The 72,089-nt window shown below is 38.8% G+C and overlaps 1 protein-coding gene, 1 long non-coding RNA gene and 1 other non-coding gene across 3 annotated transcripts in view; all 3 read right to left on the reverse strand.

The window, feature by feature from the left end:
* Nucleotides 1-24,983: 24,983 nt before the first annotated feature.
* LOC110676037 lies at nt 24,984-25,530 on the reverse strand. Its single transcript, XR_002500020.1, has 2 exons — nt 25,376-25,530; nt 24,984-25,313 (listed from the first exon to the last, which is right to left on the reverse strand). It is a non-coding gene; the product is annotated as an uncharacterized LOC110676037 (long non-coding RNA).
* Nucleotides 25,531-61,048: 35,518 nt separating this feature from the next.
* Nucleotides 61,049-61,121, reverse strand: Trnaf-aaa. The gene has a single exon. It is a non-coding gene; the product is annotated as a tRNA-Phe (tRNA).
* Nucleotides 61,122-61,898: 777 nt separating this feature from the next.
* The window catches only part of LOC5564813 (segmentation polarity homeobox protein engrailed), a 17,707-nt gene continuing 7,516 nt past the window's right edge, over nt 61,899-72,089 (reverse strand). Inside the window, exons 2-3 of the mRNA XM_001649112.2 lie at nt 64,386-64,486; nt 61,899-64,260 (exon numbers count right to left, since the gene is read on the reverse strand). Of these exons, the coding sequence (XP_001649162.2) occupies nt 64,012-64,260; nt 64,386-64,486 (350 nt within the window). The 3' untranslated portion in view covers nt 61,899-64,011. The remainder of the gene's footprint in view (nt 64,261-64,385; nt 64,487-72,089) is intronic.

Raw genomic sequence — 72,089 nt, forward strand, 5'->3', positions numbered from 1 at the left:
TCTAGTAACGTTTGATAATATGCATATCGACATTCGGAGAGAAAATTTTGAACGAAAAACTCAACAGAAACTGTATTTTTCAAGAATTAATAAAAAAAAGTGCTGAAATAATTTTGTTTGCTTTTACAAAATTTCAAGAAGTTATCGAGCTCTAAACATATAAGGTCCATCGCAGAATATCATTTCTGAGATTTGACCCAAAATGTTAAAAGGTTGGGCACTTCCACTGGCCTGGTAAGGATATAATTTTTTTTTCTTTATCAGTATCATTCCAAACATTACATTCATTTCTTATATCTAGGTGTTCTATGTTATTAGGCAACACTATCATCCTAATTTGGTAAAACAAATTTAACGTTTTATCAACATTTTGTTAACAACATATTACATTTCATTTGCCGTAGCAGTTCAGATTTTTACAGGTGAGTTGATTTCACCTGCTTATAAGAGAAATAAGGATATGCATGATGTATTACAATGGTCGTTAACCCAAAATTCGGTCATAATAAATGGTCGTAAAACGAAACGTCATAGCAAACACAGTCGTCAATAGATTAAGAAGCGTACTATCAAAATAAATATGAAACCCAACTGTTTGAGAACCTCTGCCTGACCACATGCTTTCGCAGCTCTTGCTTGCGTTTTGCAATCTACTTACCAGCTCAGCCGGCTTTGCCATCATACTGTTTTTGTGTGATCATACTTTCTCAGATTGAAATAATTTGTTTCAATTAAAATTGTATTCGGCCATTGCGCTAATTAGCAACAAATCTATAAAACGTTTTTGAGCAAACCGCGCCAACATCAAAACCGATCTTCGGTCTGGGCAACGTCATCGTCTTCACGCCGCATGTCGTTGCGCAAATGAAAGATCCCTCCCATCTTTGACGCCATCATCAAAACGAGATCCTCAATATGGGCAGAAAGTGATTTGATTCGATTTCAGAGTACGTGTCGGTGATTGTCGTAAAAGCCGCGTAAAAGTGTGAAACGCCGCATCTCATCGAGTTTTTCCGTTGGTGTCGATTTCGCAAACGTTCAAAACGTCCGACAGCGATGATGAGCCAATTTTATGGGTGCCCAATTAACACCTTGGTTTAAATAGGTTTATTAACACTTTTAGAGATGACAAATAAGAAAGAGAAGATCATTTTGTTATTCTTAAAACAAAAAGACAACAACAAGTTGCTGAATAGAAAAGCATCGTTCACAAATTATGTAACACCAAAATCAAGACTTTCGACCTTTTCCCTCTATGTAACAACGTTCCACCTCTCCTATAATGCTCATCCGTGTGGTTTAATGCCATGTGGAACCGGTTCGCAAGCAGTGCTTCGATTATCGTAGTTTTGGAGCCTGCTGTAGTAATAACGAAATGTGATGGTAAATTCAATTGGCATCATTAGTTACAATGAACTTCCTAATTGGATGTCATTAGAGTAAGATGGGGCAAAAGTTCGACCTTTATTACCTTTATCATAATTTCCAGAAAAACAATAGAGGTTGAGATTAACAAAACCACACAGTGAGCCTCCAACATATTGACTTTAATTTTGCTGAACATATTTATGTCAAAATATTACCCCTTTTTAAGTAATAACAGTTTCAAAATAACCTTTGCTTCCTTACTTGAAACGGAGAATCAGCGCTAGCGGCTGCATCAATTTGCTTCTCGGAAAATTTGTCGGATTACTCATTTCGATGCTTCTTTAAAAAAAAAAAAAAAATACTAGGCTCTTGAGGATTATGTACATGAACTAATATAATAATAACTAGAAAAATATTCAATCATGTTCGTAAATAATATCCTGCGAGATGGCAAAGAAATTTTTTGAAACATATCGATCTGAAACCCTGTTAAATTTTTGTGCAACCTTAAATGATCTTCAGAAGAATCCATGGAATATTTAATTGTGAAAATATTCAAGAAATGTTTGAAGGAACAGCAGGAGAAGTCCCTGGAAGAAATGCAGCAGAATGTTTTGGAGAAATTTCAAGAATAATCTGTATCAATTTCTGAGACAATCAGCAGATGTTTTCTTGAAAGAATCCATTTGAAAATGTCTCAAAGTATTACTAAAAAATCGCCATGGGCGAATTCTTCTTGCGTTTATTAGAGAAAGCCCTGAATATGTTTCTTAAAAAAAAAACCCTGAAATAAAGCTATGTGGATTTTAATGAAAAGAACTCCTTTAGAAATCTTTGGTAAATCTACAATTGTGGAATAAATCCAAGAATTCCCTGCAGGAAATTATCTATATTCCAAAATCTACTGTAAGAATTACTGAAGCTTTTCCTCGAGGAATCTGATAATTACAAACGAACCTGTGGAATAGTAACGTAAAGGCCCAAACGCAATGATAGCGGAACGGCAACGGAATGCGGAACCGGTTCGCCAGCATGAATCACGCCATTTCGACTGAGCTGACAACAAATGAAATTGAATCAACGCTGAGTCGACAAGCTTGTTGTAGTTCATGCTGGCGAACCGGTTCCGCTTTCCGTTGCCGTTCCGCTATCATTACGTTTGGGCCTTAAGAGTTAAGGGGACGGACCTGGTGTAGTGGTTAGAACACTCGCCTCTGACGCCGAGGACCTGGGATCGAATCCCATCCCCGACATAGTCACTTATGACGTAAAAAGTTATAGTGACGACTTCCTTCGGAAGGGAAGTAAAGCCGTTGGTCCCGAGATGAACTAGCCCAGGGCTAAAAATCTCGTTAATAAAGTTAAACCAACCAACCAACGTAAGAGTTTTGAGGTTTCTTTGAAACATCTAGCATTTTGCATCCGGATTCACCGCAAGCAGAAAAGAGTAGTGTGTGATCCTTTGACCGTGCCGCTTGCTCCTGCGGTGGCGGGTGAAGCGGTCAAGCAGGATTAATCGTGTTTCGCGCGCAGTGCAGGGGGAGGGGGAGAAAAGTGGCGTGATTCGCGGACTTATTTAGTAGTGTGTGATCTTTTGACCGTGACGCTTGCTCCTGCGGGGGCGGGTGAAGCGGTCAAGCAGGATTAATCGTGTTTCGCGCGCAGTGCAGTGTAAAAGTGCGTTGTATTTTGCGGTAAGCACAGTGCTGCGACGGAAGAAACAGCATTACATCCTGGTAAAATCATTCTTTATTATTATTTACCTACCTATTTCCATATGAAACTAAATACGTGCCAGGGTCGAACATTTAATGTTCGATTCGGGAAGTGTAAAAATATTTCAGATATCCATTTGATATCTGGGTGTTTTTATGCGGGGCTTACTGTATATGAAAATGACCTCAGAATGTGTGTGTATTTACTGCCATTCTTGAAATGGGTCGTTGGAATTTCAGTAGAGCTATCACCTTTCATCTCCTGGGCTAAAATTGTCTGCAGATATAAAGATATCGAAGGGTATCAATAAATACATGCATACAATTTTCTTCCATAAAAGCACTGCCGGTCAGTGGGAGGTGGATTGTACACACACACACACACACACACACACACACGGATTCACCGCAAGCAGAAAAGGAAAAAAGGTGACTTTTGGAGTGAGAGAGTGGCATCTGAGACCTCCCATTAAAAATGGAGTCTTTTTAGAAAATATCGTTGAATATTCTAGACACATTGATTTCATTGCATTATACTCAGGTAGGTAAAACCTGCGTTATATGTCTGATTACGAAATGCAACAAGATTGTAACCTTATGCACACTTGTCAAAATGCCTTAACGTTCAACGCTCCGTCATCGTAATCATCGTCATCATCGGAACTTCAGAAGCAGTATTTCTGTTCAAAACTAAAAATTTTTCGTTGAAATTGTGTTCACTGTGTTTCGGTTGGAGAAAAGAATACAGTGAACACATTTTCCCGTAATTTTTCTTGATTTTTAACGAAAAAACTGCTTCTGAAAATTTCGAAATCAATAACGGTTCCTGCCCCCTTAACAAGAATGACTTTTTACCCATACCTGCATTCATTACGGTGGTAGGCCATTTGGCATAAAGCCGTTTGACATAAAGTCGTTTGGCATAATGATCAGTTGGCATAAAGTCGTTTGGCATAATAGTCGTTTAGCATAATGAGTCTGGTACCAAGAATTTCTTAATATGGCATTCGTTTTTACGTTTCTACCGAACCTTTCTGTTGACATCAGGCTTGTTTTGGAGTCTATTGATACAAAATGACACTTTATTCAACAATTATATGCTCCTGGAAGCTATAGTTATTGCCGATAATATTTTATTATTTATCCAGAAATTTCTTGATCTTTTCTTTCAAATATTAATTTTTCTTTTGAATTTTTCTATTGGAATAATGTTTTGCACTAAAGATTTTGATATATTTAGCACAAATTCACAATTAGCACAAATTTGATGTATTTAGCATAAATTTACTCTTTTAAGCATTCTATGCTTTTTTCTCTAAATATGATGTAACCATAATTACAAGTTATTAGCGAAAAGAGAAATCGATTACTGTCACGGTGCTCTCCTGACCGTTATTATCAGAAAAAAATCTCTATCAGATATGTGCTCACCAGTCTTTTACTATAGCTAGGCTGCATTCTGGGCAAAATTTAAAAAAAATGTAGGGCCCGTTTTGAAGTTACGCCCTTTTCATTGTATACATTCACAAAGTTAAAGGAAATCAACTTTGTATCAAATTTCGATGGTTTATTTCTTTTGATAATCACGGCCAATAAAAATCCGTTTAAATATCACAGATATCATTTGTATTTGTGGTTTTATACAATAAAAAAGGTATAACTTCTAAACGGGCCCAACGATTTTTTTTTAATTTTGACCTGGCTGCAGCTTAGCAAAAGAAAACGACTGGTGAGCACCAGTGCTGTAAACATTCGACACTTTGCGCGACGTTCGTTTCGTAGCCATGGTCAGCAGCCACAGCACGAACGTTAGAATAAACGTCGACAAACACAAACAAGTGTCAATTGAATGTCGTCTGATACGATGACATTTGCATTAATCATAAGTTTTGCAAGGAATTCAGATATCGTATCATTAACAACATGAATAGTTTGATCTTGTCTGTTATGTCGAATGTGACACACATACAGTGGAAGCAGAACAGAAACAAAGAAATCCGTAATGCTTCCTAGCGTCAGTGGCATTCAATTGACATTTTTCTTTTCGACATTCGTTCGATCGCTCGCGTTGTGAATGTTGAAGGGAAGCAATGCCGAATATCAGCGAAAACGTGTCGACTACCGTGATTGCTTACAACACTGGTGAGCACAGATTTGATGAAGATTTTTTTTCTGATAATAACAGTCAGGGGAGCACCGTGACTGCAGTCACTTGGATGGGTTGTGCTACTTTTCCCCGAATGTCGGTTTCCCGAATGCCAATTCCCCGAGTATCCCGTTTCTCCAAATAGCCCATTTCCCCGAAAAGTTTTTGGCACTCATAATTGTCGTTAATTTATACATTTCAGGGTGGTGAACGAACTGGCCATCTGATATCCACCCTTCTTTATTTAATGGGCGGTTCTTTCGAGTTTTATCTCAGTCCTCAGGATTTTTGCCAACATGTGTATAGCCGAGAATGACAGAATACCTCCTTCTTTTGATTACTTATCGGTCTTTGTCGTTCACCATCCAGCCACTGGAGACTATCATAGTATCTATTTGAATTGCAGCACTTTTCGGGGAAACGGGTCATTCGGAGAAACGACATTCGGGTAAAAGTAGTACAATCACTTCGATGATTAGGAACGCAATTTTTGATGTCTTTTCGTTTTATCATGCCGCAATAATTTTTGGCATCGGATCTTCTATTTGTTTAATCATAAATTTTACCTTCTCTTAAAAATAGGCTGTTCTTTATATTCATACTGTTTTAAATGTTATCGTTTAGTAAAGCTAAATGTAAGCCATTTTTATATTATGCTGTTTTATCAATTCTTGTAAGACGTGCTGTTAGAATGATAGTTACTTAATTGGCAGGTTCTAAGCCAATTACCAACTTTTTTTTTTGCACACACATGATCTCCTTTCGAGATATGCCGGAAAAGATATTATTTCAATCCCAATTTTTCCTTTCTTTAGATAATAGACAGAGTTTTTGATGTACACTTCATGATATTCAACAGTATTCAACAGTTATGCCACAGATATTCTTTTTCAAAAATGTGTTTTTCATTTGAGTTATGTTGTGAGAAGATTTATTTGCGTTAAAGACATTTAAACATTTAAACATTTTAAACGAAAAATAATGAAAAATGAAAAATAAGTAATTTTTATCAAGTGTTACGTCCAACCTGGTGCAGAGCTTGATGCAGCGAAATATCCTATGAGCGTTCCATTTAATAATACTTGCGAACTCTCTTGCCAACTTACTATTTTCAAATATGTATATCGCAACAAGCTGAAAGATACTCAATGTTCTGAGATGTAGAGAAAATTAATATTCCCATCATGAACTTTATTTAGTAATGCTCTCTAATGTCACTACAATTTTACAATTTTACAATTACAGCTTTGAATGTCTCTGAACGAACACCACGCTTGTTGAGAACCTACCAAAAATGTTTGCTATGGGCTCGTTGGTGATGATCTCGATAAGAGCTTCGAAAATGCTGATTTTCATTCTTAGTCAATCATTATGCCAAACGACCATTATGCCAATCGGGGTACAATCTTCATTACCTTGACTTGTATAACTAAGTCTCATAGGAAATCCGTATTAGGATCTAACATAAATACCTTCAATACACCTTGGGATAAAATAAAAGCTAGACAATATATCGTTTATTTTTTATTGTGTAATGATTTGCAATATAACCCACAATGAACAATCAAAATAATCAGTTCAATATTTGATTTTATTTGAAATGATGAATGGTCGTTCATCATACCGCATTGAATGTAGCTAATTTGAAACGATTCCACTCGCTACCTCCATCACAGATTTCAGTACAGCATCTACTAATGATCCCGATGATGTTGACTACAGCTGCAACTGCGGCGTTGATGAGTTGATGGGAAAATATTTCCCCGTCTGGCCCCAGATCAAAGGAAAATTGTTATTGCTGCTGATGCTGCTGCCGTCGTCGCCATACTGCTTCCAGGAAAATCCCATTTCTCTGCTCGTTGTGCTATAAATTTAACTCCAGTTTGCCGGATCCGCCCGAGATGAGCCGTTGATTGAGAGCTAATTAGCGAGCTTCCTAGCACAAAGCCACTCTGCTTTGCTTGCACATATTTACATACATTGGTGTAGCTGGGATAAACTTATGGTTGTTTTGAGCGACCACAAAATGGTCTAATTGGCCAATTGGATAGCTGGAATCTTCCTGAATCCTTTGTTGGTCACTATCGTTGAACTTTATAAGGATACAGTTTATACGATGTTTTATTGGCCAAGAACGGGGGTGACCCCTTTGCATCCCAGCGGTTACACTCATGTCCAGATATACGCATATCCCACACACTTTGGAAGTGATTTACTGATGGACGCAACCCTGATGGGAGGCAGAGTTGCTTTGGTTTTAGTGGTATGCTGGTATAATAGCCCACCTGAATGGCTCTTGTTTCTAAAGATGGTTAAAAGCCTTCTGTTAAAAACCCTCATCCATTTCATAAGACCCTCGAGAGAGAAACAGCGAGATAGACCACAAATGAAACGGCGCAGAGCTCGAGGAAAGACAAATACAAGTAGCAACGAGACTTTGATTAATTGTTTTGCCCATTTTCGAAATATGCACACTTTGGATTTTATATTCAAATTTTTCTACCTTTTCGGATGTGGCAGCGCTATGGTGGTGGTCAGCGATATCTCTCCAGGGATTGGTTATACGGTGAGGTCGCTGGGGGAGAAGAAGAAGAGCAGCTCTCACAGCAAGCTCAAGTCCATCAGCCAGCGCAGGGTGAGCTACTGGAATTTGGTATTTACGACACAAGCAGTGAAATACACGCAAACACAACAAGCCAGCAGGGCACAGTGGTACCCCTCGTAGGCCAAAAATAAAAAATATATCTTCTATGCAAACGTTACGACTCATATTAAATTTTGAAAATTACCATATAGAAAGCGTTACGCAGTTTTCAATTTAAGCGTTACGAAATAAATGTATGCTCCCTAAGTGACAAAAATCTAGTTTTGAGAAAATCGAATTTCAAGTAGAAATTCGAAGATTAAGTTCATTTGAATGTGGAAAGGAGACCAACACATTTTGTAACATATATTCTGCAAAATAACACTGCTTTGGCTATATACGAAGCTCCAACTGCTATTATGACCACTTCGCAGAACAAATGGATCCACTGTACAGTGCGGTGATGAGAGCCCGCAAGGTAACGAAAAATGAAAACTCCGAAACCTCAGCCCACCAGAGGAATAACAATCACTACAGCGAATTGCACACAGCAGCCAAAAAATAGCCGCTGAACAAATAAAAGAAACATGGTGTTTGAGGATTTTGTTTTTTTGGTTGAACAGCCACAAAAAAACTAAAACAAATGCAAGGCAACCAGGTCTCTTGACACCAACCAACTGCTTTGGAAATGTGGTCCAGGTGAGGTTATCGCGAAACTGCAGGAATTCTTTCTCAATGGGTTGCATTTCCGGCGAATTCTGGTAAGAGCTGGAGCTTGTAATAATTAATTTTGGCTGCAATGAGGCTTAAGAGTATACAACAATAAAAGAACCCATTGGTATGGGAAAATAATTTACCGTTTAAATGTTAAGGTTGAGCTTAAGCTACTGTGAAATTTTGAGTGTATTCCATCAACTCTAAGGGGAGGGGGCATCAATATAGAAGATATTGCAATAAACCAAAAGTGTTATATCATCAGAAAACAAATATATTTTCTAAGGAGACTGAAAATTGGGTATCCTCGAGTCAAACTTCCAGAAAAAATAAGTTTTTAGACCACCCTAACCAAACAAGAAATCATTTATGTCAAAATAATAGAAAAAACTAGTTTTATATATTAAATAGAAATACATTAGCATAAGCATTAGGCAATTCGCACAAATCCGCAGGCCTAGACCATTGTATATCGGTTTCCTTCTTCCCATTTTTTTTATCAAAGCCAGAGATTTGGGACTTATCTCAGATTCTTAAAAAAGATTGACGTATACTCCAATGCTAGGGAAAGGCAAGGAATTACACTGTTCGACAAAAAAAGTCGATCTGAATGCACAGAGACCGGACAACCCGGGCTTGACAGTATAAAAATAAACAAAAATAATGGCGTTTTCAGAATGTTCGTGTCTGCCCCAGGTCATTTTTAAAATATACTTGAACTTTTTGCATTTTTTATTTAAAAATCTAATCTGATCAATAAACCGACACAGTGTTTTATATTCAGGACAGCGGAATTCATGTACCATATAATGTTTTAAACGTTAGGTCCAATATGAAGAGTTGTAATAAGATTTGCAGGAAGCCCTCCCCCCTTTTTTTGCACCCTCCCCATTTTTAAAGTATCGCAAATGATGGAATATTTGATATACAGGGGGTTGTCAAAATAACTGGGACAGGCAAAAATTGGGCCAACTTTGGAATGCTGTAACTTTGACAAAAATTGACCGATTTCAATTCTTTAAGAAGTAATGGACGGGTCAACTAATCTAGTTTTGAGGTGCATCCACGGAGATGAACTATGACCACCGGATACCGGTGATAATCCGGATTTCCGGAAGCATGTCTTATGCAGTAAAATTATGACATGTTTTTAGCAAAGATCTCGGCTAAAAATTCAAAATTTTACTACACATGGAGATAGAAGATCAAATTCTGAAGCGATTGGTGCGCCAAGTATTAAGATCGATCCAGAAACAACCAAGATATGGCCATTTCCCCGGAATCGGTGCCGGTAGTGGATCCGAATTGGGATCAAACAATTTATTCACTCAAAATATGTCGCGCAATATTGTTTTCTCCCTAGCTTATCATAAAATACCCTATTATAAATTGAGAAAGAGTCTTGTACAGATTTGGCCACTCATGGCGCCGCCAAGTGCCCCGGGGGAACCTTGCATAGGGGACATTTCGATTTCGACACCAAAGCATATCATGCGACGGCTCATTCTTCATGTCTTGTCGTAAATAGGGCAACTGTGGACTCAAAACGGATAGTTTACTACAGTGACTACTTCCGGGACCACCGGATGTCCCCGAGGGAACCTGTAATTAGGGACAATTGAAATTGAACTCCAATACATATCGTGCGACGGTTCATTTTTCATGTCTCGTGCTAAATAGGGCTAATGTAGACCTAAAATGGATTATTGACTACAGTGGCCACTTTTGGGACCACCGGAATTTCCCGGAGGAACCTGTCATTGGGGACATTTCTGTTCTTACACCAAAACATATCATGCGACGGCTCTTTCTTCATGCCTTGTCGTAAATAAAGTAACTGTAGACTCAAAATGGGAATTTATTTGAATTGGCCACTTTTGGGACCACCGGGTGTCTCCTAGGGAACCTATGATTGGGGACAATTGGAATTGAGCTCCAATACTCATCGTGCAACGGCTCATTCTTCATGTCTAGTCATGAATAGATCAACTTTAGACCGAAAATGTATATTTAACTAGAATGGCCACTTTGGAGACCTCCTATAGTTCCCTAAGGAACCTATCATTGGGGACATTTCGATTTTTACACCAAAACATATCATGCGACAGTTCGTTCTTCATGTCTTGTCGTAAATAGGGCAACTGTAGACTCAATGTGTATATTTAAATATTGTGGCCACTTTTGAGACCACCGGATGTTCCAGAGGGAACCTTTAATTAGGGAAAATTGAAATTGAACTCCAATACATATCGTGCGACGGTTCATTTTTTATGTCTCGTGCTAAATAGGGCTATTGTAGACCTTAAGTGGATATTTGACTACAGTGGTCACTTTTAAGACCACCATAATTTCCCGGAGGAATCTATCATTGGGGACATCACAGCCTCCCTCAGGGATATCCGGTGGTCACAAAAGTGGTCACTGTAGTCAAATATCCACTTAAGGTCTACAATAGCCCTATTTAGCACAAGACATGAAAAATGAACCATCGCACGATATGTATTGGAGTTCAATTTCAATTGTCCCTAATTACAGGTTCCCTCTGGAACATCCGGTGGTCCCGGAAGTAGTCACTGTATTCAACTATCTGTTTTGAGTCTACAGTTGCCCTATTCACGACAAGACATGAAGAATGAGCCGTCGCATAATATGCTTTGGTGTCAAAATCGAAATGTCCCCTATGCAAGGTTCCCTCGGGGCACTTGGCGGCGCCATGAGTGGCCAAATCTGTACAAGACTCTTTTTTAATTTATAATAGGGTATTTTATGATAAGCTAGGGAGAAAACAATATTGCGCGACATATTTTGAGTGAATAAATTGTTTTCATCCCAATTCGGATCCACTACCGGCACCGATTCCGGGGAAAAGGCCATATCTTGGTTGTTTCTGGATCGATCTTAATACTTGGCGCACCAATCGCTTCAGAATTTGATCTTCTATCTTCATGTGTAGTAAAATTTTGAATTTTTAGCCGAGACCTTTGCTAAAAACATGTCATAATTTTACTGCATAAGACATGCTTCCGGAAATCCGGATTATCACCGGTATCCAGTGGTCATAGTTCATCTCCGTGGATTCACCTCAAAACTAGATTAGTCAAAGTTACAGCATTCCAAAGTTGGCCCAATTTTTGCCTGTCCCAGTTATTTTGACAACCCCCTGTATATCAAATATTCCATCATTTGCGATACTTTAAAAATGGGGAGGGTGCAAAAAGAGGGGGGAGGGCTTCCTGCAAATCTTATTACAACTCTTCATATTGGACTTAACGTTTTAAACATTATATGGCACATGAATTCCGCTGTCCTGAATATAAAACACTGTGTCGGTTTATTGATTAGATTAGATTTTTAAATAAAAAATGCAAAAAGTTCAAGTATATTTTAAAAATGACCTGGGGCAGACACGAACATTCTGAAAACGCCATTATTTTGTTTATTTTTATACTTTCAAGCCCGGGTTGTCTGGTCTCTGTGCATTCAGATCGACTTTTTTTGTCGAACAGTGTTATTGATTAAACGCCTACTTAACCCGTATAGGCCTGAGTGAACGCAAAAATACTTAAACCCTCACCACTCAGCGAATTCTTAACGGATTCAAATGATTTTTTGTCAGTTCACTGGCCCACATATCTATTTTCTAGAAGTGGCCAGAGGAACTCGGAAATATTCCTGTGGCCGGAGTTATTCCGGTGGGTCACTGGGTCAAGTCGGGTAAAAAAGGGCTAGTTTTTGGGACATGCCAAGTTACCTTTATTTATTTGCTATGACAATCATTTTAATTTGCATAAATCATTAAGATCTGATATTCAACATTATAAATTGAGAGTTTAGCAGCGTTTAAAATATACCGGAAGTGGCCATTTGGACGTAATGCCTGGAAGAACCGGCTATAGGTATCTTGGATACTAAACCGTTTAAATTCTCGAAAAGTATAAATCATACATAATTATGCACTAAAATGCGTTCCCATAAGCTTTGCACAGATGTTCAGATACAAATTGGCCACTTTATCGTACGTTTGAGGCATCCCAGGACTCGAAAATGGTCATTTGTAGGGATAATCAAATGAAAACCCCATAGTTATCCAATTCAATCGTGTCTCAAAAGGTTTACACTAATGCAATATACTTGAAATTCCGCCATGTAGTGGCCACATTATAGCCGATTCCGGATATTATCTGTGAAACGCACAGTACCCTTCTCACCCGACCTGACCCAGTGATCCACCGGAATAACTCCGGCCACATGAATATTTCCACGTTCCTCTGTCCACTTCAAGAAACTAGATATGTGTGCCAGTATACTGTCAAAAAATCATTTGAATCCGTTAAGAATTCGCTGAGCGGTGAGGGTTTTAGAATTTTTGCTTTCACTCAGGCCTATACGGGTTAAGATAGATGCAGAAAACTCTACGACCTCTCTCATTGGTGTTACGGGATTTTGTGGAGTGTTAATGGGAAAGGTAAGGCCATAGGATACGTTTGGTAGACGTTCTGGCGAACATGTGGATAATGGTGGCTGAAGACCGGAACAAATTCACCGAATTTCTCCTCGAAACGGTTATGCAATTCATAGTTCGTCAAAGCACACTGCCAGCAAAAAGAGAAAAACCGAAAAAAAAATTCCATTCCGACTACGCCAAACATGAATCCGCTCGCTTGGGTTTACAAAGCGCACTGTATATTGTAAATAGTGATTCAACTCACAAAAATTAAATTAAACTAAAGTGCTTTTGATAAATAACATGTTTTCGTCGAACTCTTCGTCCCGTATTTTAGTTTTCCTTGGTAAGTACATTATTGTTTCCTAATAAAACAATTTCCATTGGTAGAAAAATCCAAGCCATTAACGAATGAATGAATTTTCCCGCCCTCAACAAAACTCGGTGCACATTTACCGCGATCTAGGTAAAAGTTTTACCGAGATTCGACAAACAATAACCTGTTAAATTCTCGGCAAACTGTTTACCGTGAACGATATTCAAATTGAAGTATGTACAGCGTTATGTTAAAAATATTGGTGGAAACTGTTTTTTCACATATTTGTCCAATTGTCTCGATACAAACTTCATGCTTGTTTAGTCTTCCCTTTGGGGTCATTTTTAGTATTTAATATTATTTGTTATTTTAGGACCCCCTCTTTCCCCCACGTAACAGCTTTTGTATGGAAGTTTTTTTGTTTGTATCGTAACATTATGGAAGACTCCCTTCCGCTGCTGCTTAACGTGATGTTTGAAAGATCCCTGAGAGTTGACAGATTTCCATTTGTAACCAAGTATGTAGCTTGCTGCAATTAATGTAAACTTTATTTAACAATGCTAAAATGAAGATCCTCTTATATCTCCTAGTGGTGATGTTTTTTCGGTTACCAATGGTTTTGAGGCGAGATCATAAGTTATGCGAGAAATTAACAAATTTGGGGGAAGTAACTTAAAATTCTGGCGAACAGATTGCCGAAAAGGTAAACGCGTAGCTATCCAACAAAACCAAGCTGAGCGTCGTGGATTCGAATCCCGCAGATCGATGATTCTTTTCAAGAAGAACTAAGGAATTTAATAGTTTGTTCATAGTAGGACATTCTAGTATGCAATTTCGATCTAACCTTATGGAACTCCTTCTTCTTCTCTCAGGCGTTACATCTTAAGGTGAAGAGAAATCGAAGCCAAACCTCAAATTTTCAAGAGCACGAATCTGGAGAACCGAACATCCGTTTAGGCTGAAAACTTAATCGATTGGTCACTAGCTGGGGGGCCAGATAGCCGTAGCGGTAAACGCGCAGCTATTCAGCAAGACCAAGCTGAGGGTCGTGGGTTCGAATCCCACCGGTCGAGGATCTTTTCGGGTTGGAAATTTTCTCGACTTCCCAGGGCATAAAGTATCATCGTACCTGCTACACGATATATACGCATGCAAAAATGGTCATTGGCATAGTAAGCTCTCAGTTAATAACTGTGGAAGTGCTCATAAGAACACTAAAGCTGAGAAGCAGGCTCTGTCCCAGTGGGGACGTAACGCGACAAAGAAGAAGAAGAAGAGTGTATGGTTATCCAGATTTGTGCTCTTTAAAGTTTGAGGTTTGTCTTCAATTTATGTTCACCTTAAATGGAACAAATTCTCATATACAGTCAGTGACAAAAGTTAGTAACCAAATGCTGTTTTCCATACAGAATATCCTAGTTTAAGGCTCAACTCCTGGTAGTCTGAATTGGTTGAAATTTGGGTGATAAACTACAAACAACCTAAAGTTTTGTGTATACTGAGCTCATTCAATTTCAGTCGTTTCCAACGAGTTTCAGAGGGTTGCTCAAATCTATATTTCAGCCAAATTAGACAAGCAGAAGCTGAGACATAGATCTCCAAACTTGGTAATTTTGTATGGAAAAACATCACTTGGTTACTTACTTTTGTCACTGACTGTAAGTGATTTACCAAATATCATCTTTTTATCGACATCACCTTACACCTTGTCGCATCTTTGCACCTATCCAGATGACCGTGGTTTCGGTGTATATTCCTCCGAGTGCCGCTCAATGTCAGACCGCATTGGGAGATCTGTTTGAGCATCTAGACGGTCCGGTTCTTCTTTTGTCCCCCAAAAGACTATCTCGCGCACCATCTCGCGTGGGGGTCTCACCAGTCGATTGTACTTGACCGATACACTGCCGAAACGACGTTGGACAAACTGGTTATCCTACACGACGGCTCCCCCACTCGTATCGCCCCGGCAACGGGTAATACCTCAGCAATTGACGTGTCCATCTATTCTGAGAGTCTGGCGCAAAGGTTCACCAGACGGACCTTGTCGGACACACGCAACAGCGACCACTTTCCGATAACGGTGTCCATACCTGGATGGTCCAATCATCGAAAGACACGGCAGAAATGGCTGTACGACCAAGCAGATTGGTCGTTGCACGAACGTCTCACAACGGAAACCATTCGCGAAAGTGTTTGCGATCCCTTCGACGTCTTCAGCAACGCGATCCGAACTAACCCGAAGCATTGGCGAGCTTCCAGGAAGCTAAAGCAGCGGCGAAAAAAGCGGTCATTCAAGCAAAGCAACTATCGTGGGAAAATTTCGTGGCGAAAGTATCACCCACCAGCACGACGACCGAACTGTGGTGTACGGTTAATAAATTACCCCGAAGAAGCATCGGAAGAACTGGCGAAGTATTATAGCGAGAGATCTGCGACTTCAAGCTACCCTCCATCGTTCCAGATGGCGAAATCGGCAGCTGAACGAGAGTCCATGGATTTTTCGCCTAACACCGGCGATGTGTATAACATCGACATCACCCTAGCCGAACTTCTGTGGGCTCTGGACAAAGGGCGAGGCGCTTCAACAGGTGCTGATTCTATAGGGTACCCTCTTCTTCAACGTCTCCCTCCGTCTGTGAAGATGACGCTTCTTGAGATCTTCAATGTAATCTGGCGATGTGGCGAGTTCCCCGTCAGCTGGCGGAATGCTATCGTGATTCCCATCCCGAAACCGAATTGCCAGGACTCCGCACCATCTGCATTCTGCCCAATCTCGCTCACCAGCTGCATGGCAAAGTTGTTTGAGCGCATCATTAACTGCGGTATGATTACGGAGCTAGAGTCGAGTGGGCGGCTTGACAAACGCCAACACGCCTTTCGTGTGGGACGTGACACTGATACATCCTTGGATCTGTCGAAGGCGTATGATACGACCAGGTGACACGGAATATTGCGTAACTTATAGATGTGGCGAATGCGTGTAAGAAAGATCAACATTCTGAAAAGTTTTCTCTCGGAGCGAACGTTTCAGGTGTCCGTAGGAGGACATTTGTCCCCACAACAACAACTTGAAAACAGGGTGCCGCTGGGTTCCGTGTTATCAGTGACACTTATCCTCGTTGCGGTGCAACCTATCTTCAGAATCATATCGGCTAGAGTAGAAGTCCTTTTGTATGTCGACGACATCCTCCTCGTTGTACTTGGGCCGAAAAACGAAGGGTTACACCGTGAACTTCAAGTCACCATGAAAGCGGTTCACAGGTGTTCAAAGAGTGTGAGTTTTAGCATATCTGCGACAAAGTCGCATAGCTTCTACTGTAGCCCGAATGGGCGCCGAGAGCCAGCTAAAGAAATCACCATTGATCGATACGCCATCTCGAAGAGAAACCGTCTCAGAATCCTGGGCATAACTTTGGATCGTACGCTTACCTTCAAACCCCACTGCCAGGCGGTTAAGAAAGCGTGTAAGTCGCGGCTGCGGATTCTGCAAATAATCGGTGCCAAACTTCCCAATGGCAATCGATCTTTCTTGCTCAAGGTTGGGTCGGCACTGGTCACATTGAATCTGATTTACGGGATCGGACTAGTGAGCCGAGAAGGTGCAGCATTTCTGCAGATCCTTGCCCCGGCGTGCAACAAGATGGTTCATTTCGCTTCTGGTGCGTCTGTAACTAGCCCGATAACATCGGTCATGGCCGAGGCGGGCTCTTTGCCCTTTGACCTTCTAGCGATAGAATCCTTAGCATGGGTGGCCATCCGAATTGCAGTAAAAAGTCCTGATAACACCAACCTCCCTCTGATCCGGCTAATATCAGACCATCTAGTTGTTAGACAAAACAACCGCGAGTGTCAGGCGGTGACCCACCGGAAAAAATTCACCTGGTAGTACAACATTTGCTAAGGACCCGCTTCCATCAATCGACCGTCGTATACACTGATGGGTCCAAGCTACAGAACACCGTAGGTGCGGCTTGGCACACTACAGGTTTGAGTGGCACATACAGCCTACCGGAAGAATGCAGTGTATTCTCTGCGGAAGCATACGTCATAAAAATGCCAGTTTCGATTCAGAACATGGCTAGAGAACTAGTTATTCTTACGGACTCTGCGAGCTACCTTCAAGCGCTGGAGGCGGGTAAATCAAAGCACCCGTGGATACAGGAAGTTGAACGAGTAGCGAGGACCAAGTCGGTCCAATTCTGTTGGATCCCTGGACACGCAGGCATCAGCGGAAATAGTGATGCCGATCGACAAGCCAACGAGACTAGAAGGCAACCACCCATCGATATCCCTATACCAGGAAAAGACGCACTAAGAGCTGTCAAACAGCTAATACGACGCCACTGGAACAATCAGTGGTACGATACCCGGGAATCCAAGCTGCGGGAAGTCAAACAAGACACGCTCCGATGGGCAGATCTCGGTAGCGCAGCTGACCTGCGTGTGCTGACACGGCTGAGGATCGGCCATACATACGTGGCTCTCCCATACATTTCTGTTAAAAAGAGAATCCCCACCAACCTGCGAATGTTGCAGAACAACTGTGGACGTGCGGCATTTGATTCTGCAATGCAGGAAATAGAGAAAGGACGGAGAACAATGTTAGTACGGGTAGAATCCTGAATCCAAAATCATGATTATGCACCCGGATATCATGATTCCAGTGTGTTTTCATCTAATGAAAATACACCATGATTTAGACTCACGATATCATGAGTCAGATTGTCGTAACGCGACACAAGTTGCAGCTGAAATCATGCATCGTATGTTCGAAAATCATGATTCGAGCATCCATTTCGGATCTATTTATAATTCTGTCAGTCAACCCGATAAAATGAAAACAAAAATAAACAAAATTTGCGAGTTCAAGATTCGAACCAAGAACATTCAGATTGAGAGCCACGTACTTTACCACAGTACAAATTCATCGTGATGAATAGTAAGTGATCGATGCGAATGACTTCAATCAAAGTGCATCGCTTTGTGGTGTCGCTCTGGATGTTACGTTTATGAAGAATCATGATTATGACTCCAGAAACCATGATTTGTCGTCCTGATTTCACGACCTAACCAATTCATGAATTTCATGACTTGTAAATCATGGTTTGGGAATCAGATTTTTATCCGTGTGTAAATAAATAACCATCCTATTATGACACAAATGCACCCCTCTGGTGTAAAGTGTCTTTAATTATAAAAAAAATTTTTATCTGATCCAAAAGTCAACTTGTAGGACTAAATTAGTCTCAACATGTTTGCTCAAGTAGTCGCCTTCGTGTTATATTAAAGTGAATAAAGTGATAGAGATGCAATATTTCAATTGCAAATCAAATTCTAATGTAATAATTTGTTTGAAAATTCTCGCATAATTTCCTAAGGACTACTACTACAGCAAAGGCTGAAATACGTATTTCAATAGTGGCTCAAGCTATACTGCTTATACTCGCATATCAGTCCCATTTATATAGGGAATCCCATATAATATGGGACTGTTATGCGAGTATGGGCGGTATATCACTTAGGAAAAAAATATCATCTTTCTAATATTTTTCCTCTAAAGAAGAGATAGAGACCTGTTTTTGCTTAATTCCAATAAAGAATAGGCTTCTACAAATGGTCTAACCATATCTCAATTAAAGATTTCGTCAACATGCCATTAAGAATCCACAACTAATCTTTGAAGGACTCAAATTACTATGAAGAAATTTGCCAGGCATCTTGATAGCCGCACTTTTAGTTATCTTAAAATTATAAATAAGAATGTGAGCGACGAATTGAAGGAACTACTCAAAGGGCTCTCATAAAACTGTTTGATGTAGAGATTTCTTGCGGAATTAAATTTGGAATCTATTTCCGTATACATTTTAGCTATATTTTTTGTAGAACCTTTTCAATCATTCGACCAAGAATTCGTCAAAAGATATATTAGGAAAAAAAAACTAGGGAATTTCTCATAATATTTCCCCATGAATTCCATGAAAAGTTAATAAAAGCATCAGAACAAATGTAGAAGAAAATCTTGATACTTTTCTGCGGGCTTATGAGAAAAGTTCACGTAGAAATCTCTGAATAAAAATCTGGTAGTATGCTTAACACTTAAGGAGCCCCAGGATCACAAAAGTTATGCGGTGCCCCGGGATCAAAAATATCGGAATTGATTGTCGACTATACCTTACTGATGGTTTAACCAATTTTCAAAATTCTTTCAAGTATCTCATATTCAGGTCGTCAAGTTTTGTATGGTTTGAAAAAAATGTACTTAGGGATGTTTAATTTTCCTCTAGAACAATTTACTTGTATAACTACAGAGAGCATAATTGAACAGGAATGAAAAAATGATTACAATCAAAATTTATGTTACTAAAAAGAATCAAGAAATTCCGTATTTTCTTTACTGATTGCCTATGGAGTAGCTACTAGTAATGTTTGATCCTTCGACCTTGACGCTTGCTCCTGCTTGGGCGATGAGGGCAGGATCAAACGTGTCACGCGTCGGTAGTACAGTAGTGAAAAATGCGTGGTCCGTTAGTAGGGTTTGATCTATTGATCGTGTCGCCTTCTCCTGCGTGGGCGAGTGAAGAACACTTTCGGTTAGGCGTGATTATATCATGGATCGCATCACCAAACATTGGTGACTCCCAGATCTATACCTTATTCAACTAAGGATATTTTCCATGACAACTGTGGAGATGCAGAGATGATCTCGGTCTCTAGTATCAACAGTTGTCGAACTAACATTCCTTCCTTTCCCCGATGACCGTAAGGACGTGGCCAGTGCCGTTATTGACTTTTAAAATTTGAACTCTCGATTTGTGCACATTGAGAATTGTAAGCTAATCCCAAGCCCCATTCATTAAATCTCTGTGCAACTTCGATTGTTCTGGTCAATCACGGAGTAGCAACTACGAATTGTACGGTCATCTTTGCTTATGCTTATTTTCTTTACTGATTGCCTATAAACCAAAATTTAAAGCAATGACATGTAGTTTTTTACAAAAATATTGCAAAAGTCCAATGAACATGTTTATGTGGTGATAGAAATTCGATATAATTCTCAAAATTTATTTTAATTAGAAAACTTCGAGATATCCTAGTTTGCATATAAATCAAATTTAAAAGTGAAAATGTGTAGTTTTCTCGGCATTAACTAGATTGAATGAGTTCAGAGAAAATGTTTCTGCTTCAAATTTGAATTTACAGGCAAATAGTTGAAGAAAATTGGGTTCTGCTTAGTTTTTTTGCGAAATAAATTTTGAGTGCGATCAAAACTTTCTATTTTATCCCAAACATATGCACTGAACTTCTACGACTAACTTGCGTATATGTAGGGAAAGTGTACCAGTTATGATCATAGTGGTTCCCTATTTGGCCATATGAGAAATTTCGATAACTTTTACATTCATTAGCTTTTTGAATGTTTTAACATCAAGATACATCCTTTAGCTTACTCCTAAACCACACAAAACTTTAAAAAATGTGAATAAATTCAAGTTTTCACGTATGGCGAAATAGGGAACCACTATGGCCATAACTGGTACACTTACCCTAGTTGCTTTTATTTATCATTCAATGGCAGCAAACAGGCTCGAAACCAATTTTTGAGCTTTCTATGTGAATGGAGGTTTGAGCAGGTCCGTCACACTCGGGCTCAGATTGTGTACCACTTCTAGTACTGCATTTGGTCCCTCGGTAGTACAAAAGGTACCCAAGTTTGACAGATCGCAGTACACTTTTCACGGCATTCTAGATTACCTTACGAGCCATAACATTTTGGGCAACTGCAAGGGACATCGAGGTCTTTAATTTGTCTTTGGTTTGAGTGTAATCTAAAATGTATCTGTATGCTCAAACATGTTTCTGCACAATGAAACCTATGCAGAGAAATTACATGTTATCGCTTTGAAACTCGATTTATAGATGTATAGTAATAATCAAATAAGTATTTCCCGAGTTCTTCGGTGAAAGAAATGAGTGAAGTTACACGCCATTGTTTTGCAAATTGATGTAGGATGAAATGTTTGACAGGATGAAAGTTTAGGGTTTCTCGTAGAAGAAATTTTGAGCGTCATCCAAAGTTTCTATTCTTTGTCAAACACGTTGTTCACCGGACACGTACAAACCGGCTTATGTCGAAAAAACTACATGTCATCGCTTTGAAATTTGATTGACAGGCAAACAGTTTGATAAACAATCGAATTTTAATCAAAATAAGTTTGGGGTGTTTTTTGAAGTATAAGTTTCTCGTATTTCTATTCCTACTCAAAATTGCTGCAACCAAACTATTCTCGAAAAAAACACATTTCATTGCTTTAAATTTTGGTTCATGGGCAAACAGTTAAAAAAGGTATTTCTTAGTCCTTTACAGTACAATTTATATATAAATGTTTACTTCTTTTCGTACAAGTTCTCTGCAATTGTACAAGCAAGTTTGTGTCGAAGAATTGTCAAAATGTCTCATTGAACAGCATAACAGCGCAATTTTTTAGTAGGACGTTACTCTCAAGAGTTAAAGGTGATCTAGGTCAGTTTTAAGTTAAATAACAAGTGCAATTTAGTCCAAAATACGTTGTCGAAGATTCCAAACCTGTAGCATGCATATTAGACCTATTCAAATGTCTGGAAGTTCCTCAGTCAACCAATATTTTGATTTTTCATGTCAAAATGAACTTCTGGTCAAAATTTAATTCAATTTGGAGAAAATATAGATGTGCTTCAAATCAATTATGTGTTTTTGGACTATTTTCAAGCTTTGAAAATTCGAAACTACTGAACGGAACATTAAAACTTATCATAAATATCTCTACATAGTATTTTATTCAATTCTACGAACTTTTGTCGAACACGGTTTTATGGTTGGAGCAAGTTTAAACATAGTTTGGTTGAGGTTTGTGCTTCAAGGTTCTAGAAAATCACTATTTTTGGAGAGTGTTCTCCCTAAAAAAAACATACCTGTATGAGAATTTTGGATTCTGAATTTTCAGAACATAATGACTATGCATTTCTCAAACTCAATCCCGTTTAAAGATACCTTTTATCTTTCGAAAATAAATTGTAAAAAATTGGTAATGAGGAAGCACATTCGTAAATCCGCTGTGGGTGAGACAAGAACACCACCATGAGCTTCAAGGAATGTAAAAAATGAACACGTTAGCACCTAGGACAGGACGTGACAGCTCAACTAAGACTGCCCCGTTGTTTTTCAGTCGATATCCTTGACGATGCAAAAGCCAGTGCTACCAGTATCCTTTTTACGCAAATCTTCTGAACAAATTTAAACATCAAGGCTCATAATTAGTTAGTTTTTTACACGCTTCATTCACTCAATACAATAGAGGATGCTAGCTTTAAATAAAATCAGGTTTATTATTGAAACCGGCGATATTTTTAGAGGTAATTGAAACAAATACCATTATTTCGCTTTCAATTAACTTTTTTTTTATTATTTTAGCATTGTAGGAGCACTACAAACTAAACTGGACATCGATTTTTTAAAGATTTGAAACAAAAGGATCTAATGCAAAATGTTCAAACTTTTGGTGGAAACCCTAATTTATGAACTAGCAACACGGCCTTGCTAGCAACAAAGAGCCCTGTTGCAATTCAACTCAACGATGTGAAAGTAGGCCTTTGCCAAAACGACCAATGAGGAGTGGTCTTTTTTGACAGGCAATTGGTTTCATTTTTGCACTATTACCTGACACGTCTTGTTTTAGGTTAGCACTGCTTTTTTCTCAGTCGATGATAATGATTGTTTTCAAATCGTTCTGAATAGTCAGTGAAATGCGATCAAAACAATCATCAACCGGAAAGAAAAAGCAATGCTAACTTGTTCAATTCATTCATTCGACGGTACATGTGTCATGCACGATTTAACTATCATCAGGTTGGGATGGGTTGTTTGATCTTTGGGCATTTTTGTTATTTATTTCCTTAAACAACATGTAAGCTGTTAACGATTAATGATTCATAGATTTATTATGTTTGTTTTCTATTGACTAGGGCAGGGCAGGCAGTCGTCACCGTCAAGCTTAGCTTAGCTTAGCTTAGACTGACTACACATATTGTTCCGTGTACGGAAGAAGTCATGCGATGCGTGAACATCTTTTGTGTTTCCTTTTCCTACCGTTTCTATCCCGCGCGTGTGGAGACTTTTCTTCCACGCCCCACCTTCATGCACGATCACGCCACGCAAGGCTCTGTGCAGAGGAAGGAAGTGTGAAAAAGTACAGTCTTGAAGAAAGTGTCGATAGCAACCGACGTGTTTGAGAAGAAAATAACTATTCTTGTTAATTTAGTTAAATACACAGTAATTAAGTATAAAACCAGTGTTTAAGTTGAATTCCCAGTAACCCAGTCCTAGTATCGAAGAAGTAAAAAGACAATTAGAAAAGACAATTTACACCGTCTTCAGCCAAAGGCTGCACAGACTGAACAATCACGAACATTAGGCAACGGACAACACAGAACACCCAGTAGCCCAGTGATGAATTTTTCGCTTGACGAAAAGTTTTCACCGACTGGAGCGGGAATCGAACCCACGCTTCGTGGCACTATACGCCTAAACGACTGACGCCGCTAACCGCAAGGCCACGAAGCCCTCTAGCTTCGGCCGTCCTCCCGGAAAAGTGTTACAGTCCACTTTGCTCGTTCCCCAGACGGAACACATATCAATGGTTGCTATTCCGTGATTGACCGAAGTCAGTGAAAATGCACAAAGAATCAACTAGACGATCGGCTGGGATTGGCCATAATCTTCTTCAGTGTGCATAATTCAGTGCCTCTATTTATACATGGTCAATAACGGCGCCGGCCACGTCCTTGCAGTCAGGTGGGATTTGGGGAAGGAATGTTAGTGTGTAACCTTTGCTATTTGGAGACCGTGTTTGCCTCTGCATCTCCACAAAGGTTACTGGGAGGGATGTTTGTTAATGGGGAGGATCGTTGGGTCACAGGATTCACTTTGATAAGCGATTAGACCATGATAAATAAATATTGGTGAGATATAAACATGCTTATATGTAAATATAATAGGGGTATTCACTTAAAACTGCGTAAAACGTAATTCTGCGTATATTCAGGAATGAAATATTTCGCATGAAATATTCCTTCCAAATGTCAAATGTGAGATGAATGATCTAGTCGTCCGCTGAGAAAGTCAAGTTGTTGTTCAAGCCTAAAAAATGTTTTAGATTCAATTTGGGAAATCAAATCTTTCAAATACAAGTTACTCATCTTTATCACACTTTATAGTCGAACTGGTTGAGTTTGAATAATTAGCTGTTGGCTTATAGAAATTTTACCGGAAACGACCAAGTTCGATGTACAGCATGATTTGGCCAAATGCATTGCAGGAATAATTCATCGGGTACTTGCAGCTAGCTTCAGATCATCAACTCGCTCTTGTAATCTGTGGGAGAGAGACAGCCCGATCTGCATTGTTTTGCCTTTAAACGCTTTTGATGCGTCAATTTAACCTATCCTCTTACACAATTGTAAAGTTGAATTACGTTTACAAAACTCCACACCATCTTTAATGGAAATCCTTAGTTCTAACAACCATAACCGTTTGAAGTTTTCGGGAATCGGCGATAGTTGAAAAAATGCTTTACCACAGATCTGGACATTAAGCGGTATGGTTCGAATCTAAAATAATGTTTGTGGGTTTGAAATCAAGGAAAAAAATAAGGCAAATATTATTTACGGCAACATTATAAAATACTTTATTTCATAAAATTATTTGTAAATGGAAATTACTGCCTAGGAGCTCATTTGGTAGCAACGCTACTGTGACCATTAGCAATGTTTGTCGAAGATCTTCTCGGTCTGTAGCTTCCGGTGTCTGTCTAAAATATAACAAATCAATCACGAATCATTTTCTTCGATATGCACTAGTCTTAATTTATTTCTGACTGCCAAATAAATCCGAAGGCAATAGTATTGTTGCATTTGGAACCTCAGGCACGCTTTCTCCGAATTGAAGGTTCTCTTGCTTGTTACATCCACAGGACATCGGCACCCGCATTGAGCTATAAATGATTTAATCTTTGTCTCACTTACACGATACACGAGAAGACACAAATTAACTTACCTGGGAAAGATTGTTCATTTTTTTTAAGCTCAAGTAATAAATGGATAAACGAAAACATACAAATTATTTCCGAAGAAAAACAAAATTTCGCGTTAGAATCCTGATAAATACTGAACTCAAAACTGTCATACTGATATTACCAAAGCATTCTTAGATTGATTTTCAACATTTTGAAATGCTTCATTGTTTATTTACGCAATATCTTGAAACATTTCAGATAATCAATTTAGCAGGACTTACGCAGCAGTTTACGCTGTTAAGTGAATACCCCTAATATTTTCATTTGATATGAACAATACCTATGTAGAGAAAAATTATGCCGTCAAGTGTCGAACCTTTCAAAGTTTGTTGAATAAAGTGAACCTTTCGCAAGTCTACACTGGCAGTGTTGAACCATTCAAAGTTTTTTTAATTACAAAAATAAAGATAAAGAGAAAAAGGTGTTTTGAAAAAAGAAAATTAGACATACATAATTTATTAATCAGAGTTTATGTCGACACTCACAGTGACGAACCTTGCATAGTTTTTTGAAAAATCATATTTACGTCTCACCATTGTAATGATTAAAGGTGCAGTCATACATATTTTAAAGATTAGAAATAGTAGCATGAAACGAGCTCACCAATTGAACCGTTATCCTTGAGCAGCAACAATCCACTTTCAGCTTCACTCGTTTGCTCGGCTATATAAAACCACTCAGAGAAAATAGGCGCATCACCCGAGAGGGAAAACAACTGACGACTGTACGGGCTTTCTTGACGCACTGCCCAGGAGCAAGCGTCAACGTCGAAAGATCAAAAAAGAACTAATCGAACGCGGCACTTTTTCACTTTACTCGACCGATGCGCTCATCGCCGGCCCCCGCAGGAGCAAGTGTCAAGGTCGAAGGATCGAACACAACTCGGCAGGGCAGGCAATCGTCACCTTCAAATGGAAAAAGTCGTCGACGAAACTAAAAAGAGAATCTTCATCGTCACTCAACCAGCGTTGGATGACGATTTGCTGCAGTTGTCCGCCACAAAGGCTCGGCGTCATGACGAACAAAGAAGCCTCCTTCGTTATGGTCGAATCGTCATTCGGGAGCTCTTAGCCGACTAAAAATATAAACCGTGGCGTCGATAGATTATGAGCCTCTTTTAAAAAAATTAAACAAAAACAAAACAACAAAACGTGTCTGGAATTGAACAAATGAGCTTTGAATCGCCAACGTCACGCGCTTACCAACAGAGCTATTGTTGAAGCTTGAGGAGTACGGGTTAAATTGCCAATACAAGCAATTCTGGGATGGCATTCGCCGTTTTGTGCATAGCAAGTGAATATACAATAAACGCTTCCTTCGTTTGAGAAAGGGGAGCGAACGGAATGAAGACAAAGTGGTTTGTTGACGATTTTGGATTGACGTTCGTAGTGCAATGACGTCGATGACGAGACGACGACCTGCCAGAGTTATTATACTGGTTGACGATGTCTGTTTTTATTTCGTCATCGCACTGTGACGAATCTGAAGATTGCCTGCCCTGGACTAGGGCCTTGAAAAATAATGTCAATGTGTGTTTTTTTAGCATACATTTCAGAAAACCGTGATTTCCGGGTACCGCGGAGAACAAGTGTTGATCGAACAATGTTTAAACTTAAATAAATCTTATTGGCGTGTTCAACAAACTTTACCAGAATAGAATCAGCTTTCACTAGGTGGTAATAGCAAGTGATTTTGATTTATGAGTATTGAGTTATGATTTTTCAAACCTTAAAATAAGCCTAAAAAAAACTTTTTTCAACTTGAAGCATAGTGTAATCTTTATCAAATGAGCTGAAAATTTGACCAGTTCTTGGCATGAGAATTCAGAATATTACTAGACCGGAAGAATTTCAGATTTTTTTTCAAATATGAACAGGTCTAATGCATATCCATAGCACCTATTTTTTTGGGTTCATTCTAAGTTAAAACTTTCAAAATCAATTAACTTAGCTAAAATGAAGAGTAAGATCAAAAGTGTCTTCGACAAAGGTTTCAAAAAACATTTTCTAAAAGTTTGCAAAAGAGGCTAGCCTCACAATTCATCAAACAAACGAGTTTGAGTCAAAATTGAAACTTGAAAATGGGCCATCCTATTCAACTTTTTTATATAGGATGCAAAACTCAATTACGAATAACTTCTCTGAAGACATCAAACGTCTAAAATTGACTAGAACAGAGAAAACACTTTATTCCTGCTATATTGTCGATTCGAACCATTGTGCAGTGGTGATATCAGAGGTTAGGAATTATATTTGCAACCAAAATTTGCTATTTTGTTCCTTATCCGAAAAAAGGATACATCTGTGATTTTGGATTTTTCGATTAGAGTGACCATTTCCGAAATAGGGTGATCAAAAATTCGCGACTTTGCTAAATTTTTATTAAAAAAAAAATCATAACTTTTGAACCGCTTGACCGACTTCAATTTTATTAGACGAAATGATTGCTTTAGATTTTGACTTTTCTAGAAAAATAAAAAACATTCACAAAAATAGTTTTTTTACATGAAAAACAAAACGTTTTTTCGTGCTTTGAAGGCCTCGGGACCAAAAGCGGGGTTATGGCTTTTCTTGAAAGTTCAGAAAATTTTACGTTTACTTTCAAATGTTCAGTGATGTATGTTTTTTTAGTGTTTAAGATATATTGTTTTTTAAAATAAAAATTCAGTCACTTTTTATCGGCGCACACTGTAGGTCTCAGCGCATTAGATTTTTTATTTTAAATAAAATCATAATCAAGAGATAACGTATTGTAGGCTACTCTGGAGACTAAGACACTAGATAATAGATAATAAATCATCACTTGTATTTTGGACACTGAATAAACAAAAGTTTTGTACAGGTTCCTGTAACGTGCTCTTTATAAAAGGATGTTATTTTGTTGAACCTAGATATGAACGTGTTTTGACAGTTTCCGTACTGTATTTAGACTACTCATCGGAGATCCCAAGAGGTCGTCATTTACTCAGTTTTCCAATTAGTATTCCATATGGAAAATTGTATATAAATATATCTACATCGCCCCAGCTAAACAACTGCAAATTATCCACATTCATAGATCAAAGCGAACTCATCCTTTGATGAAAGTCAGACCAAAGACTATTAAAGTAACCGCAAACGGAGACTTTTTGTCGTCATCGTCCCCTCGCCGGTCTATGCTAATGATTAACCGTTTAATTAACAAGATGTTCTAATTGGACCACCTATTTTGAATTTCCCATCTTCAGCGCCATGTGCCGTTCCTTGCGGTCGGTGGCATTCATTCTTCTCTGCTAATCAGCTCTCTTGCGGCAAGATGATGATCGCGACGTACGGCACCGAAAATGCTCTTTTATGTCTACTCAAGTATCCCATCTCATCATCAGCTTCATCGGTAGTCGCCTCATGTGCGGTAAACTATTTGAGGCAATTTTGTTTAATGTTGCGGCCGTTGGCTTCCTTTTGGCCTCGTCATTGAAAGAGATTTGCTGTTGATTTTCAGCAATTTTAAAATGAAACACAAAAATAGCAATAGAACCTCCAATTACGTCACGGGTCGGGGGTACTTAAAACAAGTTTACCCAACTACAGTGAAACCTTCATGAGTCGATATTGAAGGGACCATCGACTCATGGAAATATCGAGTCATGGAACAGCAATCCTTTGGAAGGCTGCTTCTAGGGACCATCATAGTAACCATGAAATTTTGTTTTTGCAATTTCTCATCGTAATAGGCTGGTTTTCATCACGCCAATCTGTCATGAAACGGCCTACTTTCCTGCACTGAAGTATGCAGTACGGGAATAGTCATTACCTAACTGAAACCAGTGCTGTAATGAATCATTACGCAACGCTTTCTCATTATGCAACTGTTTTTAGTTCCGTAATGAATCATTACACAATATTTTTTCAGAAACTTTGAAATAATGGTGAATGCATTCCGATATGATTTCTGATACCATCAAGTGATCTTCTGCGAAATCGCAAAAAATGTTGTACGTAACTCGTTGCAGATCTCGATTTTTACAACACTCGTCTTAATTATCATACTCGGCAAGCCTCGTAGGATAAATTTACGACTCGTGCTGTAAAAATCATCATTCTGCAACTTGTTCCGTAAACTACTATTTTAGTATGGTTCCATGAGTCGATATCGAGTCATGGAACATCGACTCATGGAGGTATCACTGTAGTTTCAGAATAGAGATTTAAGTCGTATAATTATCCAACGAGCCATTCCGAGTTGGATAATTTCGACGAGTGCTGTAAAAATCGAGTTCTACAACGAGTACTTACAACATTTTTTGAAATTTCTTAGAAGATTACTTGAGGCTATCAGTAATCATATTGGAATGCATTGGCCGTTATTTTTATATTTTCAAAAATTGTTGTTGTCATTACACAATTCAAAACAGTTGCGTAATGGAAAAAAAAGTTGCGTAATAATCATTTCGCAACTGATTTAACTTGCGTTATGATACTAAACACTGCATTTTTCAGTGCAGCAAAGTACACAGAAAAAAATATTTAATTTTCAATGTGATGTAAACTGAAGTCAACTGTAAAAATAAATCAAATTCGTGTGTTGTTACAGCGTCATGTAAATTTAAATAAATATACATTCAATTTTCAACTAAAATGATTGAATATTACTTGATCGTGTCAATTTAAAGTGAATTCGATTGAAAATTAATGGATTGGTCGTTGAAATTTAGGTTTATTTTGATGCTCCAAATATGTGCATGAAAATAAACTTAAATTTACAACATATTTTTAGCTGTGTAGGCCGTTACATGACATATTGGCGTAATAATGGGCACAAATTCCGTGAAATTACGTAAGTGAAATTTACGTAAATAGATATTACATGAATTGAGGCTTCAGTGTATTTTTGCGAGGTCGTCGTTATATTCTATACAACTCAAAGCAAAAATGAAAAGCCGCAACAATTTTCACATTTAGCAGCTCACTGACAAGTGACGCGAAAATTCAACACCTTGCTTTGAAGCGCTGCGAACGCCAGTCCCAGTCGTCCGGAGACCACCTTCCAATTCTTGGTTAGAAAAACGCCAAATATACGTTGAACGAACGTCAAATCAAAATGCGCGATGTTTATAACTGCACTAGGCGCGATGATTAATGGAGTTAAACGGTTGATTCATGGGCGGCATTATAAATGCATTTTTATTCCGCTTCTTCCCTCTGTATAAAGTGGTTTTGACAGTGATCTTCTTGGTTGAAGTTTGGCGGCGGTGAGCTGCGAGAGCGATGAAGTGTGAGCTTTAATTAATTCAAACGAATTAGACTTGATTCAGAGTGTTGGTTATGGTCGATTTCCGGTGGCGAATGACTAAATTATGCACTTGCAGCCGAGGGAAGGCATCAGTGGTGAATTATACAAGAAACATTGAGATTTTATGTGTTTGATCAGTACAAATTTATTAACAAATTTCACGAACCAATGCAAATCTAAGTACTGTCTACTCAACAACTAGCAAAATGACGACTCTTACTGCACAATTATTACAAAACATTTAACTCTGAGCAAAACTTCGTGCTATTGTCCTCCGGAAATTTAAAGGGTCGGTGACAGGCCTTACGAGTCAGTCGTAAAAATATCAAGCTGTCAAGCAGTTTTATGCTTCTGTAAATGACTACATATAACAATTGAAGTCGTAACCCAAAAACCTGTGAATGACTACGGCGCATATTTAAACTTACCTGTAACATAGATTTATTTTTCAAGTGTAATTTTATGAAAGCTGTTATGGTTTATCCAATGGTACACCAAAAATTTCATAAAAAAGGATACTCTAATAAGTTGTGAAAATCAGGATATATCATGTATATTCGAGAAAATATGCTAAACTCACTGGATATGTTAAAGTCATTTAAGCCGAAAAAAGTTAAAAATCAGGACATGTCTTGCTAAATCAGCACGAGTGGTAATCCTAGCAATAAAACTACTGTATTTCCATAAAAAAAACCGTGATTCAATAATCAACTTTTTTAATTAACACTTTTTTTCTCAAAATCGCATGGACGAAGACGTACCGAGCGAAATTTGATTAGCGATACTCGCACGACTTACCAATTGTTGACTGAACCACCAATTTAGTGGCTCTTCAACAGAATTATTTGCTACTGGTCTACACACAAACATGGTCATCTTTCAAGTAAACCGTCATCGGATTCGACATCAACATCAACTCCAGCAAACGCTATCCAAGAAGACACAAGAAGTTCCGCTATAAGGGTTACTAGTTTATCATTTCGATGCTCGTTGGATGATGTTTTGCGCTTTGGGTTCCCCTCCACACCCCTCCAAGATGACTAGTGGACGAATGTTGTCCAAACACGGGAAGGATTGATTATTTTTCTCCTGTGTTTTTACGCTTTCGGGTTCAGTGGACCACAACACCGGAATAAATTTATTCATCTCCTTGGGTGGTATGCAAAATTGGTGGATTTTTGTTTCAGAGTGTCTTTCTTGTCCGACCAATGACTGACTTTATGTACGGACGTTCGCTTTCTTTAAGCTTTGTTTATAATTTGTTAGGTTTCTGATATTTTTTATAATTATTAATGGAAACCTTAAAGTTAGGTAATTTTATATAAATTCTATATCTATGAGGGCCTTCCTAAGCCGCGGTTAGAGTCCGCGGCTACAAAGCAAAGCCATGCTGAAGGTGTCTGAGTTCGATTCACGGTCGGTCTAGGATCTTTTTGTAATGGCAATTTTCTCGACTTCCCTGGGCATAGAGTTTCAACGTTCCTGCCACACCATATACGAATTCGAAAATGGCAGCTCTGGCGAAGAAAACTCTCAGTTAATTACTGTGGAAGTGCTCATAAGAACTCTAAGCTGAGAAGCAGGCTCTGACCCTGTGAGGATGTAATGCCAAGAAGAAGAAAAATCTTCGGCATTTCACCTATTGTTCATTTAATTGGTTTTACATCAATTTGCTTGATAAAATCTCGACAACAATATATCGCCAATTCACTCGGTTCATGGCCGCTTCTCTCCATCCTCGATTGCGACCCACGCTCTTTAGGTCCTGGTGCACCTGGTCAATCCACCTAGCTCGCTGCGCCCAACGCCTTCTTGTTCCGACCGGATTCGTAGCGAACACCATCTTTACAGGGTTGTTGTCCGGCATTCTTGCAACATGCCCTGCCCAGCGTATCCTTCCAGCTTTAGCTACCTTCACGATACTGGGTTCGCAATAGAGTTGGGTGAGTTCGTAGTTCATCCTTCACAGCCACACGCCGTTCTCCTGCACGCCGCCGAAGATCGTCCTAAGCACTCAGCGTTCGAAAACCCCAAGAGCTTGCAAGTCCTCCTGGAGCATAGTCCACGTCTCATGCCCGTAGAGGACTACCGGTCTTATGAGCGTTTTGTACGTATCGTGCATTTGGTGCGGGGGTAAATCTTTCTTGAGCGTAGTTTCTTTTGGAGCCCATAGTAGACACGACTTCCACTGATGGTACGCCTCCGTATTGCATAGCTAACGTTATTGTCTGCCGTCAACAAGGATCCGAGGTAGACGAAGTCGTCCACCACCTCGAAGGTATCCCCATCTATCGTGACACTGCTTCCTAGGCGGGCCCTGTCAAATCTGCCACCGTTTCAAATTTTCTCCCAATAATGTCCATGTCGTCCGTGAAGCAAACAATTTACCTATCCTTGGCCCTAATATTTTATCACTTAACTTTTTTAAACGACCTATGTATTTAACTTTCAGAACCTCTTTTTCATAGTTCATATAGTCGTTGCAGTGAACGTGCAGCTATTCCACAGTACTATGCTGAGGGCCATGGATTAGAATCCCGCCGGACGAGGATCTTTTCGCTTAGGACATTTTCTTTACTTCACAGGGCGTGGAGTATATTCGTGCATTCCACACGTCAAAACGAATATAAAATTGGCAACTGTGAAAGAATACTCTTAGTTACTAACTGAGGAAATTTACATATAAAAGGATAACTGTCCAATATGGATTCTTGAACCTACACTTTTTTATTGCAACATAAATGTTTTAACATTTCAACATGCATATAAAAAGTAACACCCTTTTTTTTGGAAAATATAAAGTTAATATAGTCCCATATTGAAAAAGGTATAACAGACTCTATTTGAACTTTGCGTCCCAATAGCAAAAACAGAATTTGAATTTTATTCAAGCTAACCTTTTTTTGTTGATCAATATTTGCAAAATGAGTAATTTGTGAGATGGCATAAAAGACAAACTTCAAACTTCAAGCGTTACTTTCCAAATGTCTACTTTTCTCAAATGGAATTCATGGATGAATACTTGAAAGATTCCACAGCAAAATGTATATTAAAATTTCTAGAGGAACGTATGCAGTTATCCCTGAAAGAAATATTGGAATAGTTTCTGCATTAATTTAAAAAAAAATCCTGCATAGAGGAAAAAGGAAATTTCTAGAGATATCCATGTAATTTTTTGCATAGAAAATGATCTTCAGTTATCATAAAAGAACGAACATCGTATAAAATGTTTAATATTCACAGCACTAGGTAATAATGGTTAAAAAAATGTATGTAAATAAAAAATGAACACACAAATCTAAAAAGTGGAACTACTTTCCCTTATTTTGTTTTTTACACAAATAACTTGAAAATGAGTACTTGTTTGAAGATGTTGAACGAAAAACTATTGAATAGATTGCAGTTTTTCTTCTGAAAACTATCAAAGTTACCCCGTTTTACGGTACCTTCCTTGTATCTTGATAGCTACAGCGTAGCGTCACGCCATTGCCGGGCGTATTGTAGAGCTCCATCTTCGTCGGTCTTGGGCGAGACTTCTCCTGTTATCCTAAACGTTTAGGGTTCTCTTTCACTGCGTACAGCCAGCGTATTCGTGATCTTCCACGAAGTCGCCGATCTCCGCCTGGTTCCTGCTGAATATTATTTTCGCAATTCTTTCTTCTAACATCCGCACTAAGTGACCTGCCCACTGAAGTTTACCGTATTTCACACGCCTACTTATATTCGCATCTTCGTATTCTTAAATCATGCGTCTGCGTCATACACCTTTTCCTAGTTTTCCACCGAATGCTATCCGCAACACTTTACTATCGAAAACGCCGAAGGCTTTCCGGTCTACCTCTTTTAACGTCCACGCTTCATGTTCGTAGAGAGCCCCCGGAAGAATCAATGTTTCATAGCAAACAAATTTGGTTTCCGCTTGCTAGTTGTGGGACATAATCTGGTTCGTAGTCCGTGAAAGGCCCTATTCGAAACTGCAACATGTCTTCTCACTTCGCGGGAAACGTATTTGTCACATGTCACAAGGTACACACATTCTTCAACATCTTCCAACACATCCCCATAAAACACCACTTTAGCACCTACACTAACAAGCTTACCTCTATCTCTACCTGGAACCATGTACTTCGGTAGAGTTTATGGTCAGGTCTATATTCGAGGCACAAAGGCCTCCTCCACTGATCTGCGAACGATTCACGTATCAGCCCAATTAGTTTCGCCGCCATGTTCATACATTATCTGCCACAGCTTCTTTTAACTGAATCGTACGCCAATTCTAAATCAATAAACAGATGGTGTAGAATATCCAGTAGAATATTCAATCGAATCCCACCAACAAACCCAATGTGTATCACCCTAACAATTTCATCCCAATGTATTGCCTATATACCTATGGTGCGGAGCTACTTGGGCACTTCCATGAATCACTTTGGACGTGATTTCTGTTAGTGGAAAGAATAGAGAAATTATTCGTCACTTCATGCAAAATACATTGGATAATATTGGTATTGGGCTCATAACAATGGTTTTACTTTTTCAGTTTCTAAAACAAAATTCATTTTATTTTCCCGTAAGCGTTCATCTGTCAGTATTAATTTATTTCTTAATGGATATAAAATCGAAAGGGTTGATGAATATAAATATTTAGGAATATGGTATGATTCGAAATTATTGTGGAATAAACATATTCAATATATTCAAAAAGTTTGTTCGAAGAGAATAAATTTTCTTAGAACCATTACAGGTACTTGGTGGGATGCTCATCCTTCTTATTTGATTAAACTTTATAAAAAAAACAATTCGGTCTGTCCTGGAATATGGATGTTTTACTGTTGCAAGTGCTGCTCAGACTCCTTTTTATAAACTTGAAAAAATTTAATATCGATGCCTTAGAACTTGTAAGAAAATTGAAGAATTCCACTCACACAAAATCTGTAGAAGTTTTATGGAGTTTATCCATTAAACATTCGTTTACATGAATTAAATTGTAAATTCATATTACTGACACTGAAGAAGACTGCAAGTGGTAGTCGAAATACGCGTATCTGTCAAAGATAAGCATTTAGGAGCGGAATTAAAAGGTACACGGTACTTAAAGTTTCTCTACTTGAGATTCTGCTCAGAGGATTCGAACATTCATTAAAGAGTAATATTACAATGTTTTAAAAGAAATCATCCAATTATAAATATTCTTAAATGTTTACATGAAATAAATCCGACTTGTAGGATTTTAGATTCTTTTAATTATTGCTCATCTGTTAATATTGCACCTAGTTTAGATCATTCTCTTAATTTTCACTACTATGCCATAAATGTTCATTCATTTCAACCTAATATGGATTTGTAATTACATGAAGAATTGAAACAAATTCCCAGTAATGAATAATCTCGTTTTGCACCTTTATTTTTCAAACGTAAATTTGTTGGTCTTGACACAAATTATACATACTTTTCTGATGGTTCATTAATACAAGGTATTGCTGGGTTTTGTGTGTATAATCATTATTCGGCATATTTTTTTAAATTACAATCCCCTTGTTCCATTTTTGTTGCTGAATAACTGCATTATATTTCACTTGTACATTGATTAAAATATCTTCTCCAAATATTTTTATCATATGTACAGATAGTTTAAGCTGTTTGAATGCAATTAAATCCATTGATTTCAAATTTAAAACTCATCACATTATTTTGAAATTGAAAAAGAATTATTTCAGTTACATTCTCAGGGTTACATCATTAACTTTGTTTGGGTTCCTGCACATTCGAATATTTATGGTAATGAGTAGTCTGATATTTTAGCGAAATTGGCTGTTCGTTATTCTGAATTTAAAAAATATTCTGTATACAACCTACAGTTTTCTTGGAATTCTAGAGATAAAGTTCGTTGGTGTCATTCTATTTTTCCTATTGTTAATCAATTTACTTAGTTTAAAAATTTAGCTGTAGAAAGAAATTTTATTTGCGCAATATCTAGACTAATTTCCAATCATTATATATGTAATAGTCATCTCTATCGTATTATTATTAGTGACTCTAATTTATGTGACTGTGGTGAATCCTATGAAGATATTGACCATATTGTTTATCAATGTATTCGATATACCATTCCGAGAATTAGATTTATTGATGATTTGAAACAAATTCATAACTATATCCCTTCATCTGTACGATATATTTTAGGAAGTAAATTCCTTCCATCTATGAAAATACTTTATAGATTTCTATATGATGCTTCTTAATTTGTATGATACTGTTGTTTTTGTTTTTCTCTTTCATTTCAGGATTGAAAAAAAAATATTTCCTAGACTGACTTACCTTTTGATGATCTGAAGTGAACTTTAGTCCTGGTCATCCTTGAAGATTTTGGCTCTGCCATGGATTGATGCCATTTGAGCCTTAGTATAGTCTTATTATAACGACATTTGAAAAGAAAAAGAGGTTTTATGCCTTTTTGAGAAAGATTTGAAAAGATAATCACTCAAAGGGGCTTTTCCCTCTTTCCAAATTGAAAGTTAAAATACATAAATAAATAAATCACTTTGGTATGGGGTGTTTTTCTCGGCCGAAAGGTCTGAAACTTTGCAATGAGTAGGACGCATATTGTGACCAAATATGAGCTCTGTAGCTTTCAAAAAAACCCACTGCCGAAAAGAATAAAAAGTGCCAAGAATAGGATCTGGCTCCCTACCGTTCAATGATCAGTTCATTATAGTAATTGGTAAAGATGAGAGAGCGTGAGCTCTTAGTATGGTCAGTCACAATGACCACTAGATAGCCGAGCGATCAGGGTCATCGATCGGATCATTGATCGGAGCATATTTATATGTGAGTTCTATCCAACATCTAGCCACCAAAGATTGAAAATATACGGCTTTGCACCCAAATTCCCAAAACCCACACGACGTTGTCTGAGGATGCAGACTCAGTGATCACTCTGACGACGGCGTCCTTCCCTGAGTGTGCCATAACGATTTTGCAGAGGGTTCACTGAGCGGACGGGAGGCAGTCTTCTTTGACCACGACGTAATGTCCAATTTTGATGGAGATTTGTAGCCTTGAACATCCCTGGACTGCAACTGCATCAGGTATTCTGGGTACCATCGTACCCAGATTCGTTGGATATGGCGCTGGGTTTGCTCGAAATAGTCGTGACGGTTATCGGGATCGTCGGTAATTGTCAGGTACATATTGGAGATTGGAACTCACCAGGAAGTTTTTCGATTGGTACTGTTGTTATGGCCTCTGTGTTTATTCGCTTTCTTCCGTTTTTGGGCCTTTTCCTTAGTTTTTTGCTGCGATGCACGACGCTGCTGACGATTGTCATATTCTGTCCAATCAGAGCGCCAAACCCTTTTTTGTTCCTAGCAAACGCCAACCTGCAGTGCCATTCGAATTTCGGCCCGGGTTCAAATTAACAGTTTCGATTCCTTGATCAGCCAACTCATCTAAAAGGCTAGGGGGTGACTCAACTACCACGAATCGAACAGCGTCAATGTTGGTTTGTGGTAAGTTAACAGTATCGATTAAAACTTTAACTTCACTCAAAATTTCATTGCCGATCGATTGCATTTCAACTATCGCATCCGTTGTCATGTGTGGTTGACTGGCATTATGATCGTTGCAATGAGCAGCCATCTCAATGGTTAGACTGCTCAGTGACTGGACTTCAGAACAGATCTTTTTTAGTTCGCCGGTTAGATCTGTAGTCAACGTTTCAACAAAATCTTCAATGTTCTGTTTTGAAGATTTCATTGATATGTCCAAAAGCCCGGTCAAATGATTTTTTATTGCAAGTAAATCACTGTTGGGCGTATCATTTTTTATTGTTGAGTTTTTTTTCAGCCACACGCGATAATGCCGACACAGCATTCGAAACGATCGACGATGTGCTGTTGTTAATACTCAGCACCGATTCCTTTAGTTGAAGCTCAATTTGGTCAAATAAATCCCCCATTGCACTGAGCTTTTTTAGATCGGCGGCTACTCGAAGATTGGCGTCAGTTTGTGCCCTAATTGAATCGATTAGCTGCTGCTGTTGATGGAGCACTTTGCGGGTGTCAATTCCAGTTTTCAAATTATGCTGGCAATCGCCGCAGAGAGGTACCATAAATGATAAAATAAAACTCTCCTGATGGCGTTGCACACCAATGCATGCCGCGTGGTAATTTTTAAAGCAGAACTCGCACTTCCATAGGAAGCGATCGTCACTGATATTGCATGATTCAACACTACACTGCATTTTTACCGGTCGCGCGCGATGTTTGTAAACAGCAAAAAAAAAATAATTTAAAATAACTACGGAGCGCTTAAAAATGCGTCTACACCCGACGACTCACTCAACTTGACTATGTATTATGCTGTATAATGCAATAATAATAATAATGGTTCAACAATCTCAGGAATCTCTAACCTATCATAATCTTCTGAACGGCCTTAAAATTTTACGCATGAGTTTAAAACGTTAATTCACATATTCAGTGAAATATACAAATTGTTTTCACTTACCCCGTTTAACCATTTGCAAGCGGTACCTTACCTCATTAATTATAAGAAAACTTCTTCACTTCGTGATAATGGTGATAATACGTTTTAAAATAAAACTCTAAGGAGGTTAACCCCGCTCTTGAACACGACTCAAGCTTGAATAACTTTTTTTATTCAGTTCATCTCGTCAGAGACTATAGCTATCGCAAAGACAGACAGATGTAACAACTAGAACAATTATCAATTTAAAACATAGTCACGTGAACATTTACGCCCAATGCTAAAAATACTGGAAGTGACCACGTGTCAGGGCTTCCAGGTCTGATGATTCCGACGACATTGCAGTAACTGGGCGTAAATTGATGCACATTTCCACCTGTGCCAGTAGAGTGAGCAGAACGCGTCGGAAAAACGAGGGAAGCTGATAGATCGGCGAAGGCTTGCTGAATCAACTTCGGTTAGCTTCGAAAGCAGGTGATGCACTGATGGTAGACGTTCCTAGCTAAGTTTCGTCCACCTAGAATCCAGAACTTCTGGCGAAGGCTTGCCAGCATGAGCTACGGACCAGCATGGAGTAGAATTGTATGACCGTGTGGTGTGGTGACCAATCTGGCCAACGGATGTTTCGCGCTTAGAACGATGGGATGCTTGCTGTTTTCGGGTAGCTTGGTATTGTTGAGGCGTCCACCGTAGCGAATCAATCCGAATTCGTCGACGGTGGCCTTCAACCAGTGGCTAGTTGAAATATCAGTGTGCTCTTCGGGAGGAAAGTTTTCCCGCTGTGCTTAACGACAAAGTATTCGATCGGATGTTCATTCAGGATTGTTGGATTACACCGTCGAGCGATTGCACGGTTTCAGCGACATTGGAGATAGCGTAAGGGCCATGCAACAGTACGGCGTAGCATGGAATAGCTGGAATACCTGGAGAACAACTCTTCGGTGAACGTGATTTGGACGGAGGTAATGGCGACTACGGGATCCTTACGAATTTCTTGGGCGACTTCTGGTGGTTCAACAGCGGGAAGTGCTCCGGTAGGCCACTGATCTGGAGAAAGCTTCAGCCACGACGAGCCACACCAGCATTCGGCTTTGGTGAGATGATCGGACGGGTCCAATCCTCGAGAAATATCATCTGCAGGGTTGTCCGAACCTGCTACGTGGTTCAGCTTGTCGTTGAGGGTGCTTAATTGGATTTGGCTAACGCAGTTCGCTACGAACGTTTTTCAACATCCGGGAGATGATCGGAGCCACAGGATCACGGTGGTGGAGTCAAACGGAACGGTTCTGAGTGACGAAGTGACCATCTTGTACAGCTGAGTGGAAATATGGGCTGCGCACAGCTCCAGTCTTGCTATAGTGTGGTGAGCTGAAAGGGGCGAAAATTTCAACTTCGACACTAGAAGTTTCACGGACATTTTGTGAGCAGATTGGGTGCAAACGTAGCAACACGTTCCGTCGACGACAGAGGCGAATCGTGGGATTCCCACTTCAAGGAGGAGATCGATTGTAGTGTGGAAAACATTCCACTCTTGTTGCAACTTCGGAGGTAGCAGGTGGTCCCATTCGTGGCGCTCGTTGTTTGGAGTGTTTAATGCTCACAAGTGTTACAAAGCTTTGCCTTCGTTACGGTTGGTCCTGCTAGCCCTAGCGGGTCGAAGATTTGATATATGTAGGACATAATTTTACGCTTGGTGAGAACGGAAGCTGGGAGAGGTAACTGAACATTGAATCGGAATACATCGCTTCCCGGTTCTCAAAGAGCCCGAGCATGCTAACGGATTGCGGATCTTGGAGGTCTGGCCATGGTTGCACTGATCAGTCTTTGGGAGGAATGTCTTCAAGGACTTCATCGCAGTTTGAAGCCCACTTCTTCATCGAGCACAGCGGAAACTTCACGTTGAATACGGATGGTACTATCGACGTCTTCGGCGCCAGACAGGTACTCGTCGACAAAAAAATCCTTGGATACTGGCTCTGAAGCGGAAAAAAAGTTACTACAAGTTGTCCTCCCATACCTTCAGAAGTACTCAGTGGATCGACTGGTAAAACTGTTCACTTCCGTGTTTGAGAAGCTTGACCTGCTTGAACCTGCCTTGAGCTTGGTTGCTAAGACGATGCCCACCGCAACGTGAATAAACACAAATTGCTAACGACCATCATAACGCGACATTGCACCGGTCGTTGCTAAACACGTATGGAAAACAGCAACCGTTCGTTTTGCAAGATGCGCATGTTTTGTTATGAGGATCATTTTTTAATATATTTAAACCTTTTAATATTTATTATTGTGTATCTGGTAGAAATCAAGACCAACATTTATTTAAAATTACAGTCGAAGCTCGTTATAACGACAACTTTTATAGCGACAAATCTCTCTATAACGACATTTCCGATGGTCCCTTCAAATTCCCATACTAATTTCAACTTTTATAGCGACATTTCTCTGTTTCGACCGTTCTCTATTGCGACATTTGTGTTATATTCAATAGTCACTCGATATAACGACATTCGTTTAGCTATTTTAGTACATATTATGATCGTTTTATTCCTCCATGCTCCATAACGACATCCAACTTCTTTATAACGACAATTTTATAGCGACATCTCCGTATACCGACGGTCCCTTGCGATGTCGCTATAACGAGCTTCGACTGTATTGTTTTCTCGGGAGCTTCAGATGTAACGAATTCCTGGAGAAATCCAGAGGAAAGGTGGAGATGGAGCTCTGAATCAATAGAAGGATAAACTTGTGAGAATTTCCCGGAGGATGTATTGGAGAAACTCTGCAGGATATCTAGGGGAATTCTCGGAATAACTCCAGAAGGATTCCTAATAGAGCTTCGGAGGATTTCCTAGGAATTACTGGAGCATTCCTGGAGAAACTCCAATTAAATTATTGGAGCAACTATCTCGAAAATCCAAATAAAATCCCAAAGAAATGTTCGGAGGAGTTCCCAGTGTAGCTCGAAATGAATTGCCGCCCAGAAATTACATCGGGACATTCTTTTCAAGTATTTCCCCGAAAATTTCTCCAAAGAACTCCTCCGGTATTTTCTTCAGGAATTTCTCATGGGATTTCCAATATCATTTCCCATTCCTCTTCATCCAGGATTTTTTCTGAGGATTTCGTCCAGAAATTCATAAAGAAATTCTTATTTGGATTCCTTTGTTTTTTTTTCAGAGAATTTAAACCAGGATTTGCAGCAGGAATTTTTCCAGAAATGTCCTCCAGGAATTCCTCCGGGGATTTCAAGGAATCCTCCAGGGATATCCCCCAACATTTACTCAGGGATTTTCTTCAGGAATTCTTCAGGATATATTTTTCAGGCATTCATCCGGGGATTTGCTGCAAGAATTTCTCCGGGGACTCGCTCCAGGTATCCCGTCGGGTATATATTTCCTTCAGAAATTTACTCGTGGATTTCGTCCAGAAATTCCTCTTGGGATTTTATTAAGAAATTTCTTTGATGATTTGAGACACCAGTGTTGTGAAAAACTCAATTTCTCACAACTCAAGCTTGAGATTTTTCATGCGTGAGTTGTCAATCATGCAACTCAGCAGTCAAAAAATCATAGATGAGTTGGCTCACCTTTTTAACTCATTGTCTCGTATTTCCACAGTTTACTCACACACGGCAATAATTTCTTGTTAGTCTGGTAAAAATATGTTAATCCTTTCTAACGTAAACAACAACATTCGGATTTCAAGAGTTTTTGCCGGGTTTTGCGGCTGAATCATTTCTTACGGTTTGAGTTGATTGAGTTGATTTTGCATCAAAATCTCAATCGTGAGATTTGCGAAGCAGATCCCGAATGAGTTTGCTCTCACGGGAGAGCGTATTGATTGAGATTTTGAGTATGAGTCTATCAACACTGTGAGACACGATTTTTTCCGGGGGTTTCGTCCGGGAATTCCGCCGGGGATTTTCTCCAGATATACCTCCGTAGATTTTTCCAACAGCTCTGGTGTTTTGGTTCAGGATTTTCTCTAGGATGATTTTCTTCAGAAATACTTTCGGGAATTTTTTTCAGAGAATGTTGCCGGAGATTTCCTCCGAGAATTTCTCTTGGGATTTAAACCAGGAATTCATTAGAGAATTCTCTCCTGGATTTTTTTTCTAGAATTTCTCCAGAAATTCTTTTGGGGATTTCGTCCAGCAATTCCTACGTCGATTTTCTCCAGAAATTCCTTCGAAGATTTTTTCATAGAATTTCTCTAGAGATTTCCCCCAAGAATTCCTCAGGTAATTCACTCCACGAATTTCTCCGAGAATTTCAAGGATTTTCTCTGGGGGTATTCCTAGACCTCCTTGGAGATTTTTTCCAGGAGTTCAACAGGGGATTTCTATAGCAATTCCTCTAGGGATTTTGTCCAGGATTTTCTTCAAAAAATCTGTCGGGGATTTTTTTTCAGAGAAATTTTCCGGAGATTTCCTTCAGGAATTTCTCCTGTGATTTGAATTAGGAATTTCTCTTGTGATTTCAACCAGGAATTTCTCCGGGGATTTCAAGGATTACTCTGGCAATATCCCCAAGAACTCTTCTGAGAATTTTCGCCAGGAATTTTTCAGGGGACTTACAATAGTAATTCCTTACGGGATTTTCTCCAGGAATTCCTCAGGGAATTGCCAATAGCAATTCCTCCGGAGATGTTGTCCAGAATTTTCTCTTGGAATTTCGTCCAGAAATTCATTAATAAAATCATCTAAGGATTTTCTTCAAAACATTTTTCTGGGATTTATTTAGAGATTTTTTTCTTTTTGAAACTTCTTCTGAGATATCCTCCAGGAATTCTTCTGAGAATTTCGTCCAGAAATTCCTCCAGGGATTTCGTCCAGGAATTCCTCCAGAAACTTCTTTGACGATTCCGGAGAATTCCTCCAAGAACTCCTCCGGGGATTTTCTTCAAAAATTCTTCAGGAGATCTCCAATAGCAATTCCTTCGGGGATTTGCAACAAGAAATTTCTCCGGGGATTTCATCAACGAAGTTCTCCGGTGATTTTCTTAAAAAATCCTCCGGAGATTATTTTATAGAATTCCTCTGGGGATTTACTCCAGGAATTTCTCCGAGAATATCAAATAGCAATTCCTTCGGAGATGTTCGTCAAGACCTCTATTGAGAATTTTCTCCAGGAATTCCCCAAGGGACTTCTAATAACAATTCCTACGAGGATTTCGTCCAAAAATTCTTTTGTGCTTTCCTCCAGAAATTGCTTCGGTAATTTCCTCCAGAAGCACCTTCCCCTGAGCATTTCCTCCAGAAACTTCCCTGGCGATTTGCTCTAGGAATTACCAAGGGGATTTCCAATAGCAATTCCTCAGGGGATTTCGTCCAGAACTTCCTCTGGGTATTTCACCCAAAAAAAATCATAGAGAAATTTCTCCGGGGATTTTCTTCTTTCTGGGATTTTTTTCAGAGAATTTTTCTGGAAATTTTCTTAAGGTAGTTCGTGGAAAATTTGCAACAGGATTTTTTCCGAAATTTTTTTCCAGGAATTTCTTAGAGGATTTTCTTCAGACATGGGATTTCTTCCAAGAACTTTTCCGAGAATTCCCTCCAAGAAATAATCCGGGGATTTCCTTCGCAGATATTTTCCAAGAATTCCTCCGGGAATTCTTTTGGAGCTCCACCAGGAATTCCTTCGATTTTCCTTCTTAGTTTCTTCAGAAATATCTCTAGAGTTCGTCACGCAATTACCCCGGAGTTTCTCTAGAAACGCCTCCAGAGTTCCTCTAGAAACAAATCCGGAGCTCCTCCATAGTTTTTCTACGATTTTCTTTTGGAGATTCTGAAGGATTTTGTCCACAGTTCCTACAGGAATTCCTTTAAAGTTCTCTGGGTATTCCTTCGGTGCTTCACCGTTCCTTCCTCCTGAGCTACTTTGGAGTACTTTGGATTTCCTTCTTAGCTCCTTTGGAATTGTTGCGTAGTTCTTTCTGGTATTCCTCAAGGAATTTTCCGGGTTTCGCCCATGAATTTCTCTGTAGGTGCTCTAACAATTCTTCCGGCGTTCCTTCAGAAATTTCTCCGGAGTTCTTCCTGAAGCTTTGAAGAAACTTCGAAGCATATGCTGGATAAAATCCAAAAAAATTGCTGAAAGAACTCCAGAGGAATTTCTGGAGCAACTCAGGAGGAATCACCGGTGAAGCTCCGAAGGAACTCTAAAGAAATTCCTGTAGGAATTTTGGACATAACCCTAGAAAATCTCCAAAGGAGTAACTACAAAGCAATTCCTGGAGAAACTCCGGATGTGTTACTGGAGGAAGTCCGGAAGCGTTTCTAGAGAAACACTGGAGTGATTGCTTGACGAACTCCGAAGAAATTCCTGGAGAAACTAAGAAGAAAGTTCAAATTCCCACAGTTGGAAGGAAAATCCGGAGGAACTTTCTAGAAATCCAAATGAAACGCTGGATAATTTTTTGGAAGAAATCTAGGATAACTGCCGGTTGAATCCGGAGGACTTTCCGAGGAATTGCTGGATGATATCCAGAAGAATTGCCTTTGGAAATCCGGAATAATTTTTAGAGGAATGCTCAGAAGAAGTCTAGAGAAATTCCCGGAGAAACTTTTGAGAAATTTTCTGAGGAACTCTGAACAAACGCCCGGAGGAAATGTAGTGAATTATTCGAAGCAACTTCAGAAGAATTCCATTTCATGTTTACTATGATGGTCCTCTCAATCAACTTTCCAAAGCATTTCTGTTCTATGAGTCGATGGGAACTTTAGTAATCGATTCATGGAGGTTTGCCTGTACTTGAGGAACTCTGGAAAATTCTGGAGATTTTTCTAAAAAAAAATCAGGACGAATTATGGAGAAAATCCGAAGGAATTCCCGGTGGAGCTCCAAAAAAATTCCCGGAAGAGTTCTTAAAAAACAAATCTCGGAGGATTTTTTGGTGGAACTCCATGGAGGAAATCCTCGGCTCCGGAGGGGAAACCTTAATTGAAGTTCTTGGGACATCCCTGGAGGATTTTTTTTTTTTTTGAAAAAATCGCCGGATGAATTTCTGAAGAAAATTCCGGTGGAATTCCTGGTGGAGCCAGATCCTATTCTTGGCATATTTGATTCATTTCGGCAGAGGGGTTTTTGTGAGCTACAAAGCTTATATTTGGTCAAAATATGCATCGTACTGAGGCACTTCTAATTGCAAAGCTTCAGACGATTCGGCCGAGAAGAACCCCCCATGCCAAAGTGGTTCTGCACCCTAATTTTTGTCCAAATGTCCAAACAATGCGGAACAAACACTTCACGTTATGTCGTGCAAACACTGTAGCTGTCAATAATGATAAACAAGAAGCAAGAATGGCAACTACCGCTGCGGAAACAGGGTCGTACTCTACCAACCTTGATATCAACGATCGGTGCAGAAATGAAAGAATAGCTAAAATAGAACCGCTTTGCGTATTCATTTTATGCACGCATCTGTGAACGTACTGGTGGGCATCGTCTAAGGTATTGTTCTTCTTCTTTCTAGCGTTACGTCCCAACTGGGACAAAGCCTGCTTCTCAGCTTAACGTTCTTATGAGCACTTCCACAGTTATTTACTGAGACCTTTCTATGCCGATTGACCATATTTGCATGTGTATATCGTGTGGCAGGTACGAAGATACTCTATGCCCTGGGAAGTTGAGAAAATTTCCAACCCGAAAAGATCCTCGACCAGTGGGATTCGAACCCACGACCCTCAGCTTGATCTTGCTGAATAGCTGCGCGTTTACCGCTACGGCTATCTGGGCCCAAAAGGTATTGTGCCGCGCGCCATTAACTGTTGCATAAAATTTCCCATATCGTCCCGGTTCAAGCTATCTTGAGCTTCAGCTACCACATTTTCTTCGTACTGCCTTTTCTTTCTGCGGTGGATTCGCTTTTCTTTGGCTCTCGCTGCCATGAACCGCTGTCTGTTCTGTCGAGTATCGGCCACGAGCATACGGCTTCTGGCGACATTCTTCATTTCTGTCACTCTCTGGCACTCTTCATCGAGCCAGTCGTTTTATCTGCATCGTTGACCAGTGCCAATCACTTCCATCGTTGTTTGCATAGCTTCGTGTATAGGGTCCCACAGGATGTTGACATCTTCAGAAACATTGATTCTTCCCAAATGTTCGTCTAACTGCCGGTTGTTCTGTGCAACTACCCCATCATGCGTTAGTGATAACAAAGGATAACTTAGATAACCGCGCGCGAATTTTAGCTACAATGAGATAATGATCCGAGTTTATATAAATGCTTTGGAAGGTCCTGACATCCATGACATCTGAAAAATGTCGAGCAGCACGTGGTCTATTTGGAAGCAGGCATCACTGTGTCGGATGTCGCCAGGTGTGGCTGCGGATATTCTTGCGTGCGAAGTAGGTACTGCAGATAGCCAACTATCTACCAGCAGCGAAGGTTACTATCCGCAGTATCATTGGTAACTGAATGGAGGCTTTCCGTTCCAATGACAGGTCGGAAGAAGTCTTCTCTCCCGATCTGCGCATTTGCGTCGCCGATCTTGACGACTTGTTTTGGTCACTCTCCGTACGCCTTGTCTCGGCTCTCATGAAACACATCCTACGTGTCATCGGGCTAATTGTACGTTGGCGCATAGATGCTGTTCAGACTGTAGTTGAAGAGCTTGCCCTTCATTCTCAACACACAGATTGCTAACTGGTTTCCCCCGAATTACTCACTTACGGTAATAGGTTTCGAGGTATTCGCAGCTCCATGCAGCTGTTTTGATTTTATATGGAAGTTTGAAACTCAATGGCTTTGTTGTTTACAAATCAAATGGGTAAATTAAAAAATAGAATGATTTTTTTTGCAGAACTTTTTTTATAACTTGTTTTTTTTTCTGTTCAAAAAATGATTCTCTAGGTCCAATTGTGGATCCAACTTCTCCACACACTCATCTCTATTCCGATCACTACTAGCACAATGAACATTCCGAAGCAATCGCCAGCCAACAGTACCCGAAACGTCAATCATCCCAACATTATATGTCATCGTAACGAAACGACGAGATCCTATCGAGCGGGAGCCGTTTAATCACTCTAATAGAGCTAATTCCCCCGAAAAAGAAGCACTTAATATGTGTGGCCCACTCTAGGGAAACGTCGAACCCTGGCTAAACTACTCGACTCTCCAATAAACCCGCTGCTGCTGCTGCTGCTACTTTATGCGAGCGTGGAACTTATCGCCATAAAGGGGACAAAAATGCCTCATCAATTAAATAAATGGTTCATAAATCAAAACGACTAGTCAACAAGCTTAAGCCGGGTGGTGGTCTTCGCGTCCGCAGCAGAGGCGATCGATCTATCCGGTTTGTCCATTCGAGATCCAACCTGGACAACCCGAACAAAGAAATACAATTAATTTAATAGTAGAACCAATTCAAATACCAAGAAAACCTATGGTTAATAACAGAGTCTACAGAGCTTCAACATGGTTGAAACATTTCTAGCTCACATTCACATTTGTTTCAATCAGTAATTGTACAATAAATTTCATTATATTTCTAATGATTTCCACATCATGAGTGGAAAAACAATCAAATGTATTTTTTGTCTTGTTTTAAGCAAACCAAGAATCATACCTTCAAGGTTTGCTCATCTTCAATGGTCTTGTAAACTCCAAGAAATTATTTCAAGAAAGATAGTTAAAAAATAATGGAATAACTAATAAACATAATTTATTAAAACAAAAATTTTAATTAATTAAGTCATTATTTTCGAATTTACAGGCTAACATTTTGCAATTGCCCATTTTGGTAAAAGTGTTTAAAAATAATTAGAATTTTGTGAAAACTGCTGTAGATATCCGTAGTTGCTATAAATCCCTCTGACATGACATTTACAATTCATTCAACACAAAACAGCAGAATACATTGGAAGTGAATTGTAAAACTTACGTTTCGCTTAATGGTTAAACTGTTGGCAAGTATAGTATTGTAACAATAAGTTTTGTTGTAATTTAATAATATTTTTAACCAGGGAACGCGCTCACAATAATGGGATAAGCAGGCAGGCAGAAGAATTTCCATCAATTTAAGTGGAAGTCAAAATATTTGACAGTAGCAATGCAAGTCATGCCCGTTCGTTTGAAATCGATCTCTCTTCGGTCTATTCTTCGGGAAGGCAGGCGGCGGCGAGCTCTCAGAGGGTACAAAGACAAAACGGTAGCACAAATAGCTTGTTGCCGGTTGTTTGGCAGCTGGTCAATGGATGTCCTTTGGAGGTTTACATGCAGCTTCTTTCATAATAGCTCTCTCGTGGAAAAAGGCACAAAGCGAAGAGAATCTAAACTCAAATCGAAAACGACCTATCTCCGAGGAAGATAATCCCCAATAGGGTGTACAGAAATTGAGCTTTATCAGAAAATTAAGAGGCCTTACCTTCAAATGGTCTTTAAACGACGTTTAGAGGATTTCTACTTGAGATTTTCTTAAATAAGTCTAAAGTTTTTGATTGGTAATAAGAAAGCTTTTTTGATTCCAGCAGAATTTCTTGAGTTCCATGCTATAGATGTAGCTCCAATAGCTACCACTTCTGCTTTGTACGCAGAAGGTCATGGGTTCGATCCCTCGACCGTACGTTTTATCGTACTTTATAGTTGCATTTATCAATCTATTGTTTATTTCTTTCTCTCCATATATTTCTCATAAACGTTTGGAGCCATCGCTAGCGCAAAAAATAGACTAGTAAGACAGCGTCCATAAATGACGTGGCATTTTTTGGCCAATTTTTCACTACTCCCTCCCTCATCGGTCCCTAATAATCTCCCTCCCTCATTCGATCTTTCACCATTTCTCGCGTAACTTCTCAAGAGAACCTAACTAAAATTGAGAGAATTTATTTGTTTACTTTATTTTCAATAAATAACTAAGCCACATTAACCTCGTCTACTGCGTTTATTGCATTTTTTGTACTTTTACCTTGGATCGCCAATTTCCTCCTTCCATTTGAGGACTCCTCAAGTTTCCCAACAAAGCGAAATTTTGGGGCACCCTAATCCCCAATCAACCGAGGAGGTGTTGCTCTAATCGTTTTGCCAAAAAAACATACCTTCAATGGAGAAGCACTGAATTCGAGTAGCTTGTAAGCAAATATTTACTTTCTCAGTAATCCCAGTAGCAGCACATCAAACAGATAAAAAACACAGCAAAATAGCAAAAACAGTGGTTTTGTCATAATTCTTTTTTATTGATCGGCCTCTTGAGACCGATTCCGAAACACGAACACGACCGACGATCAATGATGAGAGTGGATCGATTTCAATGGGATTTCAAACGCTTTGGTCATCGCCAAATATCGCCTCTCCGAAGGAAAAGTGAAAGGAGCTACCGAATTCAACCGGTGCGGATTCCTACTTTTGTTTGAAACTTTTCTGAATTGTGCTGAGACCAATTCCGAAGTGCTGTTGGTACGATTCGAAGGAAATATTTAGACAGCGAGTGAATTGTTAATTGAATAGTCTTGAAATGGTGGGACCTTCGCTGAGTGGCAAAAGCCTTTTTTAGGGGGAGCTACAACAGCTACATAACTAATCAAAACATGGTGATCGCTTTATTATGCAAATCATGACCGCCATAATGGGGCGCGATTTGATTTTTGTCCGTTCGAAGTGAGTACTGAGTACTTGAGGAGAGCGTGTTTCGCTGAAATGGATTGTCAGTATGCATTGATTAACATATTGAAATGAGGTGTTTATTTGCCCCGGATTTGGACGTTTGGCAATAGATCATCTTTGACTATGCATTTCGGGAGATTTTTTTTTATTCAAAAATGTTATAGGGTAAATAATGACTGCAGCATCTATTATCGGCAATAAAAATTAAAACGCAAAATTCACAATATTTTTGTTTTTATCAAAATACGCCTATGAAAACATTCCTTGTTCTCTCAGCTCCCCGCTGACGAGATTTTCGAGTTTTGACTAATAATTTCGCAAAAGATGTCATCAATTCAAATGAATACGTCTCAAAATACGGCTGATTTGGAGCTGTCGAACAGATTTGCCTGCAGTTCTAATGGAAGGCTGCCCACAATAGGCAAACTGAAATTAGATGTTCGAAGTGTAGTAAAAAACGTTTCCAAAAAACTTTTATCAAGTTTGTCGGTGTGAAACGAAAGAGGATAGGAGAAATAGAGCAGCGCATAAATGTAAACAGACAAACACGTAACATGTCTGCTTATGTCAGAGAAAAATGTTTGACAGACTTGGATTTCAGAAATTTTACGCTTAATGAGTAGAAGTATGCAATGGTTTGCAAAAACGATTGTTTGCTATAAGAATTAGTGTCATAATGTAAGAATTTATCGATATCTTTTCAAAAATATTCCTTTGTTCAAATTCTCAAAGCTTTATAATGGTTTTTTGGACTTGTTTAAGAATCGACTGTTGAATCGACTTTCAATTATACAGGTATGTTCCGTTTTTATCACGTCCCCATTTTGTCACGCTCCGATTTCGTCAACAAATTATTCTGTTTTTATCAACAAACAATTTTTTTTAATGCGTTAAATATTAACTTAAATATAAATAATTTCATCGCAGTAACCAACGGCATACCGCAAAAATTGGTAAAAGTGAGAAAAGTTTTAGTAGTTTTTGTGGTATTTTATCAGTGTTAAAGCAATTTGAACGATGTTTTCAACGATTACGTCGATTGCAAGTGGTGGTTTTGTGGCTAAATCAATGAAATCAGTATAAATGGCACAACCGCAACAATATGAACACCCACAACTAATGGATCAATTACCCTAGGGGTGATTATCTTTTATCTCTCCAACTCGATAGCATTGTACAGATTACAGCAAGCAGCTATTGATTAGGTGCTGTTCCAAGAGGTAGGGGAAGCGGTTCAGCCAAACTTAGCAATCTACTGAAATTTTTGGAATCTCCATTCAATAAGTTGTCATCGAGGAAGAGAAAAGAGCTGAAATAGCTGACAATTCGAAAAGCTGTTGATGCTGGACGTTCCCAAGTCACGCATGTTCTCATTCCAAATTTGCTAGGATCTTTGAGTAGACACGCACCTTTCTTCCCGTGCAGACCAAAGGGTTAAATAAGAGTCTTTTACCAATTGCCATACGCTTGTTCATGAAACTTAACAAGAGTTTGACCAAAAAGTTCTAAATTATTGATGCTTGTTCTTGAGTTTGTACACTTTTATGATTTTGATGAACTTATTTTATATTTGTGTTACTTTTTTTTCTGGGTATATTATCACTGCGACCACTGATTGATCTTTTGTGATTTTGTGTTACTTAACAAAAAACTACAACTTTGGTTGCCAGTCTATTCGTGATCCAACGCAAAGCTAGAAAGCGAAGGTGGCGCTGTTCTAGAATGGAGTTTGATGCAATCCCAGTTGAAGATGGTAGTGATAACTTTAAAAGAAAAATCTCCAAAATAATTTCACTAATTGGTTTATCCTGACAAAACTACAGTTTTTTTTTTCAAATTTGTAAAACATTTTGTCTAAGAAAATTATTCCGTTTTTGTCAACTGAAAATTGACGATCATGTTGATAAAAACGGAACATACCTGTATTATGAATTAAAAATCCATTAAAAAATACTTTTAACTACAATAGAGATGTTCGATACCAGTATCTATAAAAGTAGTCAAAGTATTGAAATATTCAAATTTTATTCCAAAATATATACAAATTATTCAGTATATATGAATGTTTTTCAAACTCGGAGCCGACTTTTGTTGTCTCGCGCTTAGGACGAATGAACAGGTCAAATGTTCGGCCGATAATGTCCATATCATCCACGAAGTAAATAATTGGACTGGATCTGTTAAAAATCGAGCCCCACCTGTTGAACCTGGCTCTCCACATAACACTTTTAGCAGGATATTGAACAACAGGTACGAAAGTTCGCCTGAAATCAAATCAATTTTGCACAACTTCTATCGTCGCTCATATCAGTCTTTTGAGTTTACCGGGTTATGGTATGCGTGTTATTTTGAAACTGTCCGTAATTCAGCTCGCTTTGATTTTGGTATTTCTGTTCTATGATGTAGTTTCAAATAGTTGGTCATTATTTATTATAACCTAGTCTCAAATCTCTTAGTGGAAAGTATTTTTACAAATTGTGGACGTTTTTGTAATCAGAGTCAGAAAAAACGCCTTGTTGTGGCCAACAACAAGCCACCGGAGTGCATCATATCGCACCACACCGGTGGACGAACATGCCTCATGTTGAGGCCACAAACACTCCAGAAATTTGCCATACTGGCAACACTTTACTCACCCTCATACATTCGTTCATTTTCATACCTTAAGGTGACACAGTTTGAAATCAACTTCTAAGATTGCACTGGAACTTCAAAGGCACAAATCTTGCGAAAAAAGCATCGAACAACAGTGAATTTTTTATTTTGGCTTTGTGCACTAGCAGAAAGCTTGAAATAAGAAGATCAGAAACGTTTGCCAACTATTTCTCCAGTTTAGTGCCTTTGAAAACGTGAGTAGGGGCACAAGTCGGCCATTGTGACGGCCATCTTTGGATTCCGAGATGTTTCACCTTAAACAAATAGATATTATTAGATATAGCATAGTTATTCAATCAACTTTATACTTACAATCGAGATCATTCCTGATCACAACATTGAAAAAGCATTGTTATTGTTTACCTTCGATACAATGATTCTCTGACAGCTCCAGAAGATTCTGCAGTACAATTAGGTTGTATAACAGTTATCTCTCAAAACATTATTGTATACAACAATACACTTCTGGAATATTCCATGCAAGTTCAATAGGGAAGAGCGGAGTGTAAATATGACACCATTACTTTGTATCACATCAGTCAGAAATAAACATTGAAATCGAACGTATCTCTCTTCGTATTAATTATTCCCTACCGGATCGTATCCGCGGGAACACGCCTAGTTATATTTTTATACCTTTAACGCTCTTTGAATGTTTCATAATTCATTCAATTATGTTTCAAAATCGATTAATTTATGTTGAATTCCAAACATGAAAAACAATCACAAACTATTTAAAAAAAAATTGTTGGTACAATTTTTTTAACACTAATAAGAATGATTTACATGTTGGTTTCAATGAGCCGTTTGTATGAGCCGTAACGCTGTAGCCTACTCCCCCCCTCCCCCTTGAGCGTTACGTAATTTGTGGATACCGCCTATGAAGATTTATAGACCCATTCGAAAAAAAAAACGCAATCTATCAACTGCAATCGATTTCTAAGATTCCAGTTCTTGTTATAAAAATGTAAATTATAAATCTCTGTAAAAAAAATGCAAAATATACAGATTTTCTTTCTAAAAACTATCAAAGTCATCTCATTTTACGGTACCGTAATCCGGGGACAAATTGATCACTGGGGTGAATATGATCAGATCGATACCAAATACGTAGCATTTTCTTCCAAGGATGCCTAATGTTTCTTTGGCAGCAAAGACTTTCCATGGTTTCTACTTTGTAGATGTCTTATGGGGATTTTGAGCTATTTCATTTTTCGTTATGGCCGGTTTTGCATAGAAATATTCACAATTTTTAAAGGTGTATCCAGTACTGTTGGAAATGTCTAATCTAAACAATCTGTTGGTTCTAAGCCCTTATGCAAACTTTGAGTTTAACAAATGTTGTATAAGCTTGAATGTGAGCTTATGATTTCATTTTTGAAATCATACAGCATTAAACGAATAGTTTTTCGTTTTGTTCTCGAATAATGTGCTTATATCAAAGGATATTGCATACATTTAGGCGCATTATGCAGATTTACAAATTATTTTTTTGAATAAAATGATCAAATACACGATGTAATAATTTTGACATCATTTTTAGATTCAGGAGACCCAAATTTTGTAGATAGGGATTTATTATTCTAAAACCTGATTGATTATATGATGATCAATATGATATCAATATCGCCCAATATGTCATTTATAAATTTTGATATTGAAACTTATTTAATGAAAATGTTATTCAATGAACAATCGATTACGTAAGCTGAAAGAGATCAATGAAGTAGACGATTTGTCGAAATTAATTTGACAATATTTGGATTTCAAAGGATAACAGAACAAAAAGTTGAAAAATAGTGATCAATTTGCCCCCTGGGTTACGGTACCTGAAAATAGGCTTTCAGATCTACAAGCGTAGCTAATTATTTGGCATAGGGTCATCATGAATAAGGTCTCGAATGGAATTCATACTCAAGCACACTCGAATAAATATAATTTTTCAAGTTATTTGTTTTCACGGCTGTCCGGGGGTTGTTCAAGAGTTTCGACAAAATTTATAATTATGTAGGATCTTACAATTACTTCCTACTCGTTTTGATTTCAATTATATGTCTAGGCTTCCTTCACGAACATTTAAACCTCCAAGTGTAACTAGTAATCCATTGGAGTTACGCTTGTAGATCTGAAGACCTGAAGTCAAAGGAGCTGTTGGATAACCATTAATTGTAGTTGAACTTCAACACTTCAGCCGTCGCGCTGATGTTTTTTGTACAACAGTGGTGAAAAAACCTCGCTTATCGTGCACAGCATCAGCGTGGTGTTTCTGACGGAAGCAAACCGCGCGACGACTGAAGGGTTGAATATAATAGATTTTAACCAAACGGTCTAGCAATGCAAAGTTCTGTGATGTTTCTTGTTATGCTCGTATGTTCCATGATCAATGAGTCCTTCAATAACATCGAACATTCATTGTATCAAAATTATGGTAAGATATAGACAAATCAGTGCACGTGGGTCCCAAGTAATAAAAACCATTAAATTACTACAATTATTCTACTCTGAGATCAGATATGACAATTTGCTTTTTGTTAGATTTCTGTTATATGATTTTTATGCTAAAAGAGCAGCTTACCGAACAATAATCAGTCTCGACAAATCGAAGGTTGATCTGTTCTGAGTCCAATTTCAGATACGTATCGTTGAGTCTCAGATATTCTCAATCGATCTGTGCATTACAAATGTGTCAATACAATATTTATGCACCTATTGTCAATTTTTGATTGTGCTCTTGATGTTTTTCCATTATTTCAAACCGTATAATTGCCCATTTTCAATTTACAGCTACTTTAAAAATTGCCTTAACGTAATGCAGCTGAAAGTACAAAATATTCAAGAATTCTTGCAAAGTATTCACGATTATTATCTCTAATGATTCTTCCACGATCTCATCGGCAATTTAATCATATGTTTAACGAGATTCCTCTGAGTAATCCTACTGGAATTTTTTCATGAATTATTTCCGTACTTTTTCAATGCTTTCTCCAATAAATCATATATATATATACCAGCTTTCACTGAGTTTACCCTGGGATTCTCACAGGAAATCATTCGAAGAATAAGTAGTTATTACATAAAAGATTTTTTAATGAAGTTTTTTTAAGACTTCTGATCATATTAGAAAATTTCTCAAAGAATCTCTATTAAACTGCTTAAAAAATCTTTCGAAGAATTCTACCAGAGACTGCTTTAGAAATTCCATCAAACATTTCACCAGGAAGGCTCGCTACGTACTTATTACATAAAATTTACAATTATTCGTTTTAAATAAAATCCATTTATTCAAAATTAATTTGCTTCAGAATACAAGAAATTCCAGGAGCCTCACCAAAATTATCTTCAACATCACCAAGCAAGGATTCTTTCCACAAATTTTTCAGACAGTTCAACAACAGTTTTTTTTCCAACACTGCCTTTAGGAAGTATTGAGTTTGTCTTCAGAAATCTGTCATAGAATATCGTAATTTTACCAATTTGAAATTTTTACAGCAGAAATAATCCAGGACTGCAGTAAAAAAATCATTCAGGTGGTAATCTAAGATTCTTGCTAATTGTAGTGTCCAGGGAGAGGAACCGGCACTAGCCAATCTAATGGCTGGATCAGCCGAAATGCACCAGTAGCAATTCCAGCACATCTTCATCGCTCGAAACACTTTACAAGACTGACGTGTCATTCGTCTCTTCCCGTTTGTTAAGTTTTTCATTGTTACTGGAACTATATGCCTTTCTGCTTATTTTAAATCTTCTATAGTACCCTTCCCAATCCCTACATTCTCCTCTTGATCTACTCTTATAATAGTTAGATTATTTCTTGTATCATCTTTCAATGAAAAAAAATAATTCATATAATCTTTCGTTCATTCAATGTTGTCCTTTGAGTTCTTTCATACTAAAGATAACATACAAATATTCCAAAAATTTGGGAACATTTTGTTTCTACATAAACGTCATCATCATCATCGTTCCACATTCCTTACTCCTCACTCATTCCTCATTTCTCGCTCATCGCTCTTTTTTTCCTCACTCCTCACTTCCCATTCCCTATTCTCCACTTCTATCTCCTCAATCCTCATTTTTCGCTCCTCACTCCTCATTCCTCATCATCATCATCATCATCATCATCATTCCTTATTCCTCATTCATCATTCCGCATTCCTCACTCCTCATTACTTAATCATCATTCCTCATTCAAAATTCCCGCTCGTGAACGTTCAACTGTTTTTTCAAAAACTCTTCCACGAAAACACTCAAAAATTTCCAGAGAAAGTTGATGGATTTCTTCAGAATCTCCTGAGCTGTCGTCCTAGGGTTCTGTTGAAAAGTTGACCAGAAATTAATCTGAGTACTTTCCATAGATTTTTGTAAACAGCGATTTAAAAAATTACAACAGATTTACTAAAATGTTTCGCAATTCATTCTTGAACTTTTGAAAAAAAAAAAAATCTCCAGGAACCCCGTCAGATATTTCTTTAGGTTATAGAAACTACTCCATGATTTTTTTCCAAACATTAATCCAAGGATTCTTCTATAAATAACATTTAGTAATCTTTCCACCCTCCGTTTTTGGTTCAAAAACTACTAAGAAAAAAAAATCTGTGGGAAAATTCAAGAAATTACTGAAACTTTTTGACGAAATTCCTGACGTTATACCTCACAGGAAAGCTTAAGTGGTTTTTGTGGGATTTACTGCAAAAAATCTCGTTCCTATTTCGCTGTCTTTTAGAATAGAAAATGATTGGGTTTAAAACGGACGAAATTTTTGCTGAAAGTATTAGTATCGATCATCTTAATTTTTTTTACATTAATTTCAAAATATCGTGATACACTGCTCACACTATTATGGGTCACCTTGTCACGATTATTAGTCACTCTGTTCCACACACGCATTTCAAATGGAAATAACCCATAATAGTGGCTTACCTATGATACTGTGACCACTGTACTATGGTGAACAGATTTTCTCGTTCGTGCCGAAATACCAAACCAACTTTTTTGGAAGGTCCATTTTTATATATTGTGGTGTAGCTTTTAAAGTTTAACGCGAGATTATTGGAGGTATTTTTCGAAAACATTGCCAAAGATGTCTAATGGTAAATTTGAGGATATTACGGATAATTGAGGATTTTACGGAGTTCGAATCTTGTAGGATTGTTTTTACATCATTTTGAAAATTTGTTGAGAAGAGAATTGTTGCTGTTAAAGGAAAAACAAAGTGTTGTCACAGGTAGAAACATCAGATGCACAACAAGCAACAATAGATAAGTGATTATTTATGATCTATGATTATGTATGATCTCTCTGATGAATTAAAAAAAAAAAACAAATTTCTCTTCATCAGATTCTTTTTAAAATATCATCCTTGAAGTATTGAAGAATTCCTTACTCGGTAAAATTATTTCTTAAGTACTATTTTAAGGAATATAATTAAAATGTTCTTTATTACTGTCCTTATTATTTTTTATCCCTTTCCCGTTTTTTTGCTATAAGTTTCTCCACAGATTCCTTTACTACAATGCTTACTTTGGAAGCAAAAGTATTCCAGGTGATTTTCAACAAATTTCGTCTGTAGGTTGCCTTCTAAAAAGATATTTCAAAAACATTGTCGTTGGTAACGGATCACTGAAGGTAACTTTTTCGGCACTCATTGCATCAAAATAGCGATACCACCATGTATGGGATTTAGCATTGCTGCTCTGTCAAATACACAAGACTACGGTGGCGTTATCTAATCTTTAAATAGCGGCCGATTTGGTTATTTTAATGATCAATTATTGTATAACCAAAGGGTTTGCAGCAGAATTTCCCGAAAAAAAAAAACATTGTAGAAATTCTCACGCAATTAATACCTTGAAAACATATGATATTGATTGAACCTAGTATTTCTCAAAAATCCTGCTGTTTATTGCCTAGGGTCTTCTTCTTCTTCTTGGAATTGCGTCCTCAATGGAACAGAGCCTGCTTCTCAGCGTAGTGTTCTTATGAGCACTTCCACAGTTACTAACTGAGAGCTTTCTTTGCCAAAGTTGTCATTTTCGCATTCGTATATCGTGTGGCAGGTACGATTATACTCTATGCCCAGGGAAGTAAGAAAATTTCCATTACGAAAAGATCCTGGACCAACCGGGAATGGAACCATACACCTTCAGCAAGGCTTTGCTTGGTAGCGGCGGACTCTAACCACTCGGCTTAGGAAGGCCCCCATTACGTAGGGTATTCCTTCAATAATTTTGCCTAATTTACAAATAATTTTATTGAATATTGTTCGACTAGCAATCAGTGCATGGATTTAATTAGTTAATTCTAATAAGGGAAATGATCATCACCGGACATCTCGAGCGGAGAATCCTTCAAAAAACACAGAAAATCATAATGCAGTGAAAATGCTGCTCTATGCTAAACTATATAATTCACAATTGTTCGCATTATTCAGACAAAACGGATTTTGGGAAACAAATGTCCATGATATTTACGATTTGTTGTAGCATGGTATGTATGTTGCATCGGAGATGTCAAACAATTTCACTTATCACACACAACAACAAATTGGTTCTAGCAGTAATCAATCGTGCGACAGCCGGACGACACAGACACATAGACATCACACTCTTATCATTGCACATCGACCACCTATTTTCCGGTCCATTCAAAATATGGTAGATGGTCGATCTGCCACCAACAGCGCTCGCATCATTTGTTCATGTTTGACGTTTACACACTACCGCCATCTGTTGTTCCGTTGACCATCCACGCCGATTTTAGTATTGAACATTAGATCATGTGCTCATGACTATAATTTTGATCGAGATTTGTTTTAAGTGTTACGTTTGTGGAAGTCAGAACTGCCATGCTGATTCTATGTGAGATAAGCAAAGTTTTCCCACTATTGTTGTACAAAAGAGAAAAACGTATGTATCTACTAATGAAATTTTTTTGTCAATATAAAGAGTTATGTAAATTGATTAAACATATTTTTCTTCGCGTTTGTTTATTATATTTTTGTTTTGGGTTCTTTTTTCTTCAATTTTTAAATTGTCATCCACAATTTAAAGGGAGGGGGGCAATTCAAGGGTTCCTTCGCCTTAAAACTTGGTAGAATTCAACAATATAAGCCTGCATGGGATATATCTTTGTTTTCACGATCCTGAAATGTCTACGCTACGCTTGTAGATCTGAAGACCTGGAGTCAAAGAGTTCTTGTTTAACCTTCAATAGTTGTTGAACACAAAACAAAAACTGAAGCCTGTTTTGATATAAATGTTATTTATAGACCTTCGAGAGATCACTGGTTTTGCTTGTAGATCTGTGAGATCTGTACTTCGAGTAGTTCTTGACTACCCATGAATATATAGCACCTGTTCATAAAATCGTATGTACTGAATGCAACATAGCAACCAGATTATGATTGTGTATAGTTGAAAATGGAATAAAAAGAGGTACACTTTAACGTTTGCTTGCATGCCGTGAAGGTACAGATAAACAGACTAGAACACTTGTTTTTAATTATGAATCTTGGTTTACGGCTAACCAGCCGAGTATAAGTTTAAAAAATACCGAAAAGCTAAACATTACATATACTCTGCAATTGGACTAAATGGACAAATTTATGTGAAATTTTGCGATAAAGTTACACGTCTTCTCAGTGAGAATCGAACTCACGACTCCCTGATCTTTAGTTAGGGCGCGTTACCCCTACGCCATGAGAAGACTCATGAACGCAGAAGTTAACCTGAATTCGATTTCAGCTCAATAATCACGTGGTCCTTTCTCGATAAGTGCACCTCTTTTGGAAGAATTAGATGCCCATCCAAACACAACGCTTTCTGTATAAATCCTATGCCTAGCCCGAGAGCGCATTATTTTTTAGGTAATGAAATAGCACACAACACTAGCCAGCAAGGCTGAGGTTTTTAAAGCCCACACAATAGAAAGGTAAAGGTAACGCGACCTAACTAGAGTTCAGGAACGCGTGAGTTCGATTCTCACCGAGAAGACGTGTAACTTTTTTGCAAAACTTCACATCAATTTGTCCATTTAATCCAATTGCAAAGTACATGTAATGTTTAGCTTTTCGGTAGTTGTTAGACTAGAACAATTTTCATTTTAAAACGTAATCACGCGAGCATTGATTCCCAATGCATAAAGTACTGAATTTGGACAACTAGGACAAAGTTGGGCTATGAGTGAATTATTGGTCAACTTTCAAATATTAAATTTATGCGCTATTTTGGTATTCGTCTTTTGTCTGTAGTGAAAACTTATTACAGTTAACTCTCCCTTACTCGATATTGTAAAAGTTGGTTTTCATGGCTAACTCGATGGTCCCTTGCATCGCAGTTGCGCTGGTTTTGTGTTCTGTAACTAAATACCTTTTAACTCGATGGTCCCTTCAATATCGAGTTAGGGAGAGTTGACTGTAGTAGCTTAATCTCAAAAAATGGAATTGTGATATCTTGCTCAAAACGATACAAACTACAGCTTCCATTTATCTCTTGAATATCACATGAGTGTATTTTATTACGCTCTCTTTTGCAGTTTTCATGCGGGTTCCTAAGGGCTAAAATAATATATAATAGGTTGTGTCTTCTCTTTCTACTCTGTGTCTACAATATATCGCGATAATCTGCTATAGTTTAGTTCTCTTTCTCGGGTTTTGCCTCTAATCCTACGTGCTAACATCTAGGAGTAATTATATTGGTTGGTAGTGTGCCGTGTAGCAGCCTAATCATAGTATTATAAGAAGAAATAGCAATCTCGAAGCGAAACAAAAAAAAAATAGATGAAACGATAAACTGTTGCTCGCCCTCTGAGCTTCAAGGGGAAAGTATCTGCCAGCCTACCATTTCGCCAATCATATGCAAAGTGTCTCTCAAAACCAGTAGGAGGAACACCCCGTTCCTACGTTGGAAGCGATCCCAAACCCACCACCGCTTCGAAGCATAATTAAACATAATTTAGATTAGATTACTAAAACAACGACGGAAGCGATAAACCGAACACTCCTACCACGCACGTTCGGTTAGTCGACTGGTTGCTGTTTTTACGCGCTTTTGGATCACTTCCAACGATGATTCTTCACTGGTTCGCTACAGTGATGCCAAATATACAGATTGGTTTTGTGGTCATATTGATTTTTTTTTCAGATACAATTCTGTGTAACCAGATTATAGATTTCCAAACAAAATTTCGAAAATTGCGTAGATTTGATCTAGATTTTTTACAAAATTAGTCATAGAGGTGTTTGAACTCAAAACGCAGTATTAAAGGTGGCAACACTGGTTTGCATTAGGAACGAGTAGCGACGGCGATCCTCCGCACGCAAAACTGGTTTCACGGATCGGTCGCTGACAGGCTGGCGCTGGTGTTGCTGCGTTTGGGAATTAATTATCAACTTTGTAGCTCTGGTCCGCTTTTCGACGGTGGCTAGTTGTTCAATTTTTCCGCGTGGGAATGAACCTGGCGGACGAAGCAGGCTTATCTGTTTCTGATGATTTCTGTTGCCTTCTGGTAGGGGTAGCCTACTACGCGATTGCTGTTAATCTCAATTAAATTTTAGTAGCTAATTTTTTACACTCGACCTTCTTGCTTCTGGGGGGTCAGAAATGAAGAGGGATGTGCGGTTATTTACATGCGGCAAAGGCTTGTGATTGCTTCAATGAATGGCTTCTTCTTCTGCTACCTTAGCTTGAACAGTGTGCTCTGTATGTATAGATTTGAACGTAGAATATTTAAAACTTGGAAGAGAATAATTTACATGCTTGAGAACAACTGCCACTTTTTTCTGGCGAAGTTCGTTTTTTACACTGGATGGGGTGAAGCTCGCATCTATAACTTTCCTAAGTTTATTGCTATTCGGTTTCTGTTGATCCTAATCACAATTTCGATGGGAAACTGAAGGAAAATGAAGTGTTGGAAGTGGTTGACCATTCTATTGCACTATGAATCGGATTTTTACTACCGAAAAGAAGCCTAATTCTATGCCCAATCAAACATGACAATTGAATCCGATACGTCAAAACCATTAATTTGAACCAAACTCTTTCGTGTGGTCAACAACTTTCCGTCCATTCGCCTTCCAGCTTCCAATTTAACAAACAAACATTCACAAAATTGCTCTACTTTCCACTCCCTCGTTTCGCCTCTGACACTTGCTCGACTTCAGAGTTGTGCGTGAGAAAGTTTCCTTCCCCTCACACTGGAGAGCAAAGGAAGCGATTTCAATATTATTTATATATTTACATTATACAGCATCTTTCACCGCACCATCAACACGATGGCCTCGGTTTAGCATTTCAGTTCATCACCGGGATTTGTTTGTCTTACACGGAGGGGCAGAAGGAAGGACAACCAGCGGAGACGCCAGGAGTATTAATTCAATTATTTAAATGTAATTGTACTCCGGTTTTGTTGTTTCTCGATTCCTACCCTCCTCCGCGTTCACATCAAGCCTCGCCTGCTTAGTTCGTGTTCTCGCGCGTCTTTCCACGACTGGTGACGGATCGCTTGCGAGAGGATTTACAACGAAACGTCACTCACGCGGTACAAAATGGAACACACGTTGTTCCGAAGTGAGTGTTGCTCCGGAAGCTTCCGCCGTCTAGGGAATCTGTCCGTTCATGCGCATTTCCAGCTCCTCCTCCTCCTTGGTCAGCGGCACCGTCGAGTGATTGTAGAGACCTTGGGCCATCAGCTGCAGGGCCAGCGGGTTCTTCTCCGATGACGTCTTCTTGATCTTGGCCCGCTTGTTCTGGAACCAGATCTTGATTTGCGACTCGTTGAGATTGAGTTCGGCACTCAGTGCTTGTCGGCGTTTCTCCGTTAGGTAGCGATTTTCGTTGAATTCGTTCTGTTAATCGAGCGGAGAAGAATAGAGAAAACGCGATCAGATGGTGTAATTGGAACAGGGTTTTTTCAGGGGTGGGACCAGAGAATGTAAACAAATAACTGTCAAACGCAGGGTTGCGCGCTTACCTTCAGTCTTTGCAGTTGGGCAGTGGTGAATGCGGTGCGAGGCCGCTTTTCCTCAGTTTCGCCCTTCTGTTTGGGAGGCTTTGTTCGTCGGTAGCGGGGACCTGTAAAGAGCGAGAGAAAAAAGCGTTGGAATTAATAAAAATGTCACTGCCAGCGCCCGAGTGTGAATCAGCAAACGGTTTGCGAAATGAGAAATAACTAATAACTGGTTACCAACCAGCATCGCGCGTATTGTGCAAGCATAAATAATACTTAAGGCTTGTTATCTAATTCAATTAAGGCATGATTTGAGATAGGAGCTCGCTCAGCGAACTGGAACGTTCCTCCCGAGTGACAGCAGGGGTGGAGTTCACTGTGCCAATACTTCAAGTGTCACGCGGCGTTTTCCCCCGGCGAGGCAAAAGAACGTGATTTTCGCACATTCCTATCCCTCGCCACCGGTACATAATTTTCAACTTTTGACAGTTTTCGGTGGTAATTTGCGCACGGGGGGTAAGCATACGTTAGCTTCTTTGTTTGTATTGCTCTATTTCGGCGGTAATTAGTCGGGGGGAAGAAAGTTTATTCACGTCAAACTTTCCACGCGCAATGGCTGTTAGAACTCTTGACGGTAATATTAATCACTTCGGTATGATAATTTTTCGGAAACTTTTCCGGCATACCTTTTCGCCGAGGGGTTCGCAGATGGGTGATTCAAATTAATAAAACGAGAAATGGGCATTCTTAGTCTAAAGTTGGTAGACAAAGTCGGTCGTATTGCTTTATTTGAATTAATAAACATGTTTGATAATTAATTCGGTTACTTTCGGAATGGCGTGTGCGCAGGGCTGTGCTAGACGGGGAGCTACTGCTGCTGCTGACCGACACTGAAACAGTTTTGCTTGGTTTCTCGACTTGGTAGTTACCTGTCGGAATGTATAACCTGTCTCTCGGAGGGCATGAATATTTATCACAGCAAACTTACACGTTGGTGAAGGCAGCCGAAGCGATAATTTGACGTTTTAATACAGAAAGGCCGGGAGCGGAAATGGCTTTTTCGATGGAACGAGGGGTATGGCGAGTTGCTTGGAGCGATCTGAAGTTTCAGCTTCTTTTTGAGGGAACATTAATTTCCAAGTTATTCAGTCTGTTCTACCATTAAAGTGAATGTAATGTGCAGAATTTCTCTTCATCGGTTTTCTCGATTGTAAGATGACAAGAAGTTTGATAGAAGCTTTTCATTGCAGAATAATTGACATTATAGTTTTGTTTATAGCAAAGGATATAAAACATACATATCGTAAGCTTTATCCGCAAATGAACCATCATCAACCTATGGTATGTCTGTCTTGTCTCCGTCGCGTCTCGTGAATATGGATGAAACTCATATTTTATCAAAAGGCCTTTTCGTTTAACATTACTGTGTGCAAAGGCCTTTTTGGCATTTAGCGTGCAATACTGGTTGCCACCATCTACCGTGGTGAATCAAAATCCGGACGGTACCAATATCCGGACACTCTGGTGCTATTGATAAATTAAAGTTATAATTAAGTGATAATATGTTTGGTTTTTATTCATTCCCTTTAATTTTAACAATACTAATCATTTTACATTTATTTCTGATCTAGTAACCATCGTCAAATAATTAATAAAAATAAAAACAAATAATTTGTTCATGTAGGACGTCATCTCGATACGGTCCAACTCGAACTCAAATTTTGCGATCGATGAACGCGCGAATATCGTTCGAGTGCAGAAAAAGTTTGTGAACTATATTTTTATAAAAAGTTCCAACCATAAGTGTTTAAGAAGAGATATTTTGGATGTTTGGGGACTCCACTGTTATAAATAAGTTGGAAATATATATATTTATCGGTGTTTTAAAAGACTGTCCGGGATTACGATCCATTGTTTTAAGATCCGGACATCGTCTAGAAGACCAACGTACAACTAGTGTAAGTGAGTTTGTAGAAAGACAAATTAGAAAAGACTTGAAAAATAACTAGGGGAAGCATAGTGAGTTATCAGAATTCAATTTAATGTGAAATAAATTGTGCACAACGTTCATGATAACTTTTCGAGTCACATCGAGTGCAGTTCAAGCAACATGTACTTCGTTTCAGTTAACCAAACCACGTATATTACAACCGTACCATTCTTTTTCAAATTGTAGGGCAAACGTGGACATCAAACTTACTAAACATTGATATTTCATTGTGTGTTGATATGGTTTTATTTGAATTGAACGAATATTACATACTACAATACCGATGTCCGGATATCGATTCAAAAGTGTCCGGATTTAAAGACAACGTTTCCATCAGGTGTCCGGATTTATAGACAAGACATGCTCTAATATTTGAATGATATTCATATTAAAATCATGGTTTTTACCAAAAAGTTCATCACTTTCTTGAAGATCCAGCTTGAAACAATGTATCAAACAGTATTACATTAAGAATGTCCTAAAACAACACACTCATATTAGAGTTTGAACATTTGTGTCGCCTTAAGCGTCCGGGTATTGATGCATCACGGTATCAAGCTTGCTTTGTACACGCGAACTTTTCCACTAAGCCAAGTACCTCGACAACCAGAATGTATACATTCTGGTTGTCGAGGTACTTGGCTTGATAAATTGATATTGAACGGACCATCAAGTCAAGCGTGTTTTAGAATAAGGGCGTCAGTCGCATGATCGATTTCTCTTCATCGATCCTCTCTTCTGTGAATAAAAGTGACAAGATGCAGGTTTGTCCGCTTTTTTAACCTCAGGACGCAAGATTGCATCGCTGCCTAGCGTCATGAAGTGAAAAATTGCTAACAAACTCGCATCTTGTCACCTTTATTCACAGAAGAGTGGATCGATGGAGAGAAATCGATCTTGCGACTTACGCCCTTATTCTAGCACACTTGTCACCTCTATGGGACAGAGCCTGCGTGTTCTTATGAGTACTTCCACAGTAATTAACTGAGAGCTTTCTATGCCAAAGTTGCCATTTTCGCATTCGTATATCGTGTGGCAGGTACGATGATATTGTATGCCCAGGGAAGTCAAGGAAATTTCCATTACGAAAAGATCCTGGACCGACCGGGAATTGAACCCAGACACCTTCAGCATGGCTTTGCTTTGTAGCCGCGGACTCTAACCACTCGGCTAAGGAAGGCCCCTAATGATCAATGATGCCACATACACAGATTTATCTGTAATTACACAGATTTTTTCTTGTTTTTGCTTACAGATATCTGTGATCACAGATCACAGATTTTTTAGAAAACAAAGATTTTTAAGATTTTAGGATATTTCACGAGTTTATGACAAGGTTTAGATATAAAACAGAAATGCCATTACTATTTTTAGGTTTTCTCAAAATCTTACGTATTTTGAATTTTTAGAAACAATTATGCATCTTCAATTTACTTTTGGTAGAATAAGCTCATAATAAAAATTGTTGACATTCCAAGAACACCCATAAAACGTTCGCAAAAGTTCTTTTTAAACCAAAAAAAAAATTGGATTTTAATGCGACACAGATTTTTATCAAGATTTTTTAAGGTTGACTTAAGATAAAAAAGTTTTTTTCAGCCGAAAACACAGATGAAAGTCGGAAAAAATGTGGCAACACTGTTAATGATATGAACTCATAAAATAACGTTTAATGAGAGGAAGCTCATTGATCAAATATTCTCACATCTACATGGTGTGATATAATTCGTATAAATAAACGACTTTAATCGTGAACTACTATGCAATTTATGGTTGTCTAGGATGGGCCACGTATAGGCCTTTTCACATGACGTTCCTTATTAGCTGATCGGGAAGCTCTTTGACAGTTCTTCTATGGAAATGACAGCCTCGTGTTTGCACCGGTCCACCACCGATGTAAACAAATGCATAGACGGACCTGTCACATGAAAAGGCCTATTGTAATACGGAGCGCATATGTTGTCAATAAGCCTTTTCATTTGACATCACAGTGTGCAGCCTTTAGTGAGCGATAATGGTCAAACAACAAAATAAGGCAATCCATGAGACAGCTGCGATTAGCTGGTTTTTTGTTTGCACACTTTTAGCTGTCAGTCCTATCGCAGAAAGTCCTCATGTATAGCCTTATCCAAATGTTCGATTCCTTAACCCCAACCAAATCGAGTTGAATTTTGACGACCAAATTCGCTCTCAAGAAGCTGCTATGTTTTAACAGATCTGCCATAAACAAACCATGGTTTATCCATATGATTAGTGTTGTCCGCTGCGATTTGCTTTGATACGTTAAGTCAGTGATAATGTGAGTAGATATCAATCAACAAATTAAGAATAAAGTACAACAATCTGTGTGAAATTCCGATCAAATTTGTCTCATTGGCGATAGCAAATCAGAGCCCTCACTCTGGATTCCACGCTTATCTACTTACCATAAATCAGACGTAATGACTGTAACCCCATTTATCCCAAAAACGGAATTATGACGGTTCATGAATAAATTATCACCCTCTTCTGGCCAGAACGATTCTTCGCAAGATGCTGGCGATTATCTCCTGCCATAAATCAAACCCTCCGCAATCAAATTTTGCCCTGTTCCCGTATTCAAACCCTTCCGCTATAACGACGCGGCAATTGAAACCCGCTGAACAAATTACCGCGTGTGCGGCCCTTCTTTGGCGCACATTCCATCTCGCGCAACTTGACAGTTTTCGCGATCGACAAAAAAAACCGCAGCTGAGTACGGAGGAAACAAATTGCCGCTGAATGCCGACACGTAGACCGTCTTCGTCGCGCCATAAAAATCCACGCAGCAATACCGCACAATCCTGCCGTATCGAAGTGCCGCGATTGAGGTTATCGGCGAAGTGCGCACAAATATGGCGCACATGACCAAGCGTGGCTATCTATGATCCGCTTTTTTGACAGATGAGCTAGATTTGCGCGATAATCCATTTATGTGCGACGCAAAGAAAAGTGATTGTCGCAAACGGCCGCAGATGGCAGTGCGATCGGTCGATTGATTGAGGTCTTCATCGATCGACGATGCGAGACACGGTGTTGCGCCACCAACTGTCAAAGTTCTCACCGAATGGAGTGTAGGTAAACAAACTCGTCTAGTTTGTCACCGGCAAGAACGCCCTCTGGCAGGATAATTATCGGGGTTATATTCTTTAGCAGCCAGTTGGCGTAATGACATAATTGTCCCCTTCTGCCAGAGTTTGTTTATATACGTGTGCATTTGACATTTGCATACGGACGTCGCCAAGTAGAACGGAAGTCTTTTCACGTGATTGGCTCGGTAGCATACATGTGGTTGCTTATGACTTCATTAGATTTTCATGAAGCAATTAAACTTCTCAAGAAATTGAAAAGGCTTATCAATACCCGCACGATTGTAAACAATGGCACCAAAGCGGGGATAAGTCTGATTGTGTGAACGTAACTGGGAGGCTCTATTGGAGGGGCGTATCCGTCTCTTGCACGAATACTACAAGACGGTAGTGACTTCGAGTGGAATGTAATTATCTGTCACGTCATCTTTGCTTTGAGAATTCTGTGTCAAAGGATTGCGTGTTTTTGAGGACTTTCAAGCTTCGAAAATTATGACTTCTATCAGCAGTCACGATCAGTCGTTTTGACGACTTCATGGCTGGATACGTCCAATCGTCTTTCGGTTGCGCAACAAATTGGACTGGAAAATTTCCATTTCATCTGCGTTTAAGGTTTTTACGTCAAAAATTTAGTGTTAGATTTCAACCTTGTGTGTTTCCCCTAATTTTTCGTACATGATTTCATTTGCAACACTCAAAACACTTGATCCACTGAACTGAAATTTGACAGATCGTGAGTGTCAACACTTCCACAAATTAGAGCCGTGATTTGTCTTTGATCATCTCTCCAAATCCAACGGATTTGTTTATTTGTTTTCGTTATTTCCACTTTGAACTTTTTTCTTCTCGAACACACAGGCAACGGGCGACAGAACCGAACAGAAGTGATGACACAGTTCAACGAGGGGGCCATTAACAGCAGCAGAAGAGAACAGATGTCAACCGCACCCCGGTTGACAGTTGCGCCTTTGTCTACCCCTCGTCTATCTCGATCCCCCCTCTCCATCGAAATTAATATGTTTGATGATATGTTGGAACATTTCTCGGGCCGGATTTTATGGCGGGCGATGATCGATTTATGTTCCGCCACCGACCATCAGAGACAACTAACAAACTACGCGCCGATCATCGTCTCCAATTATCGACTCCCGAACTTCGGAGCAGTCAGACAAAAGAACAAATCAGGGAAGCGTGTCGTACAAATTTTCTCCTTTCCCAAGAGAGGTCGTAAAACTACCAGCAGCGTCCGGATGGATCAAGATTCTCTAGCCGCGGCGAGCTTAATGCACTGTGACGGGAGCGCGTACGTGGAGGTTAATAAATTTTAATTATTTCGTAATAAAAGTGTTCATTTGGGAGAAAATAATACCGCCATTGAATCGCCCCCCTTCCGGCGCTCGATTGAAACGTCAGACGACTTTACGCTCGGCCGGAGTCCAACCCTGCAGCGACCTATCTAGATCAGTTTCCAGGGTCCGCCATTATCGCGCCTTTTTGCAATTGCAATGCCTACTTCGCAGCGGTGCTTCGGCTGAGTTATCGATACGCGATATTAATTAACTTCAGTTTCAATGAATAGATGGGATAACGGCGGCGGCGGCAATGGCCACGTCCTTCCACCTTCAAATAGAGCAATTTTCCGGCGAACGTTGCTCGCAATCGGTCTTATCTGCTGGCAGCCAGTCAATTTCGATACTTCTTTTGCCTTGTCCGGGCGAATTGGATGGTTGGGTAAGATTGGCTTTCGCAAATGAATTTATTTATTTCTTCAATTAATCGACTATTTATTTCAGTTGGGTTGTTGGAAGGGATGCGTTTCGAGGAACGGAACGTTCGATGGATAAAAAGTGGAGAATTGTGTCGATTAAATGAGTTAGCGGTCCTGTTTTGGATTGCCATAGAAAAGATAGCGATCGTCATTATCTTCGTCTTGGCTGCGTGCCCCGATTGGAAATAAATAGATCATTGTGTAGAAAATGAGCGTGAAGATGGAAGTCTATAATCCAGTGTTAAGGATCCAATTGAAGCACCGTTTTATGGTTCGAAATAATCGATGATAAGCTGCATCGAACCGTTAGCGATGCAATCTTGATGACAGATTCAACTTAAAATACAGCTATTTATATAAGAAATAACCCTTCGTAAATCATTTGCAAATCGTGTTTACACTTTAGAAGTTTGCTTAAGAAGTTATCTGAATTGGGTCGATGAAAAAGTTGCAGTTTTTCGTAGCTTGATCGAAAGAGCACAGTTTTCTAAGTATAACACAATTTTATTGCGCTTCAATATCCTAATTTCAACACTAAAAGTTATCGATGTAGTTTTCAGTTTGTATACTCCATGTCATTTCAATTCAGCTCGTCCCATAGTAAAATATGTCGAAAAGTGATTTCCATACGAACTTCAAACGTGTTTTAAAAATAGTTTCAGGGTATTTTGAATTCTGGCTAATTTTTTTACGAATCAGAACCAGAATATGCAGAACTGGATTCCTCATGTGATCATTTATCGCCCCTCGTAAGAAAAGTACGCGAACTGAACATCCATACGAGCAAACGTTCAAAAGGCATTTTCATGTTACAGGTCCGTCTATGCATTTGTTTACATCAAAGTGCTCTAAAATCAGATGAT

Source organism: Aedes aegypti, chromosome 2 (assembly GCF_002204515.2).
Source record: "Aedes aegypti strain LVP_AGWG chromosome 2, AaegL5.0 Primary Assembly, whole genome shotgun sequence".
Taxonomy (NCBI): Eukaryota; Metazoa; Arthropoda; class Insecta; order Diptera; family Culicidae; genus Aedes; species Aedes aegypti.